Source organism: Miscanthus floridulus, chromosome 16 (assembly GCF_019320115.1).
Source record: "Miscanthus floridulus cultivar M001 chromosome 16, ASM1932011v1, whole genome shotgun sequence".
NCBI lineage: Eukaryota > Viridiplantae > Streptophyta > Magnoliopsida > Poales > Poaceae > Miscanthus > Miscanthus floridulus.
The window spans coordinates 47,569,287-47,631,756 of NC_089595.1; the positions used below are offsets into that span (position 1 = coordinate 47,569,287).

The following is a 62,470-nucleotide window of genomic DNA, read 5'->3' on the forward strand; positions in this document are numbered from 1 at the left end:
TTAGGCCTAGGGGAATGTGATGCCCTTGAAAAGCCAACTTGAACTGCTCCCATGTTACTCGCACATTAGCAGGTAGAGAGGATAAGAAATGTGTCCACTAGATCCCTGCTGGTCCTTGCAACTGATGGGACACATACTCAGCCTTCAGGTGCTCGGTGACTTAGCAGACAAAACTTCTACTCAATGGTGTTGAGCCACTCGCCTGCCTATAGTGGTTCCTCTGCCACCATGAAGATAGGAGGCTTCGTATCCAGAAATTCCTTGAAGGTACTGGGCTGATTAGGCTTAGGCCCTTGTTGCTATGGGTGGCCACAAGCTATGTTCTGCGCGATGAGGCACAGAACTTCCTCCATTGTCCTTTGGCTCCCCAAGAATTGGACAAAGAACTCCTGAGCAGATAGTGGTGGCGGTGGGGGTAAGTCACCATCATTGCCATCATGGCTGCTACTAGCTCCTGCACGGGTGCGTGTCATCTGCGAAGTTGCAACAATAAGCGATTATTGGTTGATGTCAAAAGATTGCAGATGAATTTATAATCATACCAAACTGAAATTACTGGAGACAATCTCAAATTCATACAATAAAAACAGAGGCATAATAATTCATTCTCGCAACATGACACCACCAATTTGTTCACTTATCAAACTCATAGCATGTTAATATTCAAATCATGATCACTGATAAATCAACTGGAATTTGCATTAGCATTTAACCAAATGTGCGATAGTCATGTAATTAACAATATTACATGATAGTCCAATCACTAACACCAAATTCAAACTATAGGTCCATTACATAACCAACGATAATACATTAAGCACTTCTACTAAGTACTAAGCGATCTAATCCTCATTATGATCACTATCGAGGTCAGAGATAGGATCATCTCCTTCCTCAGGCTCCACTTCTTCCTCTTCCTCGTCCTCATCTTCCTCCATATTTGGACCATCTTCTTCTCCATCAAGGATTGGGTTTAGCTAGTTGTTCAGATAGTGCACCTCATGCTGAAGGTTCATCACTTGCAGTTGAGCCTGTGCAAGTGCTGACGTAAGCCCCTTTCGGCATGATCCTGCACGTTACTCATGTCGCGGTGCCTATCTCGTTCTATCCTTACTACAGCGGCATGGTTCTCTGTTGCATCTCGCTGGTGTCTAGCTGTGGACACCTCAACACGGGTGGCCTCCAACTGCTCCTGTAGTCCTACAAGCAATGCTTGATCATTAGCTCTTGCTTCTTGGGCTACTGCTCTCTATTGATCCACTTGCTCCATTTGGGCATGGAGAGTGCCCAAAGCTGCATAGGCTTGGTCAGATTCCCATCGAGCTTTACTTGCGCACACACTTCTTGAGCTTATGCTGTGCAGCTTCATCTCTCATGAGCTTGTCCATGCAAGTGTGTATGATTCCTGCCAGAAATCCCTAGTGTCCTGGCGTGTACAAAACATCTTCATCACTGCAAACATTGCACTCATGGAGGGACTAGAGCTATTTGCCCACTTATCCCGATCTCTGATCAATGCATTTTGGTTGCATTGTTCCCATATTGTTGTGGACGGATCCACCTAAGGAAACATACCTATTGCACTACTAGTAAGTGCATCCCCATGCTGCTGGCAGATTTGACTCAAAACCTCAAAGGCCAGTACTTGGGTAGCCTCCCAAGGAGTTTTCCCTTCCGATTCCACCTTCCACTCCTACCAGAAGGGTGCTTGCGTGCGAGCTTGTATAGTTAGCCGCACCTCGTACCATGGCTGTCCCTCCAAGTACTCTTCATTCCAATGATAAAAGGGCGGTTCATGGTACCCCACAAAGTGCAAAACTCTCCACAGTAGAGTAGGCGTTCCAAAAACTATCAGGAAATTCTCACATCCAGCGGGTGCTGCCATCTGTACCATCAACATGTACAACTTTGTGTGAGATAAGGCCATAATGGATAAGAGTTACATAACCGAGTAAGAAATTTATAAGGGGAGGAACAATGTAATTATTTGAATTATGATTATCATGATGCATGCTTGTTCCGTACGTCCTCACAACTTAGGAAAAATCATTCTAACGATATATATGGTGGCATACCTACGTTCTCTCATATATAGCGTAACTAGTCGAGCTACACGTTTCGTTGTTAGTGTACCTGCATAAAAGTTTCATTTTAGCTCATCCCATAATTAAATATGTAGAATGTAAATCTAAATACTTCCATATATGTATACCCATACATATACTTCCATATCAAAGCTACCCGATAACATTTTATACCCACAATTAAATACGCACCACATACACATGCAAGCATGCATACATAGTCGTACTAAAGCTAACTCTCCCCAACCGCACGCTCACATATTGCGGTCTTGTGACTCATAAACTTACCTTGACGTAGAGGCATTTGATCCATTAATTACCATTCAAGTAAATGGCATCCATACAATAGCACGCCGTATGGACTATGAAATTAAAACCCCCATGTTAGTACCTAAATAGCCATCTAATAGTCCTTAACTTGGGCATAAGGAAATGATCACTGGCATACTTTAGATTTCAAATACCTATTTATATAGCTATTAGTTGCTAGAAAGGGTTTTGGAAAACCAAAACTTTTGTTTTTAAATACACATGTGACAATTAACGTTGAATCTTGCTCTGATGCCAGCTGTCGTAGAATCGACCAATTTATAAGAGTACAAGTACAATGGCAGCCCGCAAGCGGTCGCACTATCATACTTGAACCCATATAAACCCGGTAGTCCGTCGAGTACCACGACGGGTCTGATAAACGATTTACAACAACCAAGATCATACATGATTCAACATACATATCACATATTCCATAAAGTTCACAGATACATTTCCATCATATGAGTCTGAAACAGAGTTATTACAAACCAAGTTTAATAGATAAAAACAGAAGCAAATTAAGTTTGAAAGTAGCATTTGCCAACATAGTTTGATATAGTGCCAACATACGATCACAGTCTACAAAAGCATGTAGAGGGATTAATAAAGAAGCCTGCCCAAGGCTTACTCCTCATCCACAGCGGGATAGAAGCAACTCTTGCAATAACCATGATAAACAATGCCATCTGTAACAATGAGAAAATAAACCATGAGTATGAGAAGGTACTCAGCTAGACTTACCCATAATAAACCAGAAATAAAATGACTCCAAGGATCATGAAAGGCTGTATAAGTGGATATAGCTTAACAACATTTTGCATAAAAAGCGATTAACTTAGTGATACGATTATAATTCTGTTATCAAGTTAATTACGACTATCCATCTCTAAATTAGCAACTATCCTGTGCCAAACATGTGGTATATCATTTTAAGAGCATACAATAGTAACCATAGCAGGTATTGTAATTCCATGTTTATCCAAACCATCATATTCCATAATACAATTACTACGAGGTTGGAGCTAGCCAAGTTTCTCACTATCCGGAAGAGACAGCGATTCGAATTGATTTCAACCATCTAGGAATTTATTCCTAACACAAACCCGGGTCTACCAGCCACGGTAGCCTTAGGTCACCTTTGGTACAACTCAAGTACACATTTTGCGGGTTCGCCCAGTGCCGCACAATCAGGGACAACCAAATGCCAGGACGTTCAGGCCCAGCCTACCCTTGGGCTCAGTTTGGCTCCCCGCACATCCTTACTACCATCTAGAGTGTGCACTCTTATAGAGCGGGGCCTGGCCTGAGTTGAGCTACTCGGCTTCACGGTCGGAATGAGTCATCCGGCTAGCTAAGTGATAGGCATGCGTTCAATCTTGTCAAAAGGTCCAACAATGGTACAGTCCTTAACTGGCATAGATAGAATTACATGAGTCAACCTACCATAGACTCCGTCCAGCCTCGATTTACCATACCCCATGGTTCTTTCCCACGATAGCAAATATAGCCAACCATGCTTCGGTATCCACCTACATCTCGTAGGTGATAGGAAATCACCTGACTTCTACCGGTCTAAGCATGGCTAAGCATATATTCGATCCTGGACCTATACAAGGTTAGAGGTACTTTTCTGGACAATGAATTTATATGCATTAGTGGTTTTGAAACAACTCTTATAACCTAATGCATCAATCATAAGGACTTAAGTAATATTTTGTAAAATACTGGGAGGCTTAGAATGCTCCGGGGCTTGCCTTTTAGAATGGAAGTGGGGCGGTGGTCAGGGCACTCTAGAAGCTCTTCTGGGGTCTGCTCCTTGCCTTCGGAAGCTACGGCTTGAGGAATCTCCTGCTGGTCCCCTTCCTCTCCTTCGTTGAACTCCAGCAACGTTATCTCCTCCGTCGATCCTAGATGCATGAGTATGACATGAGATACTGCGAATGCATTCATGTTGACAAGTATAGTATGATGATACATGATGAATGGATTCTTGCCAGCATTCTTAACAACATGGTGTTAAAGTAATAACAAGTGCATCACATTTACTGAGTATGTGCATATCTCTTCTTGATTATTTCATCAACTACTTCAACAATGCATTTACTATATCACAAAACAGCAGCTACTCGTTTTACTCATAACTGAAGTTCTACTTATCCAAATGTGGTGATCTTGAACTTTCTGGAAAGCCTATAAAATTATCTACAACTTTCCTTTAATACTCTCACTGTGATTCAAGAGTTAAATTGGGCAAACAAATCATTCAATCAAATCTGTCCAGAAAGTAAACCTTTCGGACAGCAAACTTGTATCAGCTAGAACTCAAAAACCCTAAGTCCTATGGCTGTGAAAATTTAACACAAGGTAGACTAGTAAGTTATCTACAACTTTGTTATTAACAAGTTTTACAATAGAGACCATTATCCATATGAAATCATCCAAACAATCAAAACTATACATGCAGTCTTGTATTTGAATGATAAAGCGATAATTAGTTATTTGTATACAATCAATGGCTTCTAAGCCTTACCATTGACATCAACAGTTACTATGCATCATAAGAACCATAGAAAACATTATGCTTAATCATAATCTAATTATTTAATTGCCTTTCTTAATTTAATTAAATAATTAGGGTAAATAATAAACATATACCAAAGGTGCATCATAAATTCTCAAAAATTTACAGTGGCTTACTAGTGCTACCAATAGACTACTGCAAAAGTTTCATGCCGTTTCACCAAGTAAAACATCCTATGCAAAAATGGCAAGGCATAAAGGCTTAAAATAGCATAATTAGAAAACCCTAGTGAAAGGTGTCAGGAAACAGATTTTATATTTTTCTTAGTATCCATATGGTACTAGGACAACCTCCAATAAATTTCATGAATATTTGATTCATAAATAATTTATAAAAATTCATGCATGGATCACCTAATTATAAAAGGAAAATCTATAACTAAAGATCTGTTCATGCACTGACCCTCAAATTTTTACCAAAGCTTATACTTGTCAAGAACAGCTCACCACATAAATTTCATAATTTTTGGAGCATAGGAACTCGAGATATAAATTAAACAAGTTTACATACATTTAAAAACATATTTCAAGTTTCATTTTAATTCATCCAAAAACTCTACTACAAATGCTAATATCATATTTTTCATAAATACTACACTTCCTAAGGAACACTACAAAATTTGGTTCACAAATTTTGGATCTCCATAGCTCAACTTATAAATTTTCAAAGTTGCACACAAAAATAGGAACAAATGAACTAGCCTACTGCACTACTGTCGCTGACAGGCGGGACCCGCTGTCAGTGACCCCACATGTCAGTGAAACCAAAATAGGGCAGCGGCGCTGCTCAACACTCGCGCGGCCAGAGTTCGCCGACGGCGAGCTCACCGGTGATAGCAAGTGGACCTACACATTCTATAGAGTAATGCGCATCGAATGACCTAGGTGGTGGCAGTGGAGGTGGGGCAGAGCATGCTCGTCGCTGGCCCTGGCAGCACGGCGGCGCTGCTCAGCGGTGCGCCGGTCATCACCAGCCACGGCGAAGCCAGGCGAGGCATGCTACAGCATCATGGTGACCGTGTGAACCTATCTAGATGACCTAGGCGGCTTGAGGCACTATGATGAAGCATGGCCACAGCACGGTGGCGTAGAGGTCAAAACGCAGCGGCACGGCTCGTCGTGTTCCATGTCAGTGGGACCACTAATGGTGGTAACACCATAACACAAGCTAACCTCCATCCTAACCAAGCCCGAATGCCAATAGCCAGAAGGAAAACACGTGCGACCCAAACAGTGGTGAGTTCGCCATGGAGGCGGCTATGGCGGCCGAGGTTCCGGTGAGAGGGGAAAAAGCGAATACGCCCTCACCGAAGCTCAATTGACGCTGCCAATACATCGAGGTGGTGGAGGTGGACATGGTGCAACTACGGGCAAGATGGAGACAGTGGCAGTGCAGTGGAGCGCATGCGAGGTGACGGTGGAGGCAAGGCTATTCTCAGCGACGAGGCTGCGCTACTATGGAAGGCAAAGGAGGCAGAGAAAGGAAAATGTGAGCGTGGGGATGGAGCAGCGGGTGCGGGACGTGAGAAAATGCGCTCTGGCCCAACACGACCACGCTGGGCAGGACACCAGCAACGCGTGGCCTCCACTGGCTCCACACGATGCGCATGCTCTGGTGACGGTCGGCCACCGAAGGCCCAATTCAGTTCGTTCAGTATCCGTGATGCAAGCCTGACAGCATGATTTCATGGCGATCAAACAGAAATTCCATAGCTCCATCATGCGAACAACCTAAATGGTAATTGTAGACCTATGTACCAGCTCCAATTTCTATTTAGAACTCATGCCCTAATTCTCAACCAAACTCGAGTTATTTCATCCCAAAGTAAGCTTGTCAGCACTGTCAGTGGAGAAAGACTTAGCGAAAATTGCTAAGTGTTGAAAACAGGGAATTGATGATTCTTGTGAGCCTAATTCAAGCATGTTAGGAGCTAAACCAGTCTATGACCCAAAAATAAAGGTTGTTCCCCTTATCAAATACTACAACTTTGCTTTAGTGACCACCTCCATGCAAAGTCTCTAGCACATAGTTCAAACTTGGTCAAACATGCTACATTCAAATGATGGTATACACTTAAACTATGGCTTAGTGACCAAATTACCCCTAACCATGAATACCAAAGTTGTTCATAATGATCTTCCTAAACATGTTTAAGCTATTTGTAAGGTCATACACTCATTTCATGCATTGGTCACACATAGAGCTATCTAGGTCCACATGCATAGCATCACTTAAGTACTTGATTAGTCAAAATGATCTTCATGAACATTGTTCCACTAGTCATCATAAGTGTAGCTAATATGTTTTAGTGACTCACATTCATCATTTACATGTATTCACTCATGATCATATGCATATATATAGGGAAACATGAAATAACAAGAAATGTTGCAAATGTTTCAATCACATGTTTCAATTGTAAAACCTTAAATATGAATGCTTGATGCTCATGCTCATGCAATGCAAGTCAATTTATGCAAGGCTAACACCTAGGGTGTTACATCCATGCTAAAAGAAAAAGTAAAATAAAAGAAAGAATAAAAGATAAAATGTTAAGCTAGGCTTGAAGTTAATTCAGGAGCTGTTTCCCGGCAATAGCGCCAAAAGCTTGTTGGTATATTTAACGCACATAGATAAATCCACAAGCGCACGGATATCGCTGTAGCTTTCACCCAGAAGTATTCCAAGTATCATATCCACAGGGAAACGTGTGAGACTAACTACGATCTAACTTAACTAGAGGTAGAAACGAGGTTCAGATAAATAGTTGCGTAGAGAGGAAAACTAAGGTTCTCTAGTTCTGACTTGGGTAAGCTATGTCTTCTACTATTCAACTGGGGTCATTAGTAGGGAAAGACACCAGCAGAGGATGCTTTCCTTCATAACCACGTCCAACTTACGCCTACAGACAGGAGGTGGACTACAAAGGATCAACGAAGCTATATAGTATAGGCTATATAGAACTGATGTCACACATGTGATCTACCACCATCCGGAATGCAGAGTGCATCCACAATTAACCTAAGTCTAAGCACCATGCTTACACTTACGATTAATACTTTAACCTAGAGCGTCTATAAATTACAGCACTCAAAAGAGAGTCATGATCTTGATGAATAATATAAACAATTACTTACTTGAATCAGAAGTTGATTACCAGAGAAATCTCAAAGGCAAGCTTAAGGTACAAGCCATAGAGAGAGCACTGATAGGCCGTCACCTCCTCCTAACTCTTCCCTCACTATCTAACTCACTATTATTTATAGGACTAGATCCTATGGAGGCCTAATCTTCTCTTGATAGCTGGCTCTGATCCTCATGATATGAATTAAATTTCTAGGATGGCTCTAGGGAGGGTGGCAGGGGCTAGTATATATAGGCTGAAGCATCCAACATGAGCCCTTGGATCAAACCGACTTAAAGGACATCGTAGATGCAACCTAGGAGACGGTGGAGAACTGACATTGCGACGTGGAGGCTGACAGGTGGGCCTAGGGGCCAAGCGGCCTGTAGGTAGGGTTGGCCGACCCCACATGGCAGCCCTTTGGGGTCTGCTTTGGTGGAAAGCCTCCTAGAGTCTTCTAGAATTTTCCAGCGCTATTTACGCGGCGAAACTCTGTAATTTCCTTTGATGAATAGGTCCCCCTTGATGGTTTTCTGGATAAACCCTACTGAAAAGACAGATTCACCAAAACTCATGGAATTTATTAGTTTAAACTCCTATACCTATGTTTGTTGATGGAATTAAGTATAAATACAGGTTATGTTGATGGTATATAATTGGTATTTATACTAGTGGGAAGATTCTAGAAGATCCCTGAAACCCTAATTCATATCTTCAGGATCAAAGCGAGCTATCAAGAGAATATTACTCCTCCATAGGATCTAGTCTTGTAAATAATAGTGAGATGGAGAGTGAGAAGAGTTTGGAGGAGATGCAGGTCTCTCTATGGCTTGTACCTTGGCAGATCCAAGTTCTATCTGAGCTTTAATCTGAGATTTCTCTAGTAATCAACTTTTAATTCAAGTAAGCTTCTTGTTTATATTTTTCATTAGGTTCATAACTCTTTTGAGTGCCTTATTCTTTATCTAGGAAGAGTAAAGTAGTAATTGTAGTGTAAGCGTGGTGCTTAAACTCTAGTTACTTGTTGATGCATCTTGCATTCCAAATCGGTGGTAACTCACGAGGGTGACTCATATAGCCTCGTTGAATTCTCTATAGTCCACCTCCCATTTGTAGGGCAAGTAGGACACGGTTACTATGGGAAGCATCCTCTGCTGGTGTCTTTCCTTAAATAATATCCCCAGTTGAATAGTAGAAGAGATAGCTTACCTAAGTCAGAACTAGAGAACCTTAGTTTTCCTCTCTATGCTCCTATTTATCTTAACCTTGTTGCTACCCCTAGTTAACTGAGATCATAGTTAGTCTCACACATTTACCTATGGATATGATACTTGGAATACTTTCGGGTGAAAGCTATAGCGGTATTCGTGTGTTTGTGGTGCGTTAAATATACCAACAGTGCTGCATTTGTGGTATTAAGGTATGGTCTCCCTAGGAGGACGGGAACTTCCTCATTGTGACCCATGTCTAGAATGACGAAGTCCATGGGGATGTATGTGTCTTGAATTCTTACCAAGATATCCTTGGATAATCCCTCTGAGTGTCATGAAGTTTGATCCACCATCTGAAGTCTGAAATTTACAGTGGACAAAGGCCACCCAAAATCTTATTATATATTACCTTGGACATAACATTGATGCTTGCTCCATGGTTGTAGAAGGCATTGTGGAAGACATGTGGGCCTATGGAGCATGTGATTGTCGAGATTCTAGGATCTCCTTTCTCGGTGACAAATGGTGGATCTATAAAATAATCATGGCTTTCCCGACATAGAGGCTTATCAAACCTTGTTTAGACCATTTTAACTGATTCGATAGAAGTTTTAGGTTTCCCTAGAATTTTTTCCGAATCAGAGACAGGTAGTGCAGCAGCAATTTGAGGTATTTGAGTTTCGATCATTTTATTAAAGCTCAATTGATTTTTGACGGATGAAAATAGGTTTTCAAGTTTAGAATTTATGTTTTCTATCATTTTATCATTATACATTAACTTTTTAGTCAGATTTTCATTAATTTTTGCTTGGCCTAGGACCAAGTCTTTCAAGGAATGTTGATTCGAATTGTAATTTGAGTTGAAGTTCGAATTACCTCCTTGTGGGTGGGACTGATTGTTCTACCCATTATTGTTACCTTGTCGGAACCTGTTGTTGAAGTAGGATGCCTCTTCTTGGTTCTCAGGGCAGTTATTCCCTGAGTGTCCGACCTCACCATAGACCTCGCAAGTCATTTGCGAGACCATGGCCTTGATGGTGCCCTTCATTGCTCCCTTGTCGGTAGCACGCTCGTCAAGTCTCTTTAGTAACAAATCCATTTTTGCGGCAAGCATATCCGCCTCCTTCATGGTATGCATGCCTTTTTGTTGTTTGTGCTCCTCTCCCCAACTTTGATTTGCCACCATCTTCTCAATGAGTGTCGTGGCATTAGCGATAGTGAGGGAAAGGAATGCCCCTCCAGCAGTGGCATTTATGTGCCCCTTTGACATGGGCATGATTCCCTCATAAAAGTTCTGGAGCATCAGCCAGTCCTCCATTCTATGGTGCGGGCAGGCTTGGATGTAATCCTAGAGCCTCTCCCACACCTCAGGGATGGATTCGAGTGAAGTCTACTAGAAATTTGAAATTTTCCCTCTTAGGGCATTGGTTCTGCCTATGGAGAAAATTTTTGTGAGGAACGCCACAGAACATTTGTCCCACGTACTAACAGCTTCCTTCTCTTTGTAGAACCACTGCTTCGCCTTCCCCATGAGGGAAAAGGCAAATAGATGGAGCCTGATGCTAGCTGGTGTGACATCTTTTATGACCATGGTGTCGCATAGCTCTAGGAAGTGTTGCAAGTGCGCACTTGCGTCCTCACTTGGTAGACCACAGAATTGGTTTGCCTATACCATCGTGATTAGGCCAGGGTGCAGCTCAAAGTTTCTTGTACCCATGCTGACAGCGGGCCCAACGAGCACGTTGGCAATAGCGGAGGTGGAGTAGTCATGGAGTGACTTGTCCATAGCGGTACTAGCGGATGGTACGGGGGTGACTGGTTCAACTGGCAGCAAAGTAGCAGAAGAAGAAGCGATATGAGACCGGCTCTTCCTTAGGAGTGCCTCTACATTATTGGTGTAGTTGTTCAGCAGATCAAAACCACTCATACACTATCCTATTTTCATCCACAATAGGAATAAAACAAGCAGAATTAGCCTGCATAAACTATGGCTACCATTACATGTATGTGCTCATAATCATGTCCTACTAGATTCTTTAACCTATGCCTTCCTCGGTAATGGCGCCAGAAATGCTTGTTGGCATTTCTTAGCACAATCACCAAGTCAGGAGGTTTTAAGTCCATCCCTAGCAACGGCACTAGAAATGTCTGTTGGTATTTTTTAACACCATTACTAAGATTGAGATCATCTTAGCAACACCACCAAGAAACACCAACTATGATAGTCTTTAACGATTACAGAGAATATCTGCAAGCACACGGATCTATCATTGTAACATTTCGCCATCTACCAAAAGTGCTTGTTTGAGGATAGAAGCTTGTCCTTGGGAAACCTTCAAATTGTTTCTAATTGGTGAAGTGGTTTCTCCTCCAACACCAATCTTTGGGTGCCTATCTCAAGATTTATGCCAACAAGATTTGCAATATTTATGATAAACATATGCATCTACAACCACCCTTTCAAAGTCTTTATGAACAAGGAGTATGAGGGGATTGAAGATCTTGTGTGTGGCAATGTTAGAGAGACCAAATGATTTAGGAGATTTCTCATGAAAGCATGGATTTGATGAGGTGTTCATAAAATAACTTCCATGCTCATTGATGCTATCTTCCTTTTCAAGCTCTAAGGGTGTTTCATCATGAATGTCTATAGGTGAAAACATTGTCTCCATCATTCCATGCCTATGACATTCATTGGACATTTTATTGTCTAAGATTTCCCATGGATTGGTGACTCTTGGGTTGATCTTGTCTAAGGTCTCCTCCAAACTTGGATGAGTCATGTTTATTAAGGAGATTGACTTAAGCTCACCATTTGGATCTGAATTAAGTTTGGATTCTACTCATAAGGTTTTGTCCTTGTCCATCCATTCTTTAGCAACGGCATATGAGTTCTTAATATATTCAAGCCATTGTCGTTGCTCTTCTTAATCATCCTTGTAGTCTTCATGACTCCTAGCTTCAGCTGTCTTAATGGATTTCTAGGATTATCATGAGACTTAGGAGAAAGATCATAAGGGGACTCATCGGGATCAAGGATCGATTTAAAGATGGGTTTAGATGAGACATCTAATGTGGGCATAGAAGTGGAGAAGATAGGATTGGCTAAATGACTCAACTCTCCTTCTATAGCATCACTTGACATGTCATCCTTGAGTTCTTTCAAATGTCCTACATGGGAATAAGGATGCTTTTCTAAGACATCTCTTCTTGAGAGGATTTGAATTATATTCGCTCAAAGGCCTCTTATGTAGCAACAAGTTTTTCCCAAAATTAGCATAAAAAAGATCATCCTTAAAAGGGATTTCCAAAGGTTGAATTTCTTCTTCCTTTGGAGGATTTTAGGGTGTTGATGGTTTGGGATTGATAGCTAAATCATGGAATTGGAGAGGTTGTGATTTGGCTATCAAAACTTCCTCTTCTTGATCGGGAGATGATTCCTTCTCTTCCTCGGGGAGTTCATTTTGAATGCTAGTGCAGGGAGTTTTTCCACTAATCTTATCAAGCATAGACCTTGCTTCACTAGCAGACAGATGAAGGAAAGCTCCTTGTTGGCATTTCTTAGCGCAATCACCAAGTGAGGAGGTTTTAAGTCCATCACTGACAATGGCGCCAAAAATGTCTATTGGTATTTCTTAACACCATTACTAAGATTGAGGTAATCTTAGCAATGCCACCAAAAAACACCAACTATGATAGTCTTTAACGATTATAGAGCATATCCTCAAGCGCACGAATCTATCGTTGTAGAATTTCACCTAGAAGTATTCAGGGTATCGTTATTTATATTTTCCCAAAGGAGGACAAGGTATTAAGAGTCTAGCATGAGCATAAACATGATTACATACTTGCATAGCGGACCATAGTTCATGATAGGGGTAAAAATGTTATTTCAAGGATAGTGGACACACATCTGGGCCAACCTCAAGGATAAAAGAAAATCAAAGAATAAAAGAATGTTCCTACGTGGAGCCGGTATGTTCTAATATAGCCATGCAGAGAATAGTTAATGATCATACAAGTTATATGACTAGAGTTAGAACTAAGTGTGAGATGGATGGGGAGATCTCTGAGCACTAGTCCACTAGCAAGCATGAGAGACTTTAAGACTCCTACACATTACCCGGACATAGGGGATTACAAGGGACGGACAGGGCTATCACCACTTACTACCTACCCCTCAACCATGGGATACTGTCATATCCAAAGGGTTCGGTGTACCCGAGCACCACACCTTTGTATAAGGAAACTATCCATATCCCCCCAGGACTCTAACCCTATGGATCAATAAGTAAGAATATGGGCATACCCAAAGAACGACAAATCGTCACCCCAACCCTAGCTCTACTTCTACTCATACAAATCCTATGAATGATTAAGCATTAAGTTGAACATGTTAAGATCATGACACACAAACTATATGCTAGTTCATATATCATAATTATAATAAGATAACTATACCCTAGTTCTATAGCATAACTATATGAATGATATGAGAGCATGACTTTGGAATAAATCTTCATATTCATACCAAGTGTTGCTTTTTTCCAAGGAGCCAAGCCCTCCTTGATAGCTTTGCTAGATCACAATACTACTACTAAAACTAAAAGAGAGTACAAGTAGAGAGAGATGATGTGATAGCTCCAAATGTTGGTGTATGTTGAGAATGAGCTCTACCCTCTCTTTTTATAGTGGTTTGGGGTCGGTTTGGCTAAGGAAAAATAGGAAACTATCTTGTACCGACCCTAGGTGCATGGATGGCACCGCCAGAGCGAGGTGGGCTCAAGAGGTGGGGTGCGGGTTTCACCCAGGGTGCGGCCATACCCTGGCTAGCCCCGCTCGCCACCGCCTTGCTCCCATGGGCTCTTGGCTAGGCCTGTACCTCTTCTATGTCAGTGCCCAACCCAAATTAGGTGGTTGGATGGGCCTTTGCTTGATTCGTTAGTGTATGATCTGCATTACGCTTTCTCTAATGGCGTATTTCAACTATAATTCCATTGTATTCCAATATAAGTCCTACAAAATAGTGATCTTGCATTACAAGTGGAACTATGTCAATAGTAAAGGCATATGTGTCAAAAGATTGTTTATTTCTCTTGTTTTGGACTTTTATTTGGTGGTTGGATTTGATCGTTAGTGACCGCCAACACTCCTCTAGAGACTGCATCAAGGGATTCCATAGAATCCTTGTTAAGACCTATGTAAAAATATTGAAGAAGCACTAGGTCTTGAATGGCAAGGTCAGGGCCAGTGATGATGAGGTCATTAAAATGATCCCATGATGTGGCAAGAGATTCTTCTTCTAGTTGTCTAAAATTTAGAACCTCTTTCGAAAGGCTAACCACCTTAGAGATGGGAAAGAAATGTAAACAAAATTTAGAGCATAACGTTTCTCAATCTCCTTGCATACTTCCTATGGTTTGATTGTACCATTGTTTTGCTCTTCCCATCAAAGAGAACGGAAACAAGCTCCATCTTAAGGTCTCATCAGACATGCCAGCGATATGCAAGCATGCATAGGTTTGTGCAAACTCCCGTAGGTATGAGTATCGGTTTTCATTGTGTTCTCTTGAGAAGGATTTATCCTGAATTAATTTTATAAAATACGGGCACGGCTCATAACCAGGTGTTAGGATGGGCTTTGAAGATTTTGGTGGCTTTAAGTGCGTGCTTGTAGGTGCAGCATATAGGTGGATAGGAGTGGAATTCATGATAAAAGAAAAAAAGAATAAAAGAAGGTAAAAGGTATAATGTACAAGCTTAATCTAGGTTCAAACTTAACTCAGCAACCATTTCTCCGGCAACGGCGCCAGAAAGCTTGTTGGTATATTTGGCGTACACAAATAAATCCGTAAGCGCACGGATACCGCTGTAGCTTTCACTCAGAAGTATTCCAAGTATCGTATCCATAGGAAAATGTGTGAGAGTAACTACATCTAAGTTAACCCAGAGTATCAACAAGACTTAAGATAATAGGAGTATAAAGGAGATCACAAAGGTCTTCTAGTTCTAACTTTGGTAAGCTATGTCTTCTATTGTTCAACTGAGGATATTACAAAGGGAAACACAAGCAAAGTATGTTTCCTGTACTAACTAAATCCTGCTAGGCCTACAAACGGAAGGTGGACTACAAAGGATTCAACGAGGCTATAACAGTCACCCTCGTGTGCTACCACCGATCTAGAATATAGGGTACATCCACAAGTAACCCGGTCTAAGCACCATGCTTACACCTGTATTTACTACTTTAACCTAGAGCATCCTATAGATTAAAGCACTCAAAGAGTTATGGACCTAATGAATAATATAAACATGATGCTTACTTAAATTAGAAGTCGATTACCAGAGAATCCTCAAAAGCAAGCTCAAGTAGAACTTGATTCCGCCAGGGTACAAGTTGTAGAGAGAGCACCGATAGGCCGGCACTTCCTCCAAACTCTTCCCTCACACTCTATCTCACTATTATTTACAAGACTAGATCCTATGGAGGACTAATCTTCTCTTGATAGCTGGCTCTAATCCTAACGAGGAGAATATGAATTAGGATTTTAGGATGGCTCTAGGGAGGGGGTAGGGGCTGCTATATATAGGCTGAGGTGGAGTAGGGGGCAAGGAAGCGAGGTGGAGTAGGTGGTAAGGAATCACCACATCATTGATCCACGTCAACTCCCTCGATCACTGTTGGATAAACTGACCTAAAATCACCTTAAAATCAATGATATAGATCTTAGGAACAAGTACGAGGCAGCGGAGGGCGAGCGGGCTCTGTGGCAGGCTGGCCAGCCTATGGGCTAGGCCAGTTGGCCCAGTTTCATGGCCGTTTGGCCCAAGCTTTGGCGTGGTGTCTTCTGAAACCTTCTAGAGTTGTCTTTCACAATTTTCATAGGTTGAATCCCTTGTTGTCGTTGATTTACTTGTTTGGAGTGTATGATAGTGGTCCCGGGAGCTATTTTCTACATAAATCCTCCTATAGTCATAAAATCACCAAAGCTCATGGAATTCATTGGTTTAAACCCCTATACTTATGTTTGGTGATGGAATTAAATATAAATGTAGGTTATGTTGATGGTTTATAATTGGTGTTAGTGACCATCAACAGCGGTCGAAACCCTAGCTTTGATGTCATTTCCTACGTTTGGACTCTTCGTATAACTCATCGTCGTAGTCTTGGTCTTCCTTAGTGCTGAAGTCTTTGAGTCAACAATGGGTGAGTACTTACGTACTCAGCAAGACCTAACCATAGGGTGGAAATAAAGGTGTGGTGGTGGTTATGATTAAGGGTTGGGTCCTAGTGGAGCATTACCATTCCAACTAGTTCTCGGGTGAGTGTCAAGTCATATTCTACCAGTTTCATTACACATAGAAGTAAAGCTAATCATAGTATCCCATCCTAGCATTTGCCCATTCCAAGGATGTGGCTATTTGAATAGATTTAAGTAACTCTACAGAGGTGTACACATTTCCCCACATGATAGGCACAATCCCTTCCATGATCAGTGGTTTAAATAGGCCTAACAAGAACCTGTACCTGCTTGGGTGCTACCCTAGACTTCCATATAACTCTACCACGACTTCTTAGGGGTTGGAAATACACACTAAAACTCGAGAGGATACCTTATCGTCCCATCTCATAATCCCGGATGATACCACATCATCCCTTCATATAATCTCGAATGATACCACATCATACTAACATAATAGTACCGATGATGCCTAATCATAAAAAATAATCAATAATAGTCATGGGCTTGAACGTGGCCAAAGTCTAGGGGCTTAACGTGGAAGGTCACATCGCAACCACACCAACCGGACCATGGAGGATCCACATCCGTGTCGGCTCCTGATATTCTGCTACCATCACCGGGCCCCTAGTAGAAATTATACTTCTATCTAATGGGGTGTGAGATCAAGTATACCCATATAGACAGGTCGCTATACGTAACATTGCACTAGGCGAGAGGGAATATGAACCGGTCCTTATGTGATCGAGACAAGCATCTCCCTAGGAACCCTATCTAGGCAAAGCTATCCCTTCTCGCCCCCTATCAGTGTTTAGTTTTAGGTTTACCAAGTTTTAAGTTCCATTAATTATTATCCCTAAATTCATCTATATTGTGGGGCTCATAAATCAACAAGATAACCATTTATCTTAATTCAACATTAATCATTTCAACAGAACCGAGCTCATAATATAGGATAATAATTAAGTAATTTATTCATTTAGTGATAGTTAAGCAAGATGGTAGAGAGAGGGGGAGCTAGGACTCGCCTTCGCTATTGGCTTCTTTAGACACGTTCACATAATTAGGGTCTTCGCTTTCTCGGTAGTCACAGTTGTCTGTTGGCATAGCTATCGTATAAGACTATCGCCAAACACAAAAGAAAAAGAGAAAGCAAACATAGAATAATATGGTGGCACTAGGATGAATGCATAGAGCTATATTTAGATGAATTTTAGAAGTGGTTTCACCTAAAAAGGAGCTAGGATGCAAAAGTTATGTATTTTATAAGTTTATTCTATAGCTAATAAATAGATGGAATTTTACATGTATTTTTTGGTGCATGAAAATGGGTGTTAACTATATGATTAAATTCCCTAATGCATCTAGTTTATTTACAAATTTTTCTAGGAATCTTTCTAAGCTAGGAGAGTGGGTTTATAGCCTTTTGTGTACACTAACCATGTGTACCTAGTATTTTCCTAAACGTACCTAGTGTTGTGTGTGTGGCACATGTGTGTGACAGATGGGGCTAGCCGGCTAGTCAGTAGCTGATGGCAGCAGCGGTGTTATGGCCTTGGGCCCACGCGACAGAGATAAAGGGGAAGGGGAAAGATGAATGAGGATGGAATAGTGGCGGCAATGCTGTTACCTTCCGGTCCCACACGACAGCGAGAAGAGGGGACGGTGATGAACGAGGATGGCCGTGCTAGTAACGGCATAGGGGAGGGAGGCACTGAGCTCACCGGTGACATTAGGCCTCGGAAGTGATGTACGAGTGGTGGACAATATCCACGGGGTCACGCCATGGATGGTGGTGGGGTCATCGATGGCAGCAGGCACCCGTGGTGGTGGCGACGGCTCACCGTAGTGAATGTGCCAGCACCGTGCGATAGAAATGTCCCTAGAGGCCCTAAAACTATCAACTATCTACATGAGCGTGTACGTGAGTGGATGGTGAGTGTATTGGTGGTGTAGTGCCTGGTCAGACCTTGGTCGATGGTGGCCATCGACCGTGGTGGCCTGATGGGCACGGTGCTCGGCGATAGCATGACACAGAGGCTTAAATGACTAACCACCTATAGTAAAAGGAAGAGGAGTTTAGGGACTCACCTGTTAGCCCAATCGACCAATGGTGTAGCAGAGAAGGAGGAAGAGGGAGGCGGCTTCAATGGCGTCGATGACTCCCAATTTGGGGGAAGTCAAAATAGAGAAAGGAGGAGAAGGCGAAAGGGAAAAGGAGGGGAGATGGGGTGTTCTAGCTCAAGGCAAAGCTGGTAGTGGAGTGGGCGAGGCCAGAGCAGCAATGCTTAGGCCTATTTATCGGTCAGCCATGTTGGTTCCGGCGATGAGATATTTCTCGCCCATCGAACTCACTCGAGGCGCGCAACATGTGCCTAATCTATTAGGTCGGTTAACCATTGGGCGGGCTTGCCCATGTGTGGGGCCGATAGAACTCAAGCTCGCTAATGGTAGTACGACGAGGTGAGTTCGCCGCCACATGTTGAGGGAGGAGCAGTGAGGGAGAGAGAAGAGGGGAGAGGCGGAGCGGTGGAGTGGGGTCAGAAAAAAAATCTCGCGAGCATCCTGGAGCGCATTTCATCACTAGGGCAAGGCGGTGGTGGCAGGGCTAGGCCACTTAGGCGATGATGCGGAATTCGCGTCATCGTCCTGAGGTAGACAATGGGCCTGACGGTTGGGACCCACATGCACTGAGAGAGAGAGGGAGAGGAGGGGAGGTGGGCGTGAGATGGGCTAGGGCATGGCAACGGGCCAGCCCAATCGCGGGAGAGGGAGAGGAGTGAGTTGCTGCTGCTTTCATGGGCCGAGGGGAGGGAAATGACCCTAGTGCTCATTTCTCTATTTTATTTTCCTTTTTCTTTTTCGCAAATTTCCTATGCTACATTTAAATGTATTTTGAATTCAAATTTGAATATGAATGCATGCAAGGTGTACCACCATATGTTCAACAAGCAAGCAAACATTCAAGCACACAATTCTACATCTATAGTTTTTACTCCTATGTTTATACTAATTCCTGGGTTAATTAACTATGTGTGTGGGTTATTATGCAAAATTTCAAAAATTTCACATTTTAGTGGTTTTTAAATTAGGTCAAAATTTAGGGTGTTACACCGAGATGCTGAATTGGTGGCGCCGGTAGTATGTTTCGATGACTCCTCCGACTCCTATAATGGAGATGAGGCCTGCCGTTATCTCCACCAGCGGAATGTGGTGATGGATCGCTATTTGGAGGTGACCTGTGAGAATAGTCATCTAGAGATTGCCCTGAGCACCTCCTAGGATGCCCTTGCCGCTACAGAAGGGGAGACTAACACCGTCCGTGCGCAACTGGCAACATTTGATGCCAGGGTCGCTGGTAAGTTTTTCAAGATTATCCTATACTTGATTACTTTGTTTTGCTGATCTCCTCCTGACGACCTCTTTCTTCTTGTTGTAGCTTTGATGGAGCAACTGGAGGCCCTCTAGTTGGCGGCAAATGATGTGACCAACACCCTGAATGCCCGAGGCAGCGTGTTGGTGGCCCGCCTCTAGGACATCCCCGTGCATGCTAGGGAGGTGGCTCTCCACGCCATTCGTCATGGAGCCATCATAGCCCTGGCAGTCGCCCAAGTGCGCTCTGGGCACGATCTCCGCCCATTGTAGCCTGGCTTCCTAGATGGCAAAGACACTGATGACCACCAGGAGTTGATGGACAACTTCGAGGGAGCTTTCGACGTTGTGGCACACATAACCCTGGCCGAAGGAATCATCAATTGTGTTTTATTTGGCCCTTAGATTGTAATAGAGATATGTTCAATAAATAAAATCTCTTTTTGTACATGTACTTACGCTTGGGACCCATGCGAACGTCTTTTTTTATTAGCTCCTGAACCAAATATCTCGGGGAATCCATCAGAAAACTTGAACTAGGTTTTTAGTCGATCCAAACCAACTGACCAGGCCAAATTGACTGACTTTTCAGGGCCGATTCACCTAGGGCTAAGTGAAGACACAAAACCGTAGGGAGCAAACTTTCCCAATTCCATGGCCCAAAATTGAGTGACGATTTGCAGAAATTGACACCATCTGCATTTAGACGCTCCGAATGCTAGTTCGAGCAATCCTGAAACTCGTAAATTTAACTCTTCATGCATCTCTGAACTGTAATACTTGATGTGAACATTGAGCCGATACACAAATTCCATGTTGTTACCAGCTGTCAGCGATCAATTTTCAACGGTTCTTTCTAGCAAGACTTTCAAATCTAGGCCTCTTGTAGCCATTTTTAGCCGGATTGATCCTTAAGGCCAGCCTCTGGTTCTGATTGGAAACACAGAGTCCCAGCGAATAAACCTCTAGATCCTGTAGCCCGGAACCAGGTGATAACATAGAAAACCCTAGCAAATGAAAATTTTGCCGTCCATGATCTCTATAACCGTTGTTTTCTCATTTGGCTATCGCGTGGCCTCCTCGATCTTTGGAGTGGCCTTTCAGCCTTCCATTAATTGCATTTCAATCCAACATGGGCTCGATAAACCTACCCTACATCAACCTTGGCTATAAATATATATACCCTCAGGGGATAGCCGAGAGATCATATCTGCACTCGCCTTTGCTCTCGCCACTGCATAACTTCTCCTTTCTAGATCCAAGAATCCATCCTATCAAGAGGAATGGCGGACGACAAGCACCCCATCGATGAATTTCTAGAAGAGGATCTTCCCCCGTACTAGTGCTTCTGCATCCCAAGGTATGTCTGATTACATTCCAAATCTCCTGATAATCCTCTAAACTTGGCAATTCTCTGCTTCACAGGAACATTTCTTGTGCCAGCGTTCAAAATCTGCTAGCAAGATTCGAGGCTCAACTGGTGGCATTGGCGGCCTCTTCCAGCGACTCTTCCGATTCGTATAATGGAGATGACGCTCGACGCTATCTCCATGAACGAAACGAGGTGATGGGTCACCATTGGGAGGCGACCCATGAAATCGAGCGCCTAGAGGCCGCTCTGAATGCTTCCCAAGCCGCTCTTACCATCATGGATAGGGAGAGCAGCGCTGCTAGGGCACAACTGGCGGTGTCTAACGCCAAAGTTGCGGGTAAGATTCTTAGGAGAACTCTGTTTCTTCTGTTATCTTCACTTCATTGCGTTCTTCCTGATGATCCTTATTCTTCTTATTACAGTCCTGATGGAGTAGTTGAAGGCCCTCCAACTAGCGACAAACAATGCAGTCAGGGCATTGAATGTCTGGGGTGACCTACTAGCAAATCGCCTCCAGGACATCCCTGTGCGTGCCGGGGAGATTGCTCTTCACGGCGTCCGCCATGGGGACATGATTACTTTGACCGTCGCCTAGGTGTGCTCTGGGCACAGAGCTTCGATGGTTGTAGCCTGGCTTCACTAGCGGCGACGACCATCATGACTTGGTGGTGGATTTTTGAAGGGGCTACCGATGCCATGGCGAACACTTCTTTGGCCGAAGGAGTCATGAACAATGTTTTCTTGGCCCTTAGGTTGTATTTAGGAGTAAAATTGAATAAATGAAGATTCCTATCGATTTGCTCATGTTTGAACTTGTGTGAATATTTTTCAATCTTGTCACCAATGTTTCTCTGAGTTAATCTCCATGTGACTTGTATCTTTTTTTATTTTTTGCACTATAGGCGATGCATGCCGCACCAGCTTCTGCCTTCTTAGGCCAAATTAGGATTATTTCTTTTTGTTCTAAAGGCGATACTTTGCTAGTACCTGCTATCAAATCCGATGATGATGCAATCAAGCACTGGGACAATCTTCTTTAACAATAGTTCCCAAAAATGTAGCCGAGACACAAGAACTCTAGAATCATCGGCTGCCAAACTTTCTTGAAATGTTGTGCGCTTACATCCAATCTCGATTCCTTAAAATAGAACAGCTATATTCCCACGAACTAATTTATAAAGGCACTGTCTTGCCATCCCATAATAATCAACTAGGGAACTTATCAAAATAAACTTTCAGAGCCGATTGCTTGGATCAGCTCTTGATGTTCATCGTTGATTTTGATGATGCCTCCTTCCCAAACTCTACCAGAGAAGCATTCACAATCTTCAAACTCCCAGTAAGCTAGATCAGTTGTTGCCATGCTTACAGATGTGTCAGCTTGAACCACCTCAACATCGTCTCCTTATCATTAGATAAGGCATTGGTGCATTGTCGAAGGGATGTAGCAATTAGCATGGATCTAGTCATGACCAAGGAACAGACTGTATGTCCCTTTGCCATCAATGACGAAGAAAGTAGTAGGTAGTCTTGCTCCCAATCGTCAATTCGACGTTAACTGCCCCCCAGATCTTGGACGCATTACCACTAAAGTCCTTTAGCATCATGTCCATTTCAAGCAAATCTTTAGGGCCATTCCCAAGTTTACGGAATGTAGTATAGGACATCAAATTGACAGCAGCACCTCCATCGACTAACATCTTAGTCATCGGCTTCCCATCGACAAATCCTTTCATGTATAAAGCCTTTAAGTGTCGATGCTAAGATGGCTTGTCAAATATTGCTTGTTGGGATTGGTGGGTTAGCTGAGCCACTGCTCCTTCCAATTCCTCTTCATCATATTCTTCTTCATCATACTTGGAAGGAGCCCTGAACTCTGCAGGTAGGAGAAAGACCATATCAATATTAGCCGATGGCTTAGCCTTATCGGTTGTCTATTTGACGCGCCATGTCTGAGGCCTGCTAGATTTTTGAGGTTCCAACTCTCTGTTCCTCAAGCGCTGAACTCTTCTTTTCTGACTCCTTGTTAGACCTCCTAGACACCATTGGTCTTCCTACCAAACATACTCTTTTTCTCCTTCATCACGACCGGCCTAGTTCTGAACATATCCATGCTTGCCTAGACGATTGTGAATACTTCATTTTTTACGCGCCAGTCCATGTTAGGTTGGTAACTTAAATGCTCATGGATAGACCGGTGGTTGGCTTGAGATTGCCTAAACTCTAAATACTGATTACTACACTCGGGGTAGTTACGTCTTGTAGGCAATTTCAAACTTTTATTCCAATAGTGTCTGAAGAAAGGATAGTTCCAATGTAACTCAGCTTGCTCTCATTCATACCTTTCTTCTTCACACTGGCATTCATATTCTTCATCTTCAAGCCGGCGCTAGTAGTCCTCCTCCTTCTGATGCTACCACTTGTTCAATAAAATTCTAGAAGTCACACGAGGACACATAGCACCAGTTCTAGAAGTCTCACCTTGCTCATATCGACTCTTTTGTTGATCACGCTGCCGCCTAGCCTTCTTGTACTCATTAGCCGATATTTGAACCTTGGGGTCGATTGACCCATCTTCTTTGGCCTTAGCCAATGTCAACACCTTTGTCTTTCCTTTAGCCAACTAGAACTCTACCATATGCACCCCTAGAAAAGGATGTCCATCTATGTCCATTGCTGGTTTCTTGGCTGGCTCAAACTTGATTTTCCCTTATTCAATGGCCTTCTGAATATGTAAGCGGAAGATTCTGCATTTATTGGTGTTATGATTAGTAGCATTGCGAAACTTGTAGTATTTCTTCCCTTTAAGTTCTCTAGTCGAAGGGATCACATGATTTGCAGGTAACATCAACTGCTTCTTTTCTAGCAGCAAATCAAAGATCTTATCGGCCTTCTTGACATCAAATTCATAGGCACTCTTCGTCTCTTTTACCCAAGGACAAGACACAAGAACTTTGCCCCATGTCCACTCAGTAGTTGCAACTTCTAGATCATCTTCATTAGAGAATGCATCATATGGATCAAACATAGCTACAGTACCCTTTAAATACTTCTCTTTGCGCATGGTCCAAAGCTGACCTTCAAAAGCAGACACTCTCTAAAGCAGGTGAGCCAAATTATCAAATTCTTGGGCATTGAACTTCTCCCTAATTACTAGGGACATCCCTTGAAGGTTGAACCCAGCCAATTGGCCATTAGACAGATTCAATGAGTAGCAATGGCTCCTTACTTCTTTAAACCTTTGAATGAACTCGGAGTCGGACTCATTATTCCTCTACCTCATGCTTGTTAAATATGTAATTTTCTTCTCCCCTATCCCAATGTAGAAATATGCATGAAATTTGTTTTCTAGATCGGCCCATCTAGTAATCGAGTTTGGTTCAAGTGATGAAAACCAACTGAAGGCCGGTCCGAATAGAGACAAGGGGAAGAATCGAACTTTGTGTGCCTCCACAACAGATGTGTCTCCAAGCTAAATGAGATAGCGGCTGATATGCCCCATGGTTGATATCTCATCTATCCTGATGAATTTAGAGAAATCGAGAACCCTATAGCATGAAGGGAGTTGCACAATATCAAACTAGGATGGATACAGATGCCGATAAGAGTCAATCTGATTCTTAGGCTTCAACCCAAACTGGCTCTGCATCATAGCAGTTATCCTATTGACTAACTCATCAGCATTCATGCCAGCAACCTATTGTCTTGGCTGACCTTGGATCTGAGCTTGGGAGCCTTGTGCTTGGAGTTGTTGACCCTGAACCTGAGACTATTGTCCTTGAACCAGAGATTGCTATCCCTAGTCTTGAAACTGCTGAAGTTGTTGTGCATTATAACTGTAAGGATTCTTGTATCCAAGATGTGGCAAAAGCTCATATGTGCTAGCATTAGAAACCAGATGATATCCTTTTGGGTAGTCGATCTGAGCATTATGAGTTGCATATCCTTGCAATCGACTATTGAAATAACTTGGATCAACATTCTTGATGATCCTTTGCACTGATGGAGCAATTTTATAGGCCAACTGAGGCTGGTAGGAAGTGCTAAATCTCCCCTGAGCCGGTCGTTGCCCAACCTACTAAGTAGCTAGCGAGGATGGCTGCTGGACTACACACATCTGGGTCTGCCTAGTAGAAAGCTAAGTCATCTATGTGACAAGGGGCACTTGGTGACTGCTGTGGTGGTAGTTCCCCCTTGTCATTTGACCTTGCCCCCTACTGTTGACAGGGCTTGTCCTTGCCCCTTGTTGTTGGCTAAGCTTGACCTTGCCCCCTACTGTTGGATGAGCTTGAAGATCTTGGGCTTGTCCTCCTGGAAGCTATTGTGCTGGTGGCTACTGATACTACCCACCATTCGGCTACTGCCTGGAACTAGGCACACTGCTTCCAACTGTGAAAGGATTATAGCCATTGAAATATGATGGTCCCACCTAATTAACTAGCGCTCCAAAGAAAACCTCTTTCATAACATTGTCAATTATATTGGCTAACACCTGAATGTGATTTGTAAAGGCTTCAAGAATGGTTTTGTGGACCATCTGGGCAGCAATTCTAGCTTCAGCTTCCTTGTTCAGATCATTCTATCCATGTAGGAGAACTCTTGGCAATGGTGTCTTCTAAACGACTGAATCATGCGTCCAACTGTAAGACAGTAGACACTTCTCTCAGAACTCTTCCGCTGCATTGTTGATGAGCGCCCTCTAATCCTCGGGCAAGTCTTCAAGGTTGACCTTGAGATGGTGTCATTGTTCATGTTTTATGATTGTGGTCCCACGGGGCGTGCCAACTCTATGTCAATGGCAAAACATGGTGGGCCGAGCCTCGCCGCCGACACATGAAGCAAGCTAGGAGAAACCACGTGGAGCAGATCCCGAGCTCTCCCTAGGCTTAAGGAAACATAGGACCGAATGGTCATGACCTAGGGCGTGCTAGTCAATTTAACCCTGCAATTGACAAGGAGGAAAGGTTGGTTAGTAATTTAAGGTGGAATATGTCGGTGTTGCTCTAGACAGTTCCAAATGTGCGGCTAAATAGTCGATGATATAAGGCTATCGACTAAAGAGTCGATATCCAGCATGTTCATGATGCAAAGCGAATAAAATAAGCATGTCGGCAATTATCCGATATTTGAGTATATGGATCTTAATCAGCCGATGATCATGAGAACATGCAAGGGTGTGATGGATAAACATGAAAGCATATATATTAATTGAGAATCATACTAGCTTTTAACCAAGATAAGAACAAGTACAAACTATAAGGGACCGTGACGCCTAAGAGGGGGTGATTAGGCAACTTAAAACTCTAACTCTAAACTATGGCCTCTTTTTCTATCCTTAGCAAAAACCTATGCAAAAGATAAACTATCTAAATGTGCAACTACAGTTTTGCTAGTGAGTTGCTATGTCTATCGCAAAAAGGAGTTATGCAACATAGGTTCCAAACCTATCAACTAGCCTATCAATAAGCTAGGAAAGTAAAGCACATACCAAGATTGTAATGTAAATGCAGAAGCTAAAGAGTAAGGTAGAGATATGCAAACTCCCATCGACAACTCCAGTATTTTTACCGATGTATCGAGAAGCGCGCAAACTTCCCCCTAGTCCTCGTTGGAGCCCCTCGCAAGGAATCCCTTGCAAGGACCAAGCTCCTGGTCAGGTAACTCCATGGATAGCCCTAGGCCTTCCCCACGTGCAAGTAGGTCTCCGATGTGCCTTCCGGCAAGCTTCTCCCGGACTGCTCCCCGACGTCTTCACTATCAAGCTTCCGGAGGAACCACCATAGGCCTTGTTCCCTTCAGTACACGGTGGCGGCCACACCACAAATGTGGTTGGTGTGATCTCGCAAGACTACAAGCCCATCCGATGTACAACAATGATGCATGCAAGCACCGAGTGGAAAGAGGTGTGCAAACCTCACTAAACAATAGGCCTAAACCTAGAGCAAGCGCATAAGCAGTGGTCTAACTAACCTAAGCACTTCGCAAAGCACCTAAGCTAATCACTGAATGTATCTATAGGGGACTGTGATGCCTAAGAGGGAGTGAATTAGGCAACTTAAAACTCTAACTCTAAACTATGGCCTCCTTTTTTCTAACCTTAAAGAAACCTATGCAAAAGATAAACTATCTAAATGTGCAACTACGGTTTTTGCTAGTGTGTTGCTATCTCTACTGCAAAAGAAGTAATACAAACAACATAAATGTGGAAGCTAAAGAGCAAGGTAGAGATATGCAAACTCTCATCGACAACTCTGATATTTTTATCGAGTTATCGAGAAGCACGCAAGATTCCCCCTAGTCCTCGTTGGAGCCCCTCGCAAGGGCCAAGCTCTTGGTCGTGTAACTCCATAGATAGCCCCGGGCCTTCCTCATGCGCAAGTGGGTCTCTGGTGTGCCTTCTGACAAGCCTCTCCTGGACCGCTCCCCGCCATCTTCACTATCAAGCTTCTAGATGAAACGCCACGGGCCTTGTTACCTTCGGTACACGATGGTGGCCACACCACAAACACAGTTGATGTGATCTCGTAAGACTACAAGCCCCTGCAATGTACAACAATAGTGCACGCAAGCACCGAGTGGTAAGAGATATGCAAACCTCACTAAACACTAGGCTTAAACCTAGATCAAGCGCATAAGTGGTGGTCTAATCAACCTAAGCACTTCACAAAGCACCTACGCTAATCACCTAATGAATCACTAAGCACTATGCAAGTGGAGATCACTAAAATGGTGTATCAACACCCTTGGTATGTTTCCTCAGCTCCACTCTACTCAAATAGCCGGTTGGGGGCCTATTTATAAGCCCCACTGAGAAAGTAGCCGTTGGGGATGAAACCCGCTTTTCTGCTACTGACCGGACGCTGCTGTCGTCCTGACCGGACGCGTCCGGTCACTCACAACGATCACTTGATCTTTGGCGCGAACAACTAATCGGACGTTGCTGGCATCTGGTCACATGCCACCGATCACAACTGTGCCGCTCTAGAACCTCTCTGGACTTGATTGGATGCTGCAGTTCCTACGTCCGATCACATGCCACCGGACGCGTCCGGTCGCAACTGCACCGCTCTAGAACCTCTCTAGACTTGATCGGACGCTATAGTTCCTATGTCCGGTCGATTAGCCATCAGTGTCTAGTCAGAACTGAATGTGTTGCCGAGATCATGAACAGTGCCATCGTCACGTCCGGTCCCTATAAGGGTTGCGTCCGATCACCTCTGTGAAGCTCGTTTCTTCACGATCTTGCGTCCCGCTTGGTTCCTATCTTCGTGCTTAGACTTTGCTTGGTATCTTGTGTCCTGTCTTGTGCTTCTAGGGTCTAGCTTAAGGTGTTGATCATCGGATCATCATGTCGCCTTTGTCCAAGTCACGTCTTGCACCCTATTGAACTAGAAAATAATCACTTGCACATACATTAGTCCAATTTGGTTGTGTTTGTCATCAAACACCAAAATCCAAAGTAAATGGGTCTAGAGTCCATTTTCCTTACAATCTCCCCATTTTTGGTGATTGATGACAACACGACCAAAACAAGCAAATAATAAAGATTTTGGAATTTAAAAACTATTTACTTGCTAGGAAGCAATGCAAAGGGCAAGGTTATATGATGCTAAAAGATACCAATTGTAAAGCTAAAAGGTACCACATGTAAACATCTTTGAAAACTTGTCTTGCCCTTGCAAATGTCCCCGTGTGGCATTATGGAATTAAGCCTCTCTTTTGGTCCTACAAATTCTCCCCATTACATAGACTAATCCATAATCCACTATCCTCCCTTTCTCAGACCATTACCACTTGTAAATTATTATGATCGGGATTGCTTTTGGTCCTACAAATTCTCCCCCTTTGGAATCAAACACCAAAAAGAAAGCATTAGTAGCACAAGGGAGGGTCAAACTTGGTGATCCACTGTATGTGGAGTGGAATAGGTCACTAAATTTGACTCTCACATTACATAGACTAAGCTCCCCCTAAATATATGCATATATTTGATGAAGAATGTAGTTTATGCATAATTGGCAAATTAATGCTCAAGGGAGTTTAATCTATATAATGCATGGAGAAAGCATATAAATACCAAAGTGAAATCAACATAATGATATCGGTTTAGAAATACCACATGTGGAAACCAATTTGATTTATACCACTTGCAATAGTTGGTGGATATTTGAAGTATGATGCTTAACTCTGAGGACTCCATTTTCCTTGCAATGAGACAACTACATACATGATAAGCATAAAAAGGTGTTAGTCTCAAAGCATCCAACTTGTAGAGTAACCTCCCCCTAAATTTGTGCACATAAGTATGAAATACTTGTAGGAGACATGCACATTGATTTTAGAATAAAAAATACCGCTTGAAAGATGACATCTCATGAAAGTGAGAATCATTTTCGAAAGTGATATTCGGGAGAGATTATCTATAATTTGGACTTTGGCACATATTAGATGAACAATTGTAAAACAAGCTATATGTTGTGCTCCTAAATAATTTAAACCATGTAGGTTTGCTCCAAGGGTTAAGAATAAAACCGAGCAATCCTACCATAAGATATACCTAGTGTATGCATGACAAGAGATTAAACTTGCAAATGCAAACCTAGGCATGAAAGGAACTAGATGCTAATTGAAATTGCAAGAATTTAAATCTTGATACCAATTGTAAGAAATTAAATCTAGTTACCTAACATGGGGAGAGGAATTTGGGTCCATAGTGTTCACTAACCCACTTAGCTATTGACTTTGTACATAATGATGCACCCCATGAAATGCACCCATACTTTGCCAAGTCTCCAAATTCCCCGAAGTCCATCGGACTTCTCACTTCCCTTTCGGGATCCAACCTTCTTGGTGCTCTTCATATTTGAAATGATCTCTTTTGGCACCCAAAAGCGTTTGACCCCATTGTTGGCTTGCTTGTTCACCTTGATGGCCACCACCTTGTCATTTTTCTTCTTCTTTAACAAGTATGGTGTGGAGGCCTTTTTATCCACCTTGTTGGTGTAGGTGTTTGAGAACTTGCTTGTTTGCTATTTCTCTTTCTTCTTTGCTCCTCCCCCATTCTTTACCTTGCACTCATAGGACTTGTGGTCTTCCTTGTGGCACACGTAGCAAACCACAATTTGTCCTTCATCAAGCTTCTTCACTCCCTTGACGGTGTAATCTTGGTGAAGTTGGGCTTACTTCGTCTTGCCTTTCACTTGAGTCAAGTCCTTGGTAAGGTGAGGCACTTCTTGCTTGAGTAGCTCATTCTCCATTGCAACCTCTTATGTGCATGTATCTACAACAACTTTCTCAACACAAACTTGATTGCACACGGGTGATTCTAAACATAAATCATTGCAAGAAGTAGAAGCATCCTTTTTAGGCATGTTAAAGATAGAACTTTTCTTTTTAGGTGCCTTGGTGGGGGTTGTACCGACGGCTTCAAGATTAACAACTTTATTAGTTAGCTCATCACAATGTTTGCACATGGTTTCCATTTTAGCAAGCAAACTTTTATAAGCATCTTGTAAGCTAGCTAACTTTTCTTTTAATTTTACATTTTTCTTTACAAGTCGCTCATCATTGATTGCGCATGCATTTGTTGTTGCACTAGCCTCAAGTTGCTCGATTTTAGTAGATAGTTCAATATTGAGATTAGCAAATGTCTCATATTGTTCAAGCAAGGTTTTATATGCTTCTTGTGAACTATCTAGCTTTTCTTGTAACATTTTTAGCTTCTTTTGTTGACTAGTGCAAACTTTAGCAAAGTTAAGATTTTCTTGCACAATTTCATCATAAGAAGGTAGCTCATCATCACTATCACCATCATTGTCACTATCACTAGGGATAGACTTTTTGTTACCTCATGACATAAGGCACACACGTGAAGTGCTTGATGATGAGTGCTTGTGCCCGCGCCTCTTGTGGTGGTCTTCTTCTTCACTTGAAGAATCATCCCATGACCTTATTGATGTAAGGCCTTTGTCCTTACACGTCTTCTTCTTTGTCTTGTGTGTGGGCTTGTTTGGATAAACTTCAACAAAGTGCCCCAACTCACCGCATCTATAGCATCCTTTCTTTCTTTGCTCATTTCTTTGATTGGTGAAGAAAAAATCTTGAATTTTGATGGGCACACCCTTAACATTGAGCCTTTGGATCATCTTCTCCACCTTGTTGATAAGTTTGATTGATTCTTCATCAAGGTCAGAGGTGCAGGAGGAAGATTGATCATCATCATATGAATCATCATCATTATCCTTATCTTCTTCTTCATCTTCACTCAAGGAGCTTGAGCTTGAGCTTGTCTCAACTTGCTTGCCCTTCATCTTCTTTTTGTCACTACATGTGAGGGCTTTGTCTTTGCTTGATCAAGAGGCTTCTTCTTGACCCATCTTCCGTGACATTTCAAATGCTACTATCTTGCCAATGACTATGGCTGGGGTCATGGTGCTCAAATCCTCCATGTTGTGAAGGATGGTGACAATGCTTGCATATTTCTTTTGTGGTAGCATGGAGATGATCTTCCTCATGATGTCTGCATCATCTAGCTTCGTTATTCCTATTGAATGGAGCTCATTGATAATTAGATTCAAACGAGAATACATATCACGAACAAGCTCATCATCATTCATTTTAAAGGCATCATAATTTTGTTTTAACTAGACAATGTTTTTGCTCATGAACATTAGTTGTGCCGTCTAGAGCTCTTGGAGTTTTAACCAAATTTCACGTGTTGTATTTAAAGTGAACACTTGGTTAAACACATCCATGCTAAATGATTCAAACAAGCAATTTTTCGCTCTAGCATTGAAATGAATTTCTTTTTCTTCACTCTTTGTGGGTTTATCGGGATTCTTAATGGGTTTCAACCCATCACGAGTGACTCTCTAAACACCTTGATCTACCACCTCAAGGTGATAAGCCATTCTAGCTTTATAGTAGGGAAAGCTAGTGCCGTCAAAGTATGGAGGCCTAGAGGTATCTATCCCAACCACTCTAAGTAGCGGTGGCTCAACGGCAGTGAAGCCAAAGGTCCAAATTGAGCCAACTGGCTCTGATACCACTTGTAGAGGATCGTGATGCCTAAGAGGGGAGGTGAATTAGGCAACTTAAAACTCTAACTCTAAACTATGGCCTTCTTTTTTTAACCATAGTGAAACCTATGCAAAAGATAAACTATCTAAATGTGCAACTATAATTTTGCTAGTGTGTTGCTATCTCTACTGCAAAAGGAGTAATACAAACAATGTAAATGCGGAAGCTAAAGATCAAGATAGAGATATACAAACTCCCATCGATAACTCCGGTATTTTTACCAAGGTATCAAGAAGCATGTAAGCTTCCCCCTAGTCCTCGTTGGAGCCCCTCGCAAGGAATTCCTCGCAAGGGCCAAGCTCCCGGTCAGGTAACTCCATGGATAGCCCTGGGCCTTCCTCACGCGCAAGTGGGTCTCCGATGTGTCTTCCAGCAAGCCTCCCTCCGACCGCTCCCCACCGTCTTCACTATCAAGCTTCCGGCCAAAACACCACGGGCCTTGTTTCCTTCGGTACACGGTGGTGGCCACACCACAAACGCGGTTGGTGTGATCTCGCAAGACTACAAGTCCCTCTGATATACAACAATGGTGCGCAAGCACCGAGTGATAAGAGGTATGCAAACCTCACTAAACACTAGGCCTAAACCTAGAGCAAGCGCATAAGCGGTGGTCTAATCAACCTAAGCAATTCGAAAAGCACCTATGCTAATCACCTAATGAATCACTAAGCACTATGCAAGTGGAGATCACTAAAATGGTGTATCAACACCCTCGGTATGTTTTCTTAGCTCTACTCTACTTAAATGGCCGGTTGGAGGTCTATTTATAAGCCCCACTGAGAAAGTAGACATTAAGGATGAAACCCACTTTTTTGCTACTGACCAGACGCTGCTGTCGTCCTGACCGGACGCGTCTGGTCACTCACAACGGTCACTTGATCTTCGGCGCGATCAATTGATCGGATGCTACTGGAGTTCGGTCACATGCCACCGGACACGTTCGATCGCAACTGCGTCGCTCTAGAATCTCTCTGGACTCGATCAGACATTGCAGTTCCTATGTCCGATCACATGCCACCGGACGTGTCCAGTTGCAACTGCACCACTCTAGAACCTCTCTGGACTCGATCGGACGTTGCAGTTCCAGCGTCCGGTCGATTAGCCATCAACGTCCGGTCAGTACTGAATGTGTTGCCGAGATGATGAACAGTGTCATCATCGTGTCCGGTCACTTTTAGTCCTCAACGTCCAGTCTCTGCTGTTGACGCCTGCTATTGCCGAGCAACTGATCGAACGCGTCTGGTCCCTATAAGGCTACGTTCGGTCACCTCTATGAAGCTCATTTCTTCGTGATCTTGCATCTAGCTTGGTTTCTATCTTCGTACTTGGACTTTTCTTGATATCTTGGGTCCTCTCTTGTGTTTCTAGGGTCTAGCTTAAGGTGTTGATCATCGGATCATCGTGTCGCCTTCATCTAAGTCACGTCTTGCACCCTATTGAACTACAAAATAATCACTTGCAAATACATTAGTCCAATTTGGTTGTGTTGGTCATCAAACACTAAAATCCAAAGTAAATGGGTCTAGAGTCCATTTTCCTTACAGTATCACTAAGCACTATGCAAATGGAGATCACTAAAGTGGTGTATCAACACCCTTGGTATGTTTCCTCAGCTCTCCACACCTCAAATGGCCGGTTGGGGTCTATTTATAAGTCCCATGGATAAAGTAGCCATTGGGGACGAAACCTAGCTTTCTACCATTGACCGGACGCTGCTATCGTCCTGACCGGATGCGTCCGGTTATCCCGACTGTTGAGCACGCACGTTGAGATCGGATGCACTGCCAAGTATGGTCATTATCGACCGGACGCGTCCAATCGCATTTGCGCCGCTCTGGAACCTCTCTGGACATGATCGGACACTGCACTTTGTGCGTCCGGTCATCCAGTGTCGCTGCGTCCGGTCCTCACTGAGTTGTTGCCGCGATGATGGACAGTGAACTCTGTGTGTCTGGTCACTGCCTCGCTCAGCATCCTGTCAATGCTACTGACGCCTGTTGTTGCCGAGCAACTGATCGGACACGTCCGGTCCTCATAGGGCCACGTCCGGTCACCTCTGTGGAGCTCATTTCTTCGAGATCTTACATTCAGCTTGGTTCCTATCGTAGTGCTTGGACTTTGCTTGATATCTTAGATCCTCTCTTGTGCTTCTTGGGTCTTGCTTAAGGTGTTGATCATCGAATCATCATGTCGCATTCGTCCAAGTCACGTTTGCACCCTATTGACCTACAAAACAATTACTTGCAAATTCATTAGTCCAATTTGGTTGTGTTGGTCATCAAACACCAAAATCCAAAGTAAATGGACCTAGGGTCCATTTTCCTTACACAAATGTATGAGTAGCCAGTGTATTCTCAATAAGAAGGCTATCGGCTAAAATAGCACATTCCCGTGAAAAGCAAGCTCATAACATGCAAGCACTCAACCATTGAACGTGGACAAATCCATAAAACTATCAAATTTAATCTATTATCTCTAATAGAGGGGTTCGACTGGATCGATGGTAGCCATAATAAAGATAACAAATTAAACCTTCAAAGAATACGAGTCGGTTCACACTCAACCGGAATCGTGAAAAGCATGTTACGATCATGAAAGCGCGGGCGATTATCTAGATAGCCGATGCGAACATAGCATGCAGCCAGAGGCTATGTGTGACCATAAGCGAGACTTGTTAATTGATAATTTCAGATCTATAGTGCTAATAGTGGGGGTCGGCCAGATTGATGACAGGCATAATAGAAGTTATAAACTAGCCTCATCAACTAACAAGCTTACTTAGGGTCAAACACGCCTTGACCACATGCTATCTTCGATCAAGATTGGGGCAAAATGACTAAAATAGCCAAAACCATCGTCAAAGTGAGATCTAAAAGGGATAAAGCAACAAGACGATAGTTTAAAGAGATATGAAGCCGATCTATTTCAATCTTAATCGGGTAAGGGGTGATGTTGTTATAAATAGTAAGAATACTAGTTATAACAAGATCCATAACTAGCAAATCTATTAAAAACAGCAAGCAAACCCTACCAGTCTTAATAGATTTAACCGATAACTAATTTGTATCAAAATTTATACGAGAACGAGCCGGACCTATGCAACCTTACAAATTTTGATAAGAATCGACGGGTAACTTGTATCAGAAATTATACGAGATCGAGCCGGACCGATGCAACCTTACAATTACTGATAAAAGTTGATAACTAACTTATACAAAGCTTTCAAGAGGTCGAGCTAGCCCGATGCAACCTTATAAACAAAGTATAAGTCATGACGGATACTCACAAATAAACCAGAGGTCGAACCTAACCGATGCAGCCCTGCTTGCCCAAAAAACTTGCCGAGATCTACTTTACTTCTACTCCAAAGGGTGGCATAAGCCGAAAAGTAAATGTATGGGTTTTTGTTTGATCGTAGAGATGTCTATTACAATAGTCGGGGTTTAATATTTTATACCCTAGACTTGACTGAGTTCTGGTCGAACAAGACTAGTTACAAAACTTAGAAAAGAAAACAAAATATCCAAAATTAAGGTAACTTGGACTTCAAACTTCCCTTTCTATGAAGTCCACTGTATTTTCTTGCTTCAGGCCATCGCTATTCCCCGTCGTCAAGGCCCATTCTTCAAATGATGACGTCATTCCACCCAGCTGATCCGGATGGCAGCTTTCGTAGCCGATTTTACGAATATTTCGGCTTCCTTCAATGGATTTCAAAATCCAGGGTTCTCACGTATACTAGTCAAAATTTGGTGTCAACAGCTGCGTTCCAGGCCGGTCCGCATACTGGGCCCATGTTGGACCTCATCACGAGGCCCACTCGTCCCTACGAGCGTTCCGGATTGGAACAGTAGCCATTCCACGGGCACCAATTTTGGATCGAACGACTTTTGAAATTGAAACAAAGCTCAACAATCGCCAATGATCAGTGGCATCTCCATTGTCGTTGAGAACGGTGAACACGTCTCCCTTAGGGCTTTTGTAAAAATACCCCCTTGCAACTGACCGTCGCCATCGACCACACACATCCATTACCGCACAATCGCCGAAGGGTCATCATGGGCGACACCCTTGGCCGTGGCAACTTCCCCGACCACAGCGTCATCACCGTCCACCATACATCTGTCCAAGCCTTCATGATGTTTCGTACCAACACAACCATCATGTCAATTGAAGCCGAAGACAAGCACTTCTACGCGACATTGAATCGATGGATCTAGCAATGCCATCTCCGCCTTGTACAGTTGTTCCTTGGAGAATCCATGGACAACTACTTGAAACACCAAATCCGACGTGTATGGCGACTGAGACGTGACCTCAGAGTCATCATTGTCCACCAATGCCCGAAATTTGGATTTTGCTCCAATGGGACGGAGGTCCGCTGCCGGGTCAGGTGTAAGCCGCCTACGCAGTCACCGACGAAGTGCCATTCACCGTCCTCCTCCTCTGTCCCCTCTCCTTTCGAGTCATTTGAACCAAGTACCTTTGCCTCGCTTACCTGGTCCGCCATCCACCGGCAAAGATCCAGAGCCGCTGGTGGGCGCTGTCGCCGCGGGAGCGGTCTACACCACCCTGTCTCACTCATCACAAGAACTTGTCTGACAGCCTCGCATGCGGTGGCTTGGCACTTGCAACACTCAAATGCTCGGCTTGGGGGGTATATATGGCCTCCATCTCGAGATATAGTTGTTGTGGCTGGACTGCACTCGTGCAGCGGGCATCGAAAATGTTGGGTGCATCCCCTCGAGGAAATTTGGTGGTGCCACGTGTACTAATTGTTAGGTTAGCTGTTGCTGACCCTTGAGACGCATTTTCTCCGGTGCAGCTCCTTAGGTGATCACCGAAGAAATCTAGGGCTACCTTCTGTATAAACCTTGGGCAATAACGCTTTCTCCGATGCTTCCACTTGACCATCACCGGAGAAATCTGGTGGCCTTGAAAACCTTGTGTAGAGGATGTGCTGCTCGATTGTTGGCCTTGTAGCCTAAGCTCCAGTGCTGGTCTCCCCCTCACAATCCAAATTTTCCCGAGTGCTAGAGATGTGATTATAAGCTTCTGGCGTGGCCCTTTACTCTGGTGCGTTGTGCAGGATGGCACCGGAGAATTCTGATGCTCCTCTGCATGCATAGTGAGCCAATTCCTTCGCGTCTTTCCGTTCAGATTTATTCTACTTGATGTCTTGGACTTGTTGCATTGCTTCTAAATCTTCAACAACAGCTCCATGTCCTTCCTTGAGGATCACTTTTATCTTCATGTTGCCTTTTGTCCAAGTCTATCCTTGCACTCGATAGACTAAATACCTTGTATAATAAAATAGTGTACTAGCAACAACATTAGTCCAAATGATGACATATTCAATCAACTACCATAATCATATGTAGCATAATTATATATAGGGCTTGCTAGGTGTCATTTTCCTTAAGTAGAACTATATATCATAATTGTGTAGAGGATCAGATTTTTATTCAAGAAATCTTAGTTTGTGTTAACGATCATTGACCAACCTAGCCACGAGAGGGCACCCATCCTACAAGCAATTGAAGAACAAACATCCATCTCGTATATACTCCATCCCAAACTATAATTTATTCAAACTTTCTTGGAGAGTCAGCAAGTTTAACTGAATTTATATAATAAAATAATAATATTTATGATACCAAATAAATATCATTAAATTCTTTATTAATTATATTTTTATAGTATACCTATTTGATGTCATAAATCTTTATAATTCTCTGTAATTTTGATCAAACTTAAGATATTTTGACTCTTCAAGAAAGTTGGAATGACTTTCCAAACATGACTAAAACTTTATATCCTGATGTCACTATCTGGCTAAATTACACGCATATACCGTCTCATAATCAATCTGTTGGTGAGACATCAACAGTGAGAAAATTGTTCCATATTCAAAAGTAAAAAGTTCTAGTTCAAAAGGAAAATTGTAGACCCCAAAATATGGCAAGTTTACCCTAGAAAGGAAGAGATCGCCCGATAGTTAAAGGATGTTCAAGAGCCAGCCATGAAATATTATGGATCTGTCTACCTAGAAACCGGTTGTTTTGGGCCTTCCCAACAACCGGTTGTTGAAAAGCACCAAAACAACCGGATTTCCTTAACCTCACATCAAAATCCAATGGTCCAAATAATAGACACTAAAATCTAACAATCACAATTATAATAACCACTCAGAAAACACACAATTCAACATGCATAGTGATACCAAACTAACAATAAAATTTCACAAGAAAGATTACATCAACAAAGATATAAATTTACATCTGTATACCAATAAAATTACAGTGCACAAATCAATGTAAATATAGTAATATAACACTGTAAAATACTGTATAAAGACAATGTAGATACATGAATTTCAAAACATGTGATCTAATCCCAACGATCAAACAAACATAAGCCAAAAAGATAAATCAAAACACCACCTGGCACTTGAATCTCAATATGACAACAAACTCAGGTGCCAAACTTATTCATAACAGATTACATCAACAAAGATATAAATTTACATCACTCTGACAAGAAATACATATTGCTGTATGCTATTCACAGATACCAATTCTGAAAAAAAACTAACATTACAATCTCATATGACCACAAACTAAACAAAAAAGGCAAATTCTAAAACCAGGATAGGCATGGACGCTTACATGTCAGCCTTCAACATCTCGAGGAACCACTGCAGGTGCATGCTGTGGCCACACCAGAGCACCAATGTCTCTCAGCGAATCAAAAATTGAGTCCCTTGCAACAACGGCAAAGGTTCTTAATGAAGAGCAAACAAAGGTGTACAATTTACAGCAGCAGCCAGAATCACAGAACAAACTGTGAATTGAAAAAGTGATATCTTCAGGGTACTAATGCCATACTTGTACAGGCACTCAAAAGGAACTATTGCCATACTAGTTAGTGGTACCAGAATGAAGATTGATAACTGCAAGCAACCACAGCAATTCAAATAGACTTATACCATATTCTTCTGAAAAATCAAAAACAAAAAAGAAAAAAACCACACACATATTATGAAAATTCGAAAAAGCATCTACCATGTGAAGGAAATCAAAAAGACAAATGACAAAATCTTCAGAAAAAATTCCAAATATTTTCTATGGAAGCCAGATACAAAAGAGAAATAGGGCAAATACTTCACAAATGCAAAACAAATTAATTAAAAAAAAGAAAGGTCCTTATACCCATCTTACATGTGTGCACACACAGTGCAGTTTCCGACGGAGCCTGGACACGCACCCAGGATTGCCAGGCCCTATGTCCGCTCCTGTTCTTCAGAATTTATACATTCATTAAAATTTACATCCTCATATGCACATATTTACATCTTCAAAGAAAAAAACTTACACTAAAAAATACACTGTAAATTAAAAAAGCAAAAATGTAATACCAAGCATTTGAGTCACACTGAAACTAGAAACCAGAATTGGTGCATTCAATTCAAACCTTCAATAACAAATTCAGAGAGAAACCAACTACAAGATCAAGCAAAAAATATCAGTGACCTTAATTTTACAAGGAAATCATGAACAAACAAATGTGAACCTACACATGGCTGAAACTCAAATAGTTATAGCAACAGAATACTAAAATTACACTTGGATTTGGAAAAAAATTACATTGAGTCCTATGATGTAAAAATAGTAATATTAGCATATAAGTGAACTTACACATGGCTGAAACTCTTAAAGGATGCCACCATAAACTCATTTGCTCTATTGCCTTGCCTAGTATACATACAAGACTAAGAACCAACTATATGGTACACTATTACAAGGGTAACATCAACCCAATCAACTCCAAAACAGCTGCAGTAAGACACTACAACAGTGGGTGAAACTAAGAAACCAAAGGCTTGACCATTCAGTTGCTAAGAGCACAATGGTTATTTCTGAACAAATGGCTGACAGGTAAGGCCAATTGCTCAGATCAATCATATGAACAAATACTACAGACCTACCTTAAAACTGCCAAATGCAAGAAATCGCTAACTGAAAAGCAGCTAGACAAGAACAGATAAAATTGTAATATCTTCAAAGACCAAACCTGAAAAGAGAACTCACAAACAACCCACAACCAAATGCCAAGGTAACTCATCAACCTGATGACTACCTATAGGGCATCAACTAATACCTATAATCACAATTATAGTCAACACTCAAACATACAGAAAAACACATGACAAAATCTTCAGAAACACAAATTTCCAAATAATTTCTATGGAAGCCAGATAAAAAAGAGAAATAGGGCAGACACTTCACAAATGCAAAACAAATGACTTGAAAAAATAAGAAGGTGCCTTATACCAAACTTACATGAACCTGTCAATAAAATTACACCTAATAATTTAGTGTAAATACAGAAACAGGAAAATGTAAGTACAAGACAATGTAAATCCAACCATATGTAAAATGATTTTTTCTATTAAATACAAATACAAATTAGGCAATGAAAGTGTAGTTAAACTCTAGAGTAAGTGCATAATGAGGAAAAGTGTGGTCTGACCTTTTCAAACTGGTGACAACTCGACCCCACATGTCATCGTCACAGAAACACTCAACGCGGGGGAAACCAAAAGCCAGCAGCACACAGCCAGATCGGACAGTCTAGAAGCCAACACGTGGGACATCCAACGGCCAAAAAAACGGATGCCGGAGGGAGCCAGAACAATACCACGATATTCACAAACTGAAACTCTAAGAATCTCCTACTAGTAAGTCACTGAAATCAGTGGAGACTAAACCAAACTGTAGTGCAAAACCCAAAGAGACTGCTAGACATAGGAGATATAGAGACACACTGACACAAAGACAAGGAACAAAAAGCTCCAGCGCTGAACTTTCTGAACCTACTTCTTAACCATCGGAAGAAAACAAAATTACCGGGCGAACACAGGAAGCCAAGGAAATTACCCTATTCCAGTTCTCATACTTTCACTAAACTAAGCTAACAAAATACATATAGTCAATGGTACTGACACAATGAAAAAAAAAGAACAGAAAAAATCAAAATTGAGAACAAAAACAAGATTAATATTATCAGTTTTCTGACCTAATATAATAAACACTGACTAACAGAAGTAACTCAATAAAAATTCACAAAATAAAACTTGAATATAAAATGAACTATCTGCTAAAATAAATTCTAAGTAATCAGATGATTTTCTGTCAAGTTTGAATTGAACAACAAAACGGGACACAAGTATACAAGACTAGGGGTAGAGGAAATAGACTAATCTGGCATCCTCTGCCACGCATCAACATCAAAAAATCAATCTAACATCAATAATCTACCAAGCAAAACATAACAGAAATGGCCATCATCAATCAACCAATAACAATATCAAGCAGATCTACTCACACCATACACACAATTCAGGAATAAAAAGCAGCTGACACAATTCAAATAATCATTGCTCTCATGATTGAATGAGTGCTGCCTCATAGTTGCATGAAAAACAAAATTCATACAATCAAAACGGTGTCAACTGATGCACTGATAAACTGAACTAACTAAACAAAATTCAGAAAAAAAAAACTCTCAATATCAACTCAACTAACTGCTAAAATCCATAATACTGAAACAATTTGCATTACAACTGAATTGAACTGATAATATGATAAACTTAAATTAACGTCAACATGAACTAAAATTAACCTCAACACTAGGCAAAAGAGCTAGATCGAAACCACTGCAATATACACGAATCTACAGACAAAAACATGACTAGCGTGAAAACGAAACATAACAAAATGAATCAATGGGCCAGAAATAACTTTACCTCACCAATCCCTACGAATCGACAGTCGCCGGGCCAGACGCCACCACCGGAAAACACCAAATCGAATGGAGGAAGAGAAGAAATGAGAACGCCGAAAACCAAAAACGACGACAACAAACCCTAACAAACATAATACACTGGAGCAGAACGAACGTACCTTGCCAAATCCTAGAAATCGACCATCGCCGCGCCAATCGCGGCCACCGGTGCAGGAAGACGAGAAGAAATGAGAACAGGGAAAAGCACAAAAATCGACAACGAACCCTACCAAACATCAACCACTGGAGCAGAAACCAACATACCTTACCAAACCCTAGCAACTGCGAGTCGCCGCACCAATCGCCGCCACCGGGGAACACAGATTCGCATGCAGGAACACGAGAACAAATTAGAACGAGGAGAAGAAGAAACGGTGAAAAACAAACCCTAACAAATCAAACACAGGGAGCAGCGGCGAACAACGGAGAACACCGAGTCGCCGGGGAACAACTTGATCTACTGGCCCAGAAGGATCATACCTCTCCAAACCCTAGCAGTCGCCAACGCCGGAGAACACCGAGTCGTCAAGAAGAAGACGGAGCGAAATGAGACGGGGTGGGGAAAAGGGTAAACGGCAGCGAGTTCATCGGGCGCGACTCCCCAAAATCAAATAGTGCCGCAACGACAACTCGACCCCACATGTCATCGTCACAGAAACACAGCGCAAGGGAAACCAAAAGCTAGCAGCACACAGCTAGATCGGACGGTCCAGAAGCCAACACGTGGCACATCCAACGGCCAAAAGAATGGATGCTGGAGGCAGCCACAACAACCGGGTGTCAAATAGCAAATCTTAATATTATTTTGGGAGATTAGGTAGGTTGCTACGGGATAACTAAATCTTTTGTACTAAAAACACACGGATCGCACGATAAGATAATAATACTGTTAAATTAAATACCGACGTCAAAATGACATTTAATTCAAAAAGCAAAGTTCGTGAAATTAACACAGTCACGAAGAGCGCGACGTCGCAGGGTCACAAACTCTATAGACTTTTTCGTGATATGGCTAAGATGATATTTTATATCGGCAGAAAGAATTCTACGATATCCATTTCTTTCATGCGCCAATAAATCCATGAATAAGTTCTACTGCATCTCCATATAATCATGTACATACATGTTCGAGTATATATGTAAATAGGTTCGTGCCCATGCGTTGTTATAGGACAGCTAAACTTTTATTCTAAAAACACACGGATCGCACGATAAGATAACAATACTGTAAAAGTATATGACCGACGTTAAAGTGACATTTAATCCAAAAAGCTAAGTTCGTGAAATTTACACAGTAAAGAGCATGGCGTCGCAGGCTCACAAACTCTACTGTGTAGATCTTTCCGTGATGCGGCTAAGATCATTTTTTATACCGGCAGCAAGAGATTTCTGATATCTATTTCTTTCGTGCGGCAACAAATCCATGAATAAGTTCCACCACATCTCCATACTATCCTATATACGGCACTGACAAACGAATTAGCCACAACATATATAATTAGTTTTATAATTAGCTCATGTTTAGTCCTTCTAATCTCCTACAACTAAAAAGACTAAAAGTAAGACTATTTTTTTTACGACTTTTTTTGGGTCGCTACCTTCTGGCCATGCGATATCCCGCACAATAGAAAAAGAAACTACCATCTCTGTGATCCCCGCCTGCTTTGAAGGAAACAAATCGATCACCTGAGGCCACATGCATGGAAGGAAACAATAATCATGCATGGAATGAAACAATTGGCAAAGATCAAGCAAGACTCCTCCCTTCCGGCCATACGATACCCCGCGCGATAGAAAAAGAAACTGTCACCTCTACGATCCTCGCCTGCTTTGAAGGAAACAAATCGATCACCTAAGGCCACATGCATGGAAGGAAACAATAATCATGTATGGAAGAAAACAATTGGCAAAGATCAAGCAAGACGACTCAATGAGATTGGTCCTTAATTTTAGTGTTTCCAGCATGCAGACCTGAAATTAAAAAGTAGCTGCTCCTTGAGAACATCAGTGGTGCAAAAAAAAAGATGTGCAAGTTATACATGGTGAGACTGGTGAACCTTCTGCAATTTCCTAAACGAATATTCCCACCATTCGTATATAGGTCCATTCCCCTATGTTTCTTCGTGCTCCAATTAGTATATAATATGAAAGTATTGTTGTGTTCATCACAACTTCTAGTTGACTACTTTCATTAGCATATACTTCCTCTGCACCAAAATATAAGTCGTTATGGGATGTGTGCAGGTCAAACTTTCTTATCTTTGACTAGATTTATAAAAAATACGTGCAACATTTATATCTCTAAATAAGTTTGTTATGAAAATATATTCAATGATTTATGTAATGATACTAATTATGTATTATAAATATTAATATTCTTTTATATATAATTGATCAAAGTTAAAAAAGAGTTGAGTTATCGGGAAGCGAGAATGAATTCTATTTTGGGACAGAAAGAGTATATGGAAGCAGTGTTAAAAATATTTTAACAATCAAGTTCGTCTCTGTCTGATTGGTAAGCTTAGATATCATAATGACATCAAAAAATTCGACTCTCGTGGACACCCTCATGGATCAGTGCAAAGCATCCCAATCCTACAGCATACACAAATGGCAACCTTAAAGTTATGATATTTTCAAAGGGTGGACAATAAAAACCATCTTAGACGTTCTGACATTAGAGTATATACGTGCAGACACATGCATGGCGGTGCAAGTCAGCAACCAACAGGAGTCAAGAGTTAGGTGGTGCAATCCTACGGACAATTGTTTTCATCCATGCATGATTATTGTTTTTTTTCATACATGATTATTATTATTTTTCATGCATGTGGCCTTAGCTGATCGATTTATTTCCTTCAAAGTAGGTGGGGATCGCAGGGATAGCAATTTTTTTTTCTATTGTGCGGGGTATCGCATGGCTGGAAGGGAGGAGCGACCCCAAAAAAATCGTACCAAAATATAGTCTTACTTTTAATCTTTTTAGTTGTAGGAGAAGTATGACGTGAAGATAAGGAAAAAAGCAAGAAAGCCAGAAGATTACTTCTAAATCATATTCGTTGCCGAGATCGGATAATCTAGAGTTGATGGTTCGTGCAGCTCATCGGCTCGATATGCTCAAGAAGGAAATTAATTACTCGGCTTGTTCGCTGGTTGATTTCTAGGTTGATAAGTTTGGCTAATGCTAATTTGTTATGAGAGAAAAATACTATTGGCTGGCTCATAAGTCCCAGCTAAAACAGGCTGTCTATATTTTGGTTGGGCATTTGACACAATGTGGTCACGTGATGTGCACAAGGCAAGATTCAAAGAATAGTTTAATACTCCCTATGTTCCTAAATATTTGTCGTCATAATTTACATGTCGATAATTTTAACTTAATTTATAGAAAATACGTGCAATAATTCTATCTCTAAATAAATTTATTAAAAAACTAGATTCAAATATCTATCTAATAATACTAATTATGTATCATAAATATTAATATTTTTTAATATATATTTAGTCAAAGTTATTTCTCAGGAATCAAAAATGACATACATGCGAGGCACAACGTCCGTAAGCAAGTTGACTTGGATTCTATAAAGTGCATGTCGTGTTCGCCACGGAGGCAAAGACGTGGAAAGGTAGCTTATGGGGGAAGACATGGCTAGATGCTAGTTTTGAAAAGTTACATTGCTCCCGGTGCATCACGCATGACTTAAGATGGCTGGAGGTGCTCGTATTCACGAACAAAAGAAAGCCAGCCGAAATATCAAATCATGTGCATGATATGCATTGCAAAAGAAATCATCTTCAAGATTATCGTCGGCTAACATGCTGATGTACCGAATGCACGAAGGAGCTAAGAATTAAGGAGTTGAGTCCAGTTGCTATACGAGCGAGCATCTCCAAGAGTGCCCTATATCTCTTCTCCATCCATATTTTTTGGAAAAAAAAACTCATATCCAAAAGTACGCCATATCCCTTCCCTATCTTTTGGCACATGGCAAACCGGTCTTCATCATGTGTAAAAATACACCATCCCTAGTTGCGGGCATCCTAGTGATTCCCCGCGTCGTCTCCTCCTCCCAAGCGGTGTGGGGGTACGACACCAGATACCCACGGCAGACCACATGGGCTACGCCCCCAGGAGCGACCCAGCCCACAAGACGAAGCCTTGCAGGACACGACGCTGCTCGGCGCCTCCCGCAAAACACCAAGAAGATATTCTGAAGATACTACGAGATCTGTTAGGATACGTGTAATCCCATGATTCCTGTAATCTGTTATTACTTTCTGGTTATCTCCTAGATCTAACCGACTTGTAACCTTGCCTCCCGGACTATATAAGGCGGGCAGGGACCTTCTCTAAACTCACGCAATATCATACGATAGCCAATACAATCCAACAGACCATAGGAGTAGGGTATTACGTCATACTGATGGCCTGAACCTGTCTAACTCATGTGTCTCTATTGCCTTCTTGTTCTCAATTACACGCATCTCTGCCGATCAATCTACCTTCGTAGGATACCCCTCGGAGGACTACCGACGATATTCTGTCGACAGTTGGCACGCCAGGTAGGGGTGTGCGCGTTGTTTCCATGTCAAACAAGATGGTACGTTCCGCAAGCTCTTTGTCCCTCCCACAGCCCAGCCAGATCTTTACGGTCGGATCGATCTCGTGGATCATGAACGCTGACGGAGTCGGAGAGCTTATCGAGCCAGTGCAAATCAACGCTGCGCCGATCACCCCAACACCTGCGACTGCAGATCCAATCTAAGAACCACCTCCGAGGTCGCCTTCGTCGATAATTCGCCGCCCGCTCCCCCGCTACCAGAGGAGGCAAATCAATAACGACGATCTAATCGCATCGATCGATCAGGTCGGCTAGAAGCTCGCCGATTGCCTCTCTATCACAGAATCAACCCTGACCACTCTGGTCAAGTGCCAATCACCCTCCGATCTAGATCTATCAGAGGCTGCTCGAAAAACTCTAGGGGTCACGGCCCTACCCTTTGAGCTCACCAACACCGTCGCCGCCTATCAAGATGCCCTCAGGGGCAAATTCGCCGATCAAGTTAGAGATGTCCATCCTCTCACCGACTAGATCGCCGACCAACTCCCACCAGCTGTCAACATGCTACACGTCAGCCGATGCCCCGGAGCATCTCTCCAAACCATTTTGGAGGAGAATCCAGACTCTAAGTCCCAAGGCTCTACAAAGACTATCGCCGAGACCATCACCGAACAACTTCCTCTCCCTCCTTTCCGTGGTGGAGCAATCTTCAACGTCAGCGTCGATAGCCCCCAGTGGGAAGGGGGAACTGAGGAAGACCGTGCCGCCCACATCAATAGGAACATCAACCATGCTCAGCTCTAAGCAAACGAGGCTGCCCTTGTGCTAGCCGAGGCTTAGCTCGACTCGCAAGGAAGGCCACGCCAACTCCAACGCAACCTTAACGACGAATTCATCCATGTTGATAGCCATGACGTCTACAAAGACCCTAAGCGCCAACCTGGTCGTGGCCGCCAATGAGCTCGCCAGGCTTCTGTAGAAACTAGAGGTCGCTAAGGTTGCGCGCCATGCTCAAAGCGGCGCACTGCCAGATCCATGAGATCCGCTAGGTTCAGAGGCCTTCATACTCTACAAGCTCAATTCGCCGATTAGCCGTGCCGAGATCTGATCGCCGCCTAAGTCGTTTCACCAACCAGCACCGCGATGATAGACAACCCCTCTAGGGGTGAGCTAGGGGCAACCGCATCGAACACCCTCGCCAACACAACCAGGAGGTTGACCAAGACGTCCGAGTGCATCTCAATAATCTCTGAGACGCATGACGACGTATCGACGAGCATCGCTTTGGTTGCCATGAAGAAGAAGTACATCACCATCAAGAGTACGAGCAAGAGTTTGGTAACCCAGACTCAGCTCTCGAGCCACTCAACGCCGACAATGCCGCAGAGCATGACACCAGCAATCTCGAAGGGCCGCTAGCATTCACGAGGGCACTCCAAACACTCCAGTGGCTCCGTAGTTTCAAAATCACTAGGGTCAAGCCCTACGTGGGAGGGATGAACCCCACACAGTGGTTACAGGCTTGCACCACTATTGTTCGCGCCACCAGAGGAGATACCAGTGTCATGACAAACTATCTTCCCATCATGCTCATGCCAACCGCGATGAACTGGTTCACCAGCCTTGCCTCGGACTCTATCGGATCCTGGGAAGAGTTGAAACAAGTCTTCACCGACAACTATATGGCTACGTGTACTCGGCCGGGCACCAAGCATGATCTAAACCACATCTACCAAAAGCCATTCGAGCTCTTTCATAGCTACATCAGATGCTTTTCCAAGATGAGGAACTCTATTCCTAACATCATAGAAGCTGAGGTCATCACCGCCTTCGTCCGAGGACTCCATCACCATGACCTACGCTCTAAGTTCAACCGTAAGCCACCCATGGTGATTGGCGAGATGATTACGACTGCCAACCAATACGCCAACGCTGAGGAAGCCGAGGTGCGCTTCAATGGGGATGCGGGCACTCATTGCCCAACTCACCGTAGCGACGATCGCCTCAACGACCGGTGCCACAGCGACCACCACTATGATGACCGCAGTCACCATCAGGACAGTGGCCGTGATCGGCCAGAAGGATCCAAGTTTGGTCAATATCGTCATCGCCGATTGGACCACATCGTCGCCACCATTAATGAACCTCACGCCAAGCGCAACTATGACGAGCAGTACAAGAAGATCCTCGATGGCTCGTGCCCTCTCCACAAGAACACCAAGCATAAGATGAAAGACTGCCTTAGCTTGTCTAAGGAATTCTAGGCCAAAAAGCTAGACGACGACAACAACGACAGAGCTGGAGGCCGCTGACCACCTAGGGGCAACAACAATGCCTTCTAGGATCACGACAAGGTGGTCGCCACCATCTTTGAGGGCCTTGCCTCTGCCAAAAGCAGAAGAGAACGGAAGCTCACTGCCCACCGGGTGCTCACCATCAACGCGAAAAACGCTGCCGCCAACCCCAGCTATTGCCCCTGGTCCGAGGTCCCCATCACTTTCAGCAGGGCTGATCAGTGGGCGGACATCCCTTACACATGGCGTTTCCCCCTCATCCTCAACGCAACCGTCCAGAAAGTGTTGTTTAGAAAAGTGCTCATCGACGGCGGGAGCACTCTGAACCTCCACTTCGTTGGAGCCCTAAAGGAGCTAGGGCTCGGGATAGGAGATCTCACACCCTCCGACTCCTCCTTCTAGGGTATGGTACCTGGCAAGGCATCCAAACCACTTGAAGAGATCACCCTACTAGTACAGTTCAGCATGATAAGCAACTACCGTGTCGAGTACATCAACTTTTACGTCACCGACTTCAACACTGCCTACCACGCCATACTTGGTCGGCCTGCTCTGGTCAAGTTCATGGCTATACCATACTATGCCTATCTGGTGCTGAAGATGCCTTTGCCTATAGGAGTCCTAGCCCTACGGGCCAACCTCTCCATCACCTATGCCTACAAAACAGAGAGTCTCGCCCTCGCTGAAGCCACCGACCTTTCCATCCAGATGGCTAGTGTGGTCATCGACGCCAAGACGATGCCCACCGATGACCTGGAGATCCCATCGCTGGAGCCTCCTCGCACCTCTGCCAAGTCCAAGGAAACCAAGGAGGTCAGCCTCGGCCTCAACGACCCCTCCAAGACTATGAAGATTGGGGCTCACCTCGACCCCAAATAGGAAAGTGCGCTCATCTCCTTCCTATGTGCCAACATCGACGTGTTTGCTTGGAAACCTACAGACATGCCGGGGGTACCATGGGAGAAGATCAAGCACTCCTTAAATGTCTTGCCGACCACCAAACCGATCAAGCAAAAACTCCGATGATTCGTACCAGACAAGGAGGATATTAGGATAGAAATAAAATGGCTCCTAGCTGCCAGATTCATAAAAGAAGCGTATCATCCTGAGTGGTTAGCAAACCCTATTCTTGTTCAGAAAAAGAATAAAGAATGGAGAATATGTGTTGATTACACTGATCTTAACAAACACTGCCTTAAAGACCCCTTCGATCTGCCTCGGATAGACGAGGTTGTAGACTCCATCACCAGCTACGAACTGCTCTCCTTCCTCGACTATTACTCTAGCTATCACTAGATCTCCCTCAAGGAAGAAGACCAGATCAAGGCATCGTTCATCACGTCTTTCAGTGCATATTGCTATACCACCATGTCCTTCGGACTCAAGAACGTTGGGGCGACATACCAAAGGGTCATCCAGATGTGCCTCGATCAACAGATAGGATGCAACATCGAAGCTTACATTGACAATGTGGTCGTCAAATCCAAGACTGTCGATAATCTCAACGCCAACCTCAAAGAAATGTTCGCCAACCTAAAAAGGTACAGATGGAAGTTGAACCCTTTAAAGTGCATCATTGGAGTTCCATCTGGCATACTTCTGGGCTACATCGTCAGCGCCCGTGGCATTGAACCCAACCCTGACAAGGTCTCCGCCATCACCAACATGAAATGACCAACGTCCATAAAAGATATATAGAAGCTTATAAGTTGCATGGCTGCTCTTAGCCGCTTCATATCATGTCTCGGTGAAAAGGGACTACCATTCTTCAAACTCTTTAAGGCCTCTAAGCACTTTTCCTGGTCAGAGGAGGCAGATACAGCTTTCAAGCAGCTCAAGTTGTTTCTAATAAAGCCTCTGATCATGACGGTGCCTCGGCTAGACAAAACTCTACTAATCTATATCACCGCTACTTCTCGCGTCGTTAGCACAACTATCGTCATCGAACGTGAAGAGGCTGGGCACGCCTATAAGGTGCAATGTTTAGTCTACTTTATCAGCAAGGTCCTTAATGAGCCCAAAACTCGTTATCCCTAGGTTCAAAAGCTGCTCTACACCATTCTGATCATGTTGTGCAAGCTCTGCCATTACTTTGAGTACTACAAGATCACCATGGTCACCAAGTTCCCTCTAGGGGACATTCTCTGCAATAAAGAGGCCAATGGCTACATCATCAAGTGGGCTATTGAGCTCGACACTTACTCCATTGAGTTCAGAAGCAAGCCTATCATCAAGTCACAGGCCCTCGCTAACTTTGTCGCTGAGTGGACGAAGATCTAACAGCCCATCCCCGCTACATGCCTCAAACACTAGGTGATGTACTTCGATGGCACTGTCAACATCAACGGTGCTGGTGCTGGCATTTTGTTCATTACGCCGACCAAGGATAAGCTCTGATACATTCTCTGAATACATTTTCTAGCCTCCAACAACACCGTCGAATACGAAACATGTCTCTATGGACTCCATATAGCCGTCGAGCTCGGCGTCAAATGCCTCATGGTATATGGAGATTCCACGCTAGTCATCAACTAGCTCAACAAAGACTGGCCCTGCTCTAGTGAGAAGATGGACGCATACTGCGCCGAAATCAGGAAGCTTGAAGGAAAGTTCTACGGTATCAAGTACCACCACATAGTACGAGATCAAAATCAGCTCGCCGACCACCTATCTAAGATAGGCTCTTCTTGCGCCACGATTCCACCAAGGGTCTTCATTCAAGACCTCTTTAAGTCGTCTATTAAGGAAGAGAGGGAAGTTCAAGAAATTCCCCTCGCCGAGCAGCTGGTACTTACAGTACCTTCGTAGGCCGCCGATTGGAGAGAACAGTTCGTCAAGTACCTCACCAGCGCCGAAGTCCCCACCAACAAGACTAAAACCGAATGCCTAATTTGTCGAAGCAAGCATTACGTGCTGGTAGATGGGAATTTGATGAGGAAAAATGCCAAGGAAGGGATACTGCAGAAATGTATCACCCATGAAGAGGGAGTGAAACTACTGCTCAAAGTACACCGCTCAGTCCTGCGAATGGATCTTTCCACAAGCGAATTAGCATACTACTCGGCAACAGTAAAGGATAAATAGCATCAGGAACAAAACATTTGGGATGCTTACCTAAGGAGGCGGGTTGGTACAGTTGAAGGGCCTGGTTTGCCCTAACACGCTGAACAAGGCAAATGGAGAGAACAGCTCTGCGGCTCGCTCTAGCACATCATCCCTCGACAGCATCTCCGCCCTCTCTCGGGTGCTGTTGGTGTCCCCCTTGAAGTCATAGCCCGTGTGGGCCCTCTCCTTGCAGGGCTAGACACAGCGCACTATGAAGCTCGTCGCAACCAGTCCACCGTTGGTCTTCACACCTTTTATTAGGCCAAGAAGTTCCTTCACTTGCTCCATGTCAGCATTGCTCGGTTTCTCCGACCAGCTCCTCTAGCTCTTCAGGACGTGGTCGATGTCGCAACAGATGGCATGCTGGCTCTGCTTCATGTAGAAGCACCTGACATTCCACCCTTTCAACGACATGTTTAGCAATATAGTGAGGTACTCGCCTACCATCCCATCACGGAGCTACAGATAAACACTGCCGACCACCTTGGAACCATCGCCACCCTTCTTCTTTAGCCAGAACAGATGACGGAAGAGGTTGAAGTGGGGAAGGACTCCGAGATACGCCTCATAGAAATGGATAAAGATATATATGTGCAATATGGTGTTTGGGTGGAGATTGCACAAACTAACTCTCCAGAGCTCCAATAGGTCCCTCAAGAAAGGATGAATGGGGAAACCTAATCTGCGCCAGAAATAATCCTCAAAAACTACGGCTTAGTCGGTATGGGGCATTGGAAAGGGCTCACCGCTGGCTGGCCGCCATCCAGCGGTGACACGGTCCGGGAGAACGCTCGCCTCCACCAACCTGTTGAGCTTTGCCTCCCCTGTGCACGACGGAACCCACTCATCATCATGGCTGACTCCGACGCTCGGCTTCTTTGGGTTACCAGCTCCTTTCTTTGGCGCCACCTCTTAGATCTGGTTTGGGATTGGCGGCGGATGTGTGTGTGGATGTGAATTGGGAAGCGCAAGGCCTGAGGAGGAAGACAAAATGGCAAAATGGCAGAGGTGAGAGCGTGAGGTGCGATGGCGCAGTTATAAAGTACCCCCCCCCCCCCGCCTTTCACATTTGAGGGTTTTTGGGAAACCGCTCCCATGATTTGATCCACTCCGAATTCTCCGCAACAGCGTGGTGGGCCGCTACTTGGGCTTTTGCGCAACTACAGCCCATATCGCCCATTTATCGTCGCATGTTATTACTACTCATCGAATATTCGCCGACGTCTCTGCCATCTGTTACGGCTCATTACTTACTACTGCACAGCTGTTACTCTGATTTTTTCTCTAGGATTTGTTTTCTCTAGGATTTCCTGTTGTGGCTTGGGGACTACGTCAGCACTATGTTCTGGTTCCTCACCGCACTGGGGACTTTCTTTTGTTGACTGCTATTTCTAACCCTGGCACCACGTGACTACGTCACCTACTGTCAGGCTCGGAGACTAAGTGGGCACACTTCACCTTGCGGTGAATGTGCTTTTCTCATCTCGAGGCTACACTCGGGGACTGGCTGCCTGCTCGGCAGGTCTTCTACTTTTCTTTACTTTGGACCCTGGCACCACGTGACTACGTCACCTACTGTCAAGCTCGGGGACTAAGTGGGCACACTTCACCTTGCGGTGAGTGTGTTTGCTTTAATCTGGAAGACTCCGCGTCTCTTAAAGCTGAAGAAGACTATCTCCCTTTCTTGTGGTCGGACTCTAAGTGGGCACACTTGGTACACTGCGAAGAAATTTTTGATTCCGAACTTAAGCTCCTTATATCCTTATGGCAAGCCGTACTTGGGTTACGCTGCTCGGTGACGGTTCACGCTGCTTGGCGACGATTCACCCTGCTCGACGATGGTTCACCCTTCTCGGCGATGGTTCACGCAGCTCGACGATGGTTCACGCTGCTCGGTGATGGCTCACAACTGCTAGGCAACTCATCATGGTGGTCGGACCATGAGTTTGATTGCTCGGCTTTGTTCACACCTGCCAGGACAAGCTCAAGACGGCATTGCATAATGGATACAAGGCGCTCAGGGACTAGCTGTGGGGGTATGACCCCGACAGACCACATGGGCTGTGGCTCTAGGGGTGGCCTAGCCCATAAGACAAAGCCTTGTGGGGCACGACGCTGCTCGATGCCTCCCGCAAGACACTAGGAAGATATTATGAAGATACCACAAGATCTATTAGGATACGTATGATTCCTGTAATCTGTTATTACTTTTCGATTATCTCCTAGATCTAACCGACTTGTAACCCTATCCCCGAACTATATAAGGCGGGCAGGGACCCCCTTCAAACTCACGTAATATTATACGATAGTCAATACAATCCAATAGACCATGGGGGCAGGGTATTACATTATACTAACGGTCTAAACCTATCTAACTCGTGTGTCTCTGTTGCCTTCTTGTTCTCGATTACACGTATCTCTGCCGATCAATCTACCTTCGTGGGATACCCCTCGAAGGACTGCCGACGATATTCTATCGACAAGCGGTGTCGCAAATTTTTTTTTGCCACAGTTCATCTTTGCGCCATCGCACGTCGTCTCCTACCGCCCAGCGCCGCCGGGATTGCCGTCGCTTGCTTGCGAGATGATCTCCGATGACTGTGCCCGTCGGGATTGCCGTGACCGCTCGTAGTGCCGTGCCCGCTGGGATTGCTGTCACTCACAGTGGTGTGCTCGCTCGCGGTACCAGGATTGCTGTCGGTCGCGATGAACTCCGATGATTGCTCTTGGCTGGCTGCTCTACTGCATGCATGGTACTGTCAGCTGGCGCATGGTGAAGCAGCTACTTGGCCGCGTGGTGAACCTGCTTGCCTGATAGCCGACTGCATGCTACTGTGCTGATGGCCGGGATGCTGGCCGTCGTCGCCTGAGACAAGGGATCGGCACGAGCACGAAGGAGGCGGCACCGAAGGATTTCACATGTGGGTCCACATATTTAATATTTTGGAAGTTAATTATGAGGTATTATTGGAGATGGTCTCTTTTTTTTCTCCTCATAATTATTTGGGAGTTGACAAACACCATCAGCCTATTCGGTTGGCTGGTTCGTATCGTTGCTGGTTCATGAAGAAGTACTGCTGGCTGGTTTGTGTGTGAGAAAAATATTGTTCCGGCTGGAAATTTACGATCGTTTACGACAAGCCACAGCCAAATGAACAGGCTGGCATGTTTTTGAGATCAAAATATAGCAAACTCTTGGAGATGCTTAGCTAAATCGGATTTCATTGATGATTAAGAGTTAGCCCCATTTTGTAGGGCTTCTCCACCGGCTTCAGGAGCCGTTTTCTACCAAACTGGGTAAAGTAACCCGTTTGGTAGGGCTTCTCCACCGGCTTCAGGAGCCGTTTGGAGCCGTTTTCTACCAAACGGGGTAAAGTAAAATAGCTTCACTTGTGAAGCCCCTAAAAACATGCTCTCACAGTGATTTAGGGTGAGATGGAGCCAAAAAAGTGGCTTCTCCCGGCTCCTCCTCCAGGCCCCTAAAAACATGCTCTAACAGGGAAGCCATTTTGCCAAACGGTTTACCAAAACTGCTTCAGCTCTACCGGTGGAACTGTTCGTGGAGCTGAAGCCAAAAAAAATGGCTTCACGAGTGAAATAAAGCCCTGCCAAACAGGGCCTAAAATAGCTTCACTTGTGAAGCCCCTAAAAACATGCTCTCACAGTGATTTGGAGTGGGATGGAGCAAAAAAAAAAAAGTGGCTTCTCCCGGCTCCTTCTCCATGCCCCTAAAAATATGCTCTCACAGGGAAGCCATTTTGCCAAACGGTTTATCAAAACCACTTCAGCTCCACCGGTGGAACTGTTTATAGAGCTGAAGCTAAAAAAATAGCGTCACTAGTGAAGTGAAGCCCTGTCAAACGAAGCCTTATTGTTTAATATATTTGGACGGTAAGAACAGGGCCAATACGTGCATGTAAAGATGATTAAAATAAAAGGAAGGCAATTTACCATATGGGAAAGAGAGGTCCACGTGGGTCATGCATGCAGATTGGCCTTTTTCGCGAACAGATCGGTGGTGCTCTCTATGTGAAAGGAATTAGAGTCCGTATATTTTATTTTTTTAATATATTGTTAGACATCATTGTCGTAGTTGATCTGGAGTTATCGGCCCTGGTATAAATATAAATCCTCGGTCATTGTATCAAGGACATCTTAGCTTACACCACTCTCTAGGATTAAGAGTAGAGTAGATTTTGGCGAGTTCTTCGACAAGCAGGCTGCCATCGGTTAGGTCCGACCTCCGTTTTGTCTGTGAGTATTTGTTACGACTTATGTTTTGTTTGTAAGGCTGCATCGTTTAGATCTGACATCTTACAAGCTTGGTATAAGTTAGTTATCGTTAGTTAATTGTAAGGTTGCATCGGTCCGGCTCATATCTCTTACAATTACTGATAAAAGTTACCCTCAATTCTTATCAAAATTTATACGGTTGGATTGGTCCGACTCGTATCTCATACAAATTTTGATACGGATTAGTTATCGGCTAAATCTATTAAGATCGGTAGGGTTTCTTGCTGTTTTTAATAGATTTGCTAGTTATCGATCTTGTTATATTTAGTTTCTTACTATTTGTAACAAAATCACTACTGCTCAATTAAGATTGAAACAGATCGGCTTTTAAATCTCTTCAAATCATTGTCTCGTTGCTCTTCCCGTTTACATCTTGCTTTAACGATGATCTCGATCAGCTTAGCCGTTTTGATCCAATCTTGATTGAAGATAGCATGTGGTCAAGACGTGTTTAACCCTAAACGAAGCTTGCTAGCCGATGAAATCTGATCTAGAACTGCTATTATGGCTTCCATCGATCCGGTCGACCCTCACTGCTAGCACTATAGATTGGAAATCATCGAATAGTAAGTCTTGATTATGGTCAAACATAGCCTCTGGCTGCATGCTGTGTCCGTATCGGCTATATAGTCGATCGCCTGCGCTTCCTCGATCGTAGCATGTTTTCACAATTCTGTTGAGCGCGTATAGATTCGTATTCTTTGAAGGTTTAACCTGTTATCTTTATCATAGCTGTATCGGTCCGGCTCGACCCCCACTGTTAGAGGTATTGAATTTGATAGGTGTATGAACTTATCCACGTTCAATGGTTGAGTGCTTGCATGTTACGAGTTTACATCCATCGAAATCGGTTGTTTTAGCCAATAGCCCGCACATTGAGAATATATTAGCTATTTACTTGCTTTTACTTGTTTTTGTCTTGGTAAAAAGTTAGTATGTTTCTCATTGAATATGAATGCTTCCACGTCTACTTTTTACACCTTTTGCATATTTTCATGATCATTGGCTGTTTAGATCTATGTAATTGAGTAGCTGACAATTGCCGTTATGCTCGTTTTTACTTACCATGCATCATGAACATGCTGGATATCAACTCTCTAGTCGATAGTCTTATCTCATCGGCTACTTAGCCACACATTTGAAACTGTCTGGACAAACACCGGTATGTTCCACCTTAAATTACCGATTAATCTTGTCTCCTTGTCAATTGCAGGGTCAAATTGACTGGCACGCCCTAGATCACGAGCATCTGGTCCCGTGTCCTCCTAAGTCCAGAGAGAGCTCGGGATTTGCTACACGCGGTTTCTCTCGGCTTGCTTCATGTGCCGGCGGTGGGACATCACTTTTTGCCGTCGACAAAAATATTCTAGCTTCTCGAATATTGTTTGAGGTTCAATTAGAAAAATGTTGTTCAAAGAGAGAAATGTTGGAAGCTTCCCGAGAATAAGGTTCCATCATAATTAGATTAATAATAAAAAAATGATCCAATAAATATTATTATGATTTCAGTGATAAATGTTGCCCTACTTATTGTCAAAATAAAAACCGAAAGAAAGGAGAAATAATGAAATTGCAAAAAAAAACTGTTTGAAAAAAAAAGGAACACCCCATCACCCCCATGTCCCAGGAGTAAGGATGGCAATGGGGATGTACCCATCGGGTATCACCGGAACGTTCTCTTCCCCGCTACGGAGAATTCATCCCGTCCCCGTCCCCGTTAACTGTCTCAGGTATAGATTCTTGTCCATCCCCGTACCCATCGGGCATCGGTCGGGTAACAGATACCTGACGGGTACTACATACCCGATAAACAAGGACACTTGGGGTCGTAGCTTTGCAATCAGAGATGTTTCTTCTTCACCCGGGTATAAGTGTCGGAGTCTCGGAGAAGCCGAGGAGAAGGAGCGAGGTTGCGAGGAGGACGAGCAAAGGTGGCAGAGAAACCGAACTGAGGAAGTGAGGGGCACGAGCGCTCGTGAGGCAGGCGTGCTTGTGCTGCTGGCGGAGATGGTGAGGAAAAATTGAACTAGGGTTCCTATAATACACAAACTATATATATGATTGTTCAGATTTGGACCAAAATACCTATGTTGAGCTTCTTTGGGCCTAGTACTCGCATGACAGCTCAAATAGTCGGGTTCCTCAACGGATAACGGGAACGAGTAAACAGGGAACGTTCCCGTACCCGCTATACCCATCGGGGATGGATTCTTGCTCATTTAGATGCCTGCGGGTAAAGATATGATCCCATCCCCTCCTCTAATGGATCAAATATCCGTCGGGTATCGGGCCCCATTGCCATCTTTACCCAGGAGAAGGCCCGGTGTCACCGTGCGGGACTGCAGGAGCGCTTTCTCCCCCTCGGCCGCCGTTTGCCCGCGTGTTCTCTCGCTCGCTCGCTCACTCTCCGCGACGACTCGGCTACCGCTCTACGCCAGGTTCCCCACGTCTTCATCAGGCCCTTCTCCAAGCACCCACCAGGTATGCTTGCCCCCTTGTATTCCCTGCCTTCTGTGCGAAACGGAGCACCCCCAAGCTTAACCTAATCTACCTATTTTGGCTATTTTTAATCGGATCTGACCTAATTGTAAGTGTATACATGTATTATTATGCCTCCTGATTTCGTTCTTATGCAAAATTCTCGGGTGTACGTGTGTACATCCATGTCCTTTGCTGGGTCCGCTCCTGGATGAGATAGCAGATTAGGAACACATGGTTACTCTTACACTTTTATGAAAGATTAACTTTGGACGATGTTTTGTTTCCATGTGTAACCGTCGCAAATACACCCAACTGAAATATTTCTCAGCATTCACAACTTACTGAAACAAACTCAATTGTAGGTTTGTAACTTATGCAATCACTTTTCCTATTTCCAAAATATCTCATGTAGTCCTTCTTAAGGAACCACATATTGAAATGAATAGATAAGAATAAGAAGATTAAGAAAACTAAAAAAAAAGAAAGATTTCTTTTTATGTAAATATATAGAATTTGGTAATCTGAGTGCTGCATGAAGAACACAAGCCAGATGACGCAGCAAAATGTAACAATCCCTTCCTTTTTTCTGATCATACAGGTGTGTTGATAAGGAATTAGTTAATGATCTTTCTGGTTGCACTTTTTGATAAGGAATTAGTTAATGATCTTTATGGATGCACTTTTTTAGTATCTATTTATTTTTTTATCAGTATCTAATGGACTAGGGAGTAGGGATTGATCACAAGCTGGAGCATGGTTAGTGCTCTAATATGTCTAAATTACACCTTCAATAAAAATGTTCATTTTTTCAATGCTTTAGTTGAAATTTAATCATGATGTAAAATTAATTTCCAATTGGCAGTTCCAACTTCCAAACTAAGTTGAATATTAAGTTTTGTTTATTTCTAAAAATAGTCATTGGAAGGATCATTTCTACAATTGTTTGATGAATGGAACTTGATTTTACTAATCTTTGTTGTAAGCTGATCCTTAGGTTGTTCATGTGCTTAAATAATATTCTCCATCCCGTAATATAAGGTTCTAGTATTTAAAATTTGTCTCAAAATGTACAGACTTCTAGCTTAACAGGAGGTTATTTTGACAAAACAATAACTATTGGCACTAATCACTTTTTTGGTAACTTGTGCAATCTGATTAGTACCATCCATTCAAGGCCTGTGTTAGTCAAAGTGGCCTTCTGAAATTGTGCCAATCAATTGGGGTGTGTTCGGTTGCTTGCCTGTGGCTGTATTCTGGCTGACTGTAAGCATGTTGAGTGGATGCAGTGACCTGAAAATATTGTTTGGTTGCCTGCATGGGTAGATGCAGTAACCCTGCATCCGTGCATGCAATAACCATGTGGAGATGTTTGGTTACCTATATGGGCAGATATAGACTCTTTGCCTGAGGATGACGTGTGGGCCAGCACAATATACATAGCATCCACTTTTAAACATATCCATTGGGCCATCCTTTAACAGGCAAACAAACACCACAGGAAAACTGGACTTTGCCGAGTGCCTGAGACTTTGTCGAGTGCTTTTTATTAGGGCACTCGGCAAAGCAATATTTTGCCGAGTGCCGCACTCAGCAAAATAAAGCACTCGGCAAAGGTGGCTTTGTCGAGTGCTAGGCACTCAGTAAAGCCTGGCTCTCGGCAAAACTGGGCTTTGCCGAGTGCCGCGGCACTCGGCAAAGATCCCACTAGGCAAAAGGTGGCCGACCCGTGACGGCGGCCACCAGCCGTCAAATTTTGCCGAGTTCCTAACCGCTGGCACTCGCAATTTTTTTTTAAAAAAAACTTATTTTGCCGAGTGCCAGCCCCAGGTACTCGGCAAATTTTTTTTAAAACATATTTTGCCGAGTGCCAGCCCATGGCACTCGGCAATTTTTTTTTAAAATATTTTGCCGAGTGCCAGAGATAGGCACTCGGCAAATTTTTTTATTTTTTAAAACTTATTTTGCCGAGAGCCAGACCCAGGCACTCGGCAAAATTTTTTTTAAAACATATTTTGCCGAGTGTAAGTCTTGGGCACTCGGCAAATTTTTTTTAAAATTTTTTAAAACTTATTTTGCCGAGTGCCAGCGCATAGCACTCGGCAAATTTTTTTTTGAAAATCGTATTTGGCCGAGTGCCCTCCATGGCACTCGGCAATTTTTTTTTTATTTTGGGCCCAAATTTTTTTCTGGGGCCTTGTGACAGTATTTCAAACTCTATTTTAAAATTTGGGGCAATTTTGACTTTTTTTGATATATTTCATTAGTTTATTTCATTTCATCGAATTTTTCGGGATATTTCAAATTTGAACTGCAGGTACATGGAATAATGGACTTTGGTCATCCAAAAATTAATACTCATGATATTTATGGTATGTTTAGGCCGTATCCAGGAACTCACATGAAATCTCAAGCATCTAGTTGACGTAACATGTCGAGGTACTTGCCGGAAATGTGATTTTAAATTATATAAAATACAAACGAAGTCCAAAAATCACGAAACTTGTCGAGGCGTCGTGTTATCGTATGTGGAGATGTCTGAGTTTTTGGCATCCAACGTCACAACTTGCTCGAAACCTTCTCAATTTTTTACCACAGCCTCCACATGCGATAACACGACGCCTCGACAAGTTTCGTGATTTTTGGACTTCGTTTGCATTTTATATAATTTAAAATCACATTTTCGACAAGTACCTCGACATGTTACGTCAATAAGATGCTCGAGATTTCATGTGAGTTCCTAGATATGGCCTAAACATACCCTAAATATCATGAGTATCAATTTTTGGATGACCAAAGTCCATTATTCCATGTACCTGCAGTTCAAATTTGAAATGTCCCAAAAAATTCGACGAAACAAAATAAACTAATGAAATATATCAAAAAAGTCAAAATTGCCCCAAATTTTAAAATAGAGTTTGAAAAACTGTCACAAGGCCCTAGAAAAAAATTTGGGCCCAAAATAAAAAAAATATTTTGCCGAGTGCCGGCCCATGGGGCACTCGACAAAGTTGAAATAAAAAAAAACTTGGGCACTAAAAGCCCACCGGCCCAACCCCCACGCGACTCAACCCCCCAGCCACCCGCCCGCTCCCTAGCGCCCACCTCAGCCGCCGCCGCGCCCACCCCCGCCGCTGCCGCGCCCTCGCCGGTGAATCACCGCCGCCGGCGAGCCCCGCCTCGCGCCCGCCGCGCCCACCCCCGTTGTCGGCCGCGCCCCACCCCGGCAGCTCCCCGTGGCCCGGCCCCCCTCGCCTCGGCCGCCCAGAGGTGGCTGGCTGGTGCTGGCCGGCCATTTCCGGTAGCGGCGGCCATGTCCTGGCCGTCCCTTCCCTGGCCACGCCGCCCATAGGAGCAGGGGAGGTAGGAGGAGCAAGGGAGGAGGGAGAGAAGGGAAGGGGAGAAGAGGAGGAAGAGAAGAGGAGGAAGAAGGGAGAAGGGAGGAGGAAGAAGGGAGAAGGAAGAAGGGAGGGAGGAGAGGAGAAGGGAGGAGGAGCTCCGGCCGCTGTCCATGCC

General features: G+C 43.5%; 1 long non-coding RNA gene and 1 other non-coding gene across 4 annotated transcripts; one reads left to right on the top strand and one right to left on the bottom strand.

The window, feature by feature from the left end:
- The first annotated feature begins 10,628 nt into the window (after positions 1-10,628).
- LOC136514548 (small nucleolar RNA R71) lies at positions 10,629-10,735 on the top strand. The gene has a single exon (XR_010773703.1). It is a non-coding gene; the product is annotated as a small nucleolar RNA R71 (small nucleolar RNA).
- Positions 10,736-38,731: 27,996 nt separating this feature from the next.
- On the bottom strand, positions 38,732-42,785 carry LOC136512901 (uncharacterized). 3 transcript variants are annotated; one of them, XR_010773239.1, is made up of 3 exons: positions 42,487-42,785; positions 42,185-42,352; positions 38,732-39,670 (listed from the first exon to the last, which is right to left on the bottom strand). It is a non-coding gene; the product is annotated as an uncharacterized lncRNA (long non-coding RNA). The 3 variants fall into 3 exon arrangements; XR_010773238.1 differs by having other exon boundaries at positions 38,732-39,675; XR_010773240.1 differs by having other exon boundaries at positions 38,732-38,955; positions 39,045-42,352.
- Positions 42,786-62,470: the final 19,685 nt, after the last annotated feature.